This window comes from Trachypithecus francoisi, unplaced genomic scaffold (assembly GCF_009764315.1).
Source record: "Trachypithecus francoisi isolate TF-2019V2 unplaced genomic scaffold, Tfra_2.0 Lachesis_group0, whole genome shotgun sequence".
NCBI lineage: Eukaryota > Metazoa > Chordata > Mammalia > Primates > Cercopithecidae > Trachypithecus > Trachypithecus francoisi.
The window spans coordinates 186,598,219-186,660,671 of record NW_022681453.1 but is presented as its reverse complement, the minus strand read 5'-3'; the positions used below and the strand labels follow the sequence as shown (position 1 = coordinate 186,660,671).

At 42.8% G+C, this 62,453-nt stretch overlaps 1 long non-coding RNA gene across 1 annotated transcript; it reads left to right on the top strand.

The window, feature by feature from the left end:
* The first annotated feature begins 13,407 nt into the window (after positions 1 to 13,407).
* On the top strand, positions 13,408 to 31,710 carry LOC117077889. The gene is made up of 3 exons (XR_004434854.1): positions 13,408 to 13,489; positions 22,651 to 23,133; positions 31,204 to 31,710. It is a non-coding gene; the product is annotated as an uncharacterized LOC117077889 (long non-coding RNA).
* The last annotated feature ends 30,743 nt before the right edge of the window (positions 31,711 to 62,453 follow it).

The window sequence follows — 62,453 nt, the reverse complement described above, 5'->3', positions numbered from 1 at the left end:
ACAGTGGGTTAATGAGACAGAGAACACAAAACGGGCAACAGTGACATTTATTGAGCCCTCTCTGTCCTAGACACTGTTCAATATTATAAGTTTTCAAAATGATTTACCCAGCAGACTTATGAACTAAGTTTTTTATTTCCAGTTTTTAGTATGGGGAAATTGAGGCTTTAGTAAATTTAAAACTTGTTCCCCAAAATACTGTTAGATAGAAGGAATAAGTTCCAGTATTCAAGAGTACAGTAGGATAATCATAGTTAGCAATATTTTTTGTATATTTCAAAATAGCTAGGTAAGAAGAGTTATAATGTTCCTAACACAAAGAAAAGATAAATAATGTAGGTGATGAATATTCCAGTTACTCTAACTTGATCATTACACATTGTATGCATGTATCAAAATATCACAGGTATGCTCAAAATATGTACAAGTATTACCTATCGGTTTTTGAAACCTCATAAAAAATAAAATAATAATAAAAACATAAGTAACATAAAAATAATAAAAAATAATACAATTTGTCTCAAGTCAAAAAGCTAATAAGTGATAGTCAGGATGTGAATCTAGGTATGTATGTTTTATTTCAAAACTCGTGCTTTTTTTTTCATTACACTTCATTCCTGACTCATAGGCAATGTTTTCCTCTCAAACACAAACACACAAACATGCAAATATTGTTTCATATATGTCCATAGTTTCATATTGTACGTATGAAAATATTATTTCTCTTTCCATATATGTAAAATGTACTAAAATGCATATATATTAAAACCACGAAACATGAGACATTTTCCTTCAGACACAAATATACTACAGCACTGTCTAATACAGCTATGAAATTGTTATTTATGGCTGGTGATAATCCTTTTCACGTAATACGTATTCAATAACTATTTGATTTTGAATTGTTCCTTTTTATTGGAAAAGGAGCTCTTCATTAGAGACAGAAACTACTGTCCACCAACATTATTATTTCTGTGACTTCCACACATTTGCATTGTGCCTGTGTTTATGAGGTGCATTTGCATGCATTAATTCAATGCTTACTGAATTAATTAGGTGATTAGTTGGCAGTACCTATGTAAGAAAAGAGTAAGCGGGGCCACTAGTCCCATCTTATAGATGAGAAAACTGAGGCTCATGGAAGCTCATCAATTTTCCCACCCAAGCTTGGATGGTCAACTCTGGTTGTCTCATGCCAGCATATTGGCAGAAGCTGTTCAGTGAGGACCACGCTGATGAGAGATCAGAGGGAGAGAGCCGTGAGAACACAGGTGCACTTATTTCCCTGCTGAAGGATGCTGTGGTCCAATGTGCAGAACTCCAGATTTGCAGACAGACAACCTGACACCCTGTGGGTGTGTGAGTGTGTGGGTGATGCTGAGAGGTGTGGGGATCACAGAGATTGTGACCTTGGTGAGGTCTGTGTGGGTGGTTTTCTTTGCACAAATGTGTCACCCTGTGTGTTTGCCTGAGGACGATGCCAATGCTCATATGAATGCGTGCAAATGAGCACCCATAGGGGTGAATGATACCCTCGATTGTGCTGGTGATATGGCCAGAGTCCTGGGTTTTTTGGATCCTGATGTAGTGCACTGGCTTTGAGTAATTTTGTGATGTCAACCTGAGCTTCTGAGATCAGCCTTTCTTCAGTGTCAATGGACCTAGGGTTCCACTCTCTCCTTGGGAAAAAATAACCCAGCAATATCTCCTACTACTTAGAGGGCCAGGAATGTGACATGTATCTTTGAAGAATGATACAGTATAAAATCAGAGGCTGCTAGGGTTTTAAGGCAGCTAGATCAGATACATATTTTACAGATGAAAACACTGGAGACCAGAGGAAAAAATGGCTTGATTTATTACTTTGTGCCTGTTTTTGATATTTCATGTATTCAACAAACATTTGTTGAGTAGGTATTCTGTGGAAGGACCTGCCTTCAGGGATCTCTCAGTCTAGTGTAAAGAAGCATGCATACACAGGAAGTCACCACGCCCGTCGGTGGGGCAAGTGGGCATCTGAGAGGGCCACACAGCACAGACAGCATCTGAGCCCAATCTGGAAATATATGCAGTCTTGCCCAAGGTGAAGAAGTGTGTACCTGTGAGAAGGAGTGGCATGTTCAGAGACCCAGAGGTGGGAAGCGTGAGATGTGATAAAAGGACTTTTGAGAGCTGGCTGAAATGGAGGATGTGTCTCTGGATGTATGAGTTTATGGGGTGGGGTCAGCAGGCAAAGTCAGAAGGTGAGGAGGTGCTGGATCACAAAAGGCTTTATACACCAGATGAAGGAGTCTCGACTGTTCTGTAGAAACTGGGAAAACCTTGAAGGATGTTAAGCAGAGGGATAACAGGATTATAAATTAGTTTTGAACATATCATTCTGTGCACAGTCTAGAAAATGGACTGGGGTGATCCTGCAAGCAGGGGGACTTGTCTTACCTGGCTGTATGTGCAATATTTGGGGATCTTAAAGTGGTGGTGTGGGTGGAAAAGATAGTCTGGAGTCGAGGAGAGAGGCCCAGGCTGGGAATCAGGTGGCTGTCAGGATTAGAATCCATGCACACTGATCTCAGTGATACGGGATACTTCTTAAAAAATGGTCCATCAAAATTGGCATTCAAATGTGTCCTAGTGCCTGGTCTGAAAGGCTCCAGAGGACAAGAGAATGCTCAGCATTTGTTCTGAAAGACCTCCCTGGGTAGGCAGGGAGTTCCCCACGAGGTGAGGTGGAGGGAGTCATGGAGAAGCACTCAGGCCCCTGTTCACTTGCACCGTGTCAGAGCCAGGAACCCACTAGGGCCAACCCCTTTTTATTTTGGAGCCATCCTTCATCAGATATCGTGTTCACTCACTTCCTCTTCAGCCCCCACCCCGTTCCTACCACCACCACCTCCTTGCCTTAGTCACTGGAGCTGAGTCATTCTTCGAGCCTATTCCTGTCTCCCTCCTGTGTGTCGGGGTGAAAGGGTTTGAGTAGGAGCCACTGGGCATGGGCATTCCCATCTCCTGGCCAGTCTCTGCGACTTCAGGAAAGAAGAGAGAAAAGGAGCTGATGTAGCCTGGATACCTCCTGTGTGCCACGCCAATGCCAGACTCATCAACATCTATGTCTTGTCACAATTGTCTTAGGCAGTGGTGCTATCTTCAGATGAGGAACATGAGGCTCAGTGAGGTTCAGTCATTATCCCAAGGCCACACAGTAGGTAGACCTGAAGGATTTCAAAGTTTACACTATTTCCAATACATTACTTTGCCTCTTTACATCATCTCTGGGAAAGGATGGCATTTGATTCAACTCATAGTTTAGTGCCTACTATGTGCAACACACTGTACCAGAGTGGTTAATAGAGGGCTCCTGCCGTCAAGGAGCTCAACATCTCATGATGGAAGCCTTTGATCCTTTGATTTATTCACTCAGTATTATTTGAGTACCACCTACAGGCAGAGCCCTCTTGGGGGATATGGAGATAAATAACCCAGGATCTCAGCCCTGGCACGCAACAGCACTGAGCACAGGATGCTGTGGTACAACAGGGGAAAGGATATTTAATAGTCTATGAAGAATTCAAGGAAGACATTGCAGAGCTACTTTTAGACTGACATTGAAGAGTGAGTGTTTTGATAGACAAAGAATCTGGGGCAGGAAAACCGGCGCTGTAGAAATTGTAAGCACACTGAAGGGAAGTACAGGAAAAGTCAGGTATAAATAGAGAGTGGGAGTGGCTGGCAGATGACAGGTAGTTGTTGAGTAGCTGAAAGAAGCTTTGAAAGCCCTACTCACAAGAGAGGAATTCCTGTAGTCTTGTACAGTTGCTCATTCTTCTGTTGACCCATTGGCTCTTCACTGCATGCTTCCTCTACACTGGGTGCTGGGCGAAGTGTTGGGGTACAATGGAGGCTGAAAAGCCAGGCATGATGGTTCACGCCTGTAATCTCAGCACTTTGGCAGGCCGAGGCAGGCGGATCACCTGAGGTTGGGAGTTCGAGACCAGCCTGACCAACATGGAGAAACCCCGTCTTTGCTAAAAATGCAAAAAAAAAAAAAAAAAAAAAAAAAAAAAGCCGGGTGTTGTGGCCCATGCCTGTAATCCCAGCAACTCAGGAGGCTGAGGTAGGAGAATCACTTGAACCCGGAGATGGAGGTTGTGGTGAGCCAAGATCACACCATTGCACTGTGTCCTACACAAAAAAAGCGAAACTCTGTCTCCAAAAAAAAAAAAAAAAAAAAAATTACGGATAATCCCCACATCAAGGTGGTCAAAAATTCATCAGCTGGCCACAGTTCAATGGATGCTTGCAAACTGGGATAGTGTTGAGAAGGAAAGACAGATGTGAGAGACCACAGAACAGAAGGAATTGTTTTAGAGGAGTGTTGATGGTAAGGAAGGGGTTACTTGAAGAAGCTGCATTTAAGCTGAATCTGAACAATGAATAGGAGTAATTACATCAAGTGTGAGTGTGAGTGTGTGCGTGTACATGTTTGTGTGTTGAGAGAGTGGCTGGGATAGGGGATAGGGACAGGGAATATTGCCCCAGAAGGGTGCTGTTAACAAAGAGAAGACAGTTGATATAACAAACATTCCAGTAAAATAACAGCGTAGGGTGGCCTGGAAACTGGTGGCACCTTGCCGGGTTCCCTGAATTCAATTATCGAGGCCATGCCTTTGTGTTCATCCCAGGAAACAGCTGCTAAGCCCTGGTCTCAGAGCTTTCACTGACTTCCACTCCTGGATTTTGCTGTGTGACTAGGATGTTTGTTCCTCAGAGTCTTCATCTATAGAGTGGAATAGAACACACTTATGTGCCTTTCAGAATACTGAGTCTAATGAAAAGTGACAAGATACAAGTTGTCTATAGACTTTCATTCAACAATTTGGAGTTGATGTTTAGAGTGAGAGAGGAGCTTTGAAGCTTTAATCACACACACACACACACACACACACACACACACAGCCCAGGACTTAATATTGTCAGCCTCCAGTAGACAGATGTGGGTATTCATTTCCATACTCACATATCTCTAAATAAAGAGTTGGGCTTTGAAGAGCTGCAGGGCACTGACACCATCAGTCTGCTCCTTGGGATGCTCCTGAAAAGAGAAAACTGCCTTCATTTTTTCTCTCTCTTTTTTTTTTGGAAACAGAGTCTTGCTCTGCTGCCCCCAGGCTAGAGTGCAGTGGCATGATCTCAGCTTACTGCAACTTCTGCCTCCCTAGTACCAGCGATTCTCCTGCCTCAGCCTCCTGAGTAGCTGGGATTACAGGCGCCTGCCACCGTGCCTGGCTAATTTTTGTATTTTTAGTAGAAACGGGGTTTCACCATCTTGGCCAGGCTGGTCTCGAACTCCTGACCTTGTGATGGACCCTCCTTGGCCTCCCAAAGTGTTGGGATTCAGGCATGAGGCATCGTGCCCAGCCCATTTTTTTCTTGATTTGTAGCACCCTTTTTCTTCCTGGGACTACAAAGAGGTTTCAGTTTGGAGCCAAAGTGCATCAGACACAAGCATTAGTGTGTGAACTGAGACTAGGGTCCAGATTTCCACAGCACTGAACTGCCACTTTCTGGGAGCCAAAGCCCTGGCAGTTTTCGTATTTGTTGTACAAGAGCCTAAGAATGCTCAGACTCTGTAACCTTCAGAGACAAACGAGAAAACGTTTCCATGTTATTTGATAAGTTCCTATCCCTGAGAGCTTGACAGCCTGACGGAATGTCACTGTGCTGTAGGAACAAGTGTCCTAAAGTTGGAGCATAGCATTTTGATTTCTAGCTTTGGTTCTGCCATAGGCTGTGTGACCTTGGACATGGTCACATCCACAATCTGAGGCCCTGCTTCCCCATATCTAAAGCAAGGTGGGTGGTACATGATTTTTAAATCTTTGTAGCCTTGACATGCTATGCTCCTAGGCCATGAAACTCTCCCAGAAGGACACTGGGTGGCATTTAACCTGGCCTTGGCCTACCATTTGCCTGTGTTTATCGTCTGGAAGAGCCTTCTCTCTTTCTTGCTGGTGTTCTGTCACCTAAAACCCAACTACAAACAAGTTTTCTCCACAACACTTTCAGTACCAGCATTTCATAGATGATTTCTACATAGTTTCAAGATTTTCTGTTGAGAAAGGCCCAGTGGCTCTAAACTGATGTCAAATTATATTTGATGCATAATACAGGCAGTGTAGTGTTCAATCAGTACAGGCTAAGAGAAAGGTGATGAATAGCATGATCAAAAGTAGCTGGGGTGGAGATGGACAGATGGATTGATTTGGTTTAAACAGCCAATCATTATAGAGCTTTGTCTTTCAACTATCAAAGAGTATTTCTACTATCCAATACTCTCCTTCCAAGTTTCTAGCTAAGAACAAATTTGCCTGACAGATAAGAGTTTGCTTGTGAAACTTAATGTTTTTCTTTTTAAGATATTCACCAAGATGTGTGCAAATGTATGTATGCATATAGCTTATATTCAATACTTTTTTTTTTTTAGATGGAGTCTCACTCTGTCGCCCAGGCTGGAGTACAGTGGCACGATCTTGGCTCACTGCAATCTCCATCTCTTGGTTCAAGCAATTCTCCTGCCATAGCCTCCTGAGTCGCTGGGATTACAGGTGTGTGCCACCACACCCGGCTAATGATTTGATTTTTTTAACATCACCTAATTTTGATTACGTCTATGATTCCTGTGATTGGTCCAGACCAGGGAAGGAAAGTGACAAAAACCTTAATGCTTAAGAAAGCCCTTTATAGAGGGCTTTTCTGATCTCTCCTCTACTGAAGACTTTTAGAAAATAAGAAAGTAGACATCATCCTCCCAACTTAAATCAAGGCAACCCCAATTCATGTCACTTCCTTGGATGCTCATGATAACTCCGTGAGGTAGATAGGCCTGGATGAGGAAACAGAGACTCCAAAAGTCACCCAGTTAGCCGGTTGCAGCACTAGACTCCAACTGCTACCTTAAAAGAAATAATATGCAGTTGTGTAAGTCTCATGAGAGCATGTGCAGTGTTAATACAATGTTGTAGATGAGGAAACAAATCTCCAAAGCATTCCCTGGTTTGTGCTTTGGCCTGGCTGTGCCGGGGGGCTTGGGCAGATTCCAGTCACACTGTGCTGCTTCTTTCTGCTCCATTATGAATGTTACCACTGTGGTGAGACAGTTTTACTCACGGCTTACACATCTGTCATTCTCTGTCCCTTTGAAAACCCATCTCATGGTCCAGTAGAGCAGAGTTTCATCCAACAGCACTATTGACGTGGTGGTTTCAAAGCGCAGTGCCCACCCCCTGGCTGGGCTTGGGGCAGTAATGTTTAACAGTCTGGTAGTTAAATTAGAAACAATGATAACACAATAGTCAGGTTTGGTTCTAACACACGAATGAGTCCCAACCCTCTAGCTGTAACTGAAATAGGTAGAAGGGGAGGAATGGATTTAGGATTTGTCTGTAGGATTCCTGATCTGTTCTTCTGCGGCCAGACAGCAAGAAAACCCACAGGACCATGGACCACAACACAACCCCGTGATTGGAAAAACTCATGTTTTACAGACCACCTCTCAAGACTCAACGCTGACAGGCTGGAAATAAACTAGAATAATTAATTCTAAAATAGTCACGAAGATGAATCTTCCTTCCAATTCAATGCAAAGGTCTGGATTGGCTTAATATCTGGAGTGTGTGCTATTTGACTATTTCTACTAAACATTAATTAAATAATCCACTTAGCTCTGGCCCCCAGAAGTGGAATGTCCTAACTGGTATCGCTCCCTTTCCAAGTTAGCCCTAGGATGAGTGCCCCACTGCGATGAGGTAGTGGGCTTTCAGCATTCAGTACCCTCCAATGCTCCAACCAGAGCAACTTGGTTTGCGGTTCACCTCAGGACAATGCAAACTGAGCTATGCATTTACTGTAATTCTAATCAGATGATTCTATAATTGGAAGAACACCAGTGGCATTCTGTCTTTGGAGTCTTTTCCATTAAGCAACTGAACAAGGGCCAGGGGACCTTTACTTGTCCCAAATGCAGATTATGATAGAGACTCTAAGATCTGGATACTATGTTCCATTCTATAATAGGATCAAGTTCTTAATTTTTCCTTGGTAAGATCATAAAATGTGTATAGCAGTCATTTCACCCATACTTTCAATAAATTCCGACCAACTGCTCTCCTAACAATGAAGAACAAATGAAATGAACAGAGTGCTTGCGTGTATTTGCGGTGGGGAGTGTGTGTATGTATGCTTGAAGATAGTGACTGAATATTTTAGGTAAATATTTCCAAGTCTAGATTATAATCATATATGGTAATTGTTGACTAAAGTAATAAGAATGATAACCTGAATTTCTTCATCTCTCTAGATACCTCAATTAGAAACAGAAAGAAATATTATGGACACATGCATTGGGGAACTAATTTGCAGTGGGAACTTTGCAAAGTATTGTGCTGCTTTCAGAAATATAGGAATGAATCAGACCTTGACCTTGACTTTGAAGAGCTCATAATTTAAAGAGGAAGATAAATCATGATCATAAAAATCATAATCTGAGATAGAAAGTACAGGGCCTGTGGCACTGGGATTTAGAGGAAGGAAAGTTTACTTACTCCCGGGAAGTTCTGGCTTGGCTTTTTGGAAGAGGCAGACTTTAAAGAATGGGAAGGATTTGGTCCAAGGACAAACAAGGGGAAGGAATAATTGCAGGAGCAAAGGCCAGATATGAAGTGAGAATGTATAACTGGACGGTGCTGCCTTCACAGGCAGTTGGGGTAAATAAAGGACTCTACCAGTGACCGGAGGGATCTTGTTAAAATATAGATTCTGATGCAGTCGGTCTGGGGTGCAGCCTGAAAATTTGCATTTCTAATAAACTCTCAGGTGATGCTGATGCTACTGGTTCTCAGCCCCCTCTAAGCAATAGGGAATCATTACAGGTCTTAAACAGTACAGAGTTCCTGTTATGACCTTCAACTTTGGAAATCCCTTTAAGGAGACATATTGAGGGTGCGGACACCCACATGATGATGGATACAGCAGCATTTGCATCTCCTTTTCCAGTTGTACTGATCAACATAAAAACCCAGTTGGGGTGAAAATGGACAAGGGGTGAAAAGGTTAACTAAAGACCTGGATTCTAGACACCAGATAATACACAAACCACAATGTAAATGCTGTTTTGGTTTCAGAAATGGTTTCTCCTCCTAAATTGTTAATTGAAGGGCAAAAGAGAGCTGATGAGTACCTTTATATCTGAGAGTGATTTAGGTCCTCTAGCCTGATTGTTAATATAATTTTTTTTTATTTTTTATTTTATTTATTTATTTTTTTTTGAGATGGAGTCTGGCTCTGTCTCCCAGGCTGGAGTGCAGTGGCCGGATCTCAGCTCACTGCAAGCTCTGCCTCCCAGGTTCACGCCATTCTCCTGCCTCAGCCTCCTGAGTAGCTGGGACTACAGGCGCCCGCCACCTCGCCCGGCTAGTTTTTTGTATTTTTAGTAGAGACGGGGTTTCACCGTGTTAGCCAGGATGGTCTCGATCTCCTGACCTCGTGATCCACCCGTCTCGGCCTCCCAAAGTGCTGGGATTACAGGCTTGAGCCACCGCGCCCGGCCAATATAATTTTATAATAAGATGATAATACTTCAGTAGTACCATGGGGAAAGAATAGGAATTAGAATCAAAAGATCTGACCTTACATTCTTTAACCTCTCTGGGCCTCAGATAAACTTCCTCATCTATAACACAGGAGAAAAATCTCTTCCCCAGCTACCTCTCAGTTCTTCATAAAAAGCAAATAAGCTAATGGGTATGAAAGTGCTTTGCAGACTGAGAAGTGCCTTGCAGGTGTGATGGCTACCTTTTATCATTACGGATGGAGACATTAGTGTTTTCTCTGTTCCTGGGACTTGCTGGCAGAATGAGTTAGTGCAAACTCTGAGGAGAACCTGTGTCAACCTCAAGGGCAAGTCCCCAGGTAATATGGCATGAGAGATCCTCCTGTAGAGTTTGTGTCTCCTGTCAAAGCAGGATGCACCTGCTGCCAGTAGATCAGACATACCCTTGCGTCTGGTTGCACAGCTTCCTGTGATCTCTGGGGAAATGTTATCAGCGGCAATATTGCCACGCAGGGCATCCCCTGGGAGTGACTTTGGGGATAAGACTTATGTCTCATGTTCTCCACTAACCATTGAAGGCTATTCTGGCCAAGCCCCCAGAGCAGGTAACAGTGGCAGGTAAGAGTATTTGTTAGGTAAGAGGAAAGTCAAGAGCATGAAGGCTCCAAGGTCTAAAAAAAAACTAAGCAAGCCACCCAGAAGCCTTTTTTTTTAAATTTATTTTTTATTTTTTATTTTTTTTTTTAGCAGGAAAATAGGTGGCATTCAGAGAGTGAATAGGGGGACAAGAAGATAACTCCTTAGAGCCAAACCTACAAAGTCAATACCTGGACCAGAAAGCTCACTTTTCAGAAGAACTCTACTGCATTTTACATTCACTAGAACTGAGTGTCGCTTAAGATAACAGGCATTAGAAATCACCATGGAGGTCAGGTTCAATCCCCTAATTGCCCATGAGGAACCAGGCATTTGGCAAAAAGGGGCTTGCCTTGAGTTAATAGAAGATCCCAGGATAAATCCCAGATCTCTTGATTCTCTTTCTCTTGCTGCTTGAGAAGGGCCATCCTTTTTGCCCCTCCTGGCCTAAGTTTCTTCTTTCAAAAACGGTGGGAAAGGTCACTGTTTCCCTTGTGTGCTTTTCCAGCTCCAATATTCCATGGGTCCCAGAGACCCAGGCTTCAATCTAGGCCTAGAGCATCTCCCCATTCAGGCCGTGTTCATAGGAATCATAGCCTCTCCCTTTATTCTCCCTGGGGAATCTGCAGTAATGCTTAATCCCTGCTCCCAGACTCACTTTCGCAAGAGGAAATCAATAGATTCTTTAAGTAGTTGGACCACAGAATGATGCCTGGGTCTATTTTGTCAACCAGGTGGCTCTGGTGAAGGAAGTTGTGTGAGTCATTGTCGGCCAGAAATGTAAATCTGGACTGAGGCTTCCCTTGCAGTGAAATTTAGGTCTTTAGTAACAGTGACCTTCTGTACAGCACGTTACAGTTACAAAACACTTTACATACTTCATTTGTTTATCACAACTATTCAGAGACTTAGTGTTATTGTTATGCCCATTTTACAGAGGAGGAAAACAGACATGGGCACTATGGCAATTTGCCCAAGGTGACCGGAAGTGTGAGTGGCAGAGCTGGACTGACTTAGTGAAGTCTTTGGACCTTATAATCCATGCCCTGCATACTACATCTCTTTGTATCAGGGTTCCTATTGGCTACTCAGCCTCAGTGGGTAGAATCAAAAGCAAAGAAGGTCAACTTGCTTGGAGTCATTTACATGGACATGCATTTCTGAAGAAGGGATAATTGCAGCATCATTGTGGATATCACAATCATGGAGACAGGCCTGGGAATAGGCAAATCTATGGGACTGACAACCTCTGTCCACTGCTGTCCACCACCCACTGACTCTTTCACCTTCCATTTCTCAGACTGAAACTTACCCTTCCTGATTTAAAAACCAGGGGTTTTTTTTTCCTATTGTGTAAAATATGAAGCATAATCCAAACATGTAAAAAAGGATGACAAGTACTGTAACAAACACCCACCATAATGAAGTTTCACTCTGTTAGCTAAATATTTCCAGTTCTTTCCATTTCTGGAAACATGGTAGAATTGCACTCCTGGCCCCTTGAGCAAGGTAAAGCCAGGTGCTAGTCTGGGCCACTTAGCTGTGAAAGGAGATGGCGTGTATCACTTCCAGTCTGGAGCGTGTAATTGCTCTCTCTTTCCTTCTGGTGCAGCTGCCAGCAAGGAGGTGGTGACTGCTCTGTCAGCCTTGGTCCCTAAGTGGCAACAACAAGCAGAGCCTTCTGCCAACCTGCAATGTGCAAAATAAAAAAAGAAATCTTTGCTCTTTTAAGTCTTTGGGATTCTGGGTTTTTGTTATTGCAGCAAAACCTAACTTATACTGACAGTTACATTTATATTCCCACCACCGTGACTTTTGAGAATGTTAACATATCCTTATACCTGGTTCAGCTTTTTAAAGAAGCGAAATCCAAAAATAACTGTGTCCTTTGTAGCTTACCTCCTTCCAGCACTTTTCCTTCCTTCCCAGAATAACTACCATCTCAAAGATGTATGCATCTGTCCTGTCCATGTTTGGTAGATTTACTCCATAAGTGTGTGTACAATACAATATGTAGTATTACTTCATGTTACTAAAATTTGCATGAATAATATTGATTTATTCTAAAAATTACTTTTTTATTCAACATTATTTTAGATGTATCAATATTGGTACATTAATTTCAGTTCATTCACTTTAACTTCTATATAATATCCCTCCGTATGAATGTATCACAATTTATTAAGCCTTTTCCTACTAAAGAACTTTTAAATTACTTTTTTCTTTTAAAAACAATTCTCTTAAATCCATATTTTTATGTATGTATGCAAGAATTTCTCTTGGTTATATACCAAGAGTGGAATTGCTAAGATATAAGGTACACTAAATCTCAAATTTGATAGGTATTGCCAAATTTCTATCCAAAATGGCTTTACTAATTTACAGTCCTATCATCAGAGTCCACGTTTTGTCATTGCTTTATCATGTCAAACATTTCATGTTGTCCAACTTTTAAAATTTTAGCCAATCTGATGGGTTTGAAATGACATCTCCTAATTTTTTTATTTTGCATTTCTTTGAATATTAGTGAAGTTAAGCATCTTTCCATTTCTTTTAGGATTATTTCCTTTTCAGAGTTTTCCATGTTGATCTAGTCTGATCATTTATTTCTATTTTTTTTTTCTCCTTATGGATGTGTAGAATTTTCTTCCTCCTGTATTCTGGGTACTAATCCAGTTACATAAATTGTAAGTATATTTTCTGCATCTGTGACTTGCTTTTAATTTTGTTCATTGCCCAGTTATCCTTCTCTCGCAAGTCATTGGCTACCTGCTTGTGCACGCACTTGATTTTTCAGATCATAGCAACTACATGGTGAAAATGGCTTGGAGGCGTGTTTTGAAAAACCTAGGTGAATGAATGCTCCTTGACTCTGAATATCTGTAGTAGGATATGGAATGTGTTTTTACAAGAGAATCACTGAAGGACCTGTTTTGCTTACTCAAGGATCTCATTTGCTAACACAATTGTGTGGTGAAAGCAAAAGAACCAGGTGTAAGTGGAAAAAACCTTAGTCATTAAGGGTTGTTTGGGCTGCTCAATGGTGAATATCAGGGTGACTGGTTTCTCCCTGCCATGATGAATCCTGGCATGATTTGCCTGGCTGTTTTGACATTTTGTAGACCTAGCATATGTGGGAGGGCACTTGAAAGACGTCTCATACTCAAGTGGTCTCTCCTCTTCCCATACACACCTTACGGAGTCTTCACAGGGTGTGATGATGGGAAGCCTAGACATGCTCATCAGAAGGTAGGAAAAAATGGTATCTTGCAAGTGCTTGTAGCTTTCCAATAAGGAGTGTCACTTTAAAGCTTTGTTTGTCTTTCTGTGCCTCAGCTAACCCCAGAGGAAAATCTTAGCTCAGGACAGGAAGCTCAGAGCACCCAAAAGGATGACTGCAGCAGTGCAAGACTATTTATGTCTGCCTCTTACATATCCCTCCGTGCTCTCCCCCAGGAGGCTGAGCTGCAGCTCCGAGGAGGCCTGCATATATCATCACTCCCTAGGAAACCAAGGGGTATGGCAGAAACCGAGCTCTGGGATCAATTATGTTGGTAAAACTACAAAGGCAGGGGGTAAGCCAGAAGTGTGGTAGCTTAGGAACAACTTGCTGAAAAAAGACTTGATGTTCCCAAGTAGAACCCTGTGGCCCCAGGGGAGGTGACCTCGGCTGTCTGGTCAACCAGTCAGAGTGCTAGGACTCAGAAGCCAGGACACACCTTCCGTTCCAGTTGACTCACTTGAGTGGCAAATTCTTTTCTCCCTCACAGTCCTCTCATCTTCAAAGGGAATTCATTAAGACCCACCATGCCATCGGCACTTGGCCAGGTGTTAGACTGGCCCATTAGGTGGACACAGGCCATAGCCCCAGGGAGCATGCCAAATGAGGTGGAGGGTGGCAGCTGTGACCTAGTGACATCCCATGAGGTGGTTTTGCAGCACCTTCTATAAACCCTCCAGCTGTTTCTAACTATTTGTGTGGGGCTTTCCACACAAGCTGTGTTCTCTCCCGTCCCCTTGCTTTAGTTCACTCTTTTCCTTTTGCTTGAAATGCTCTTCCACTCTGTCAATGCACTTAAATGCCCACTCCTGGGTGGAGACTTTCCTGGCAACCCCAGGCAGAATTAGCCACTCCCAATTCTGTGTCTTCCCATAGCACTCTGTATCATTAATATAGCACATGCCAATCTGTGCTGGAATCGTCTGCTTATATGTCTGTCTCCCTAATGGGCTCTGAATTCCTTGAAGATGCATTCTGCGACTTACCCATCTTTGTTTCTCCAGCAAGAATTTGGCTGGTGCTCCATAAATGTGCATTGAGTTAAATGCAGAAAGGGACACAGCTCATGATTTTATCTGATTTTACCTTGTGGTGTAACTGGAAGCAGGTCACGTCTCTCTGAGTTTTAGTTTCCTTTTCTGTAAAATGGGTGGGGGGAGGATAATTAGAAAATGGCCTCTAAGAGGTTTTCTGGTTCTGCTGTGTATGATTTTAAAATTCTAGTCTCCTACTGAAAAACCGAGAGTTCATCATAACTCTTTAAAGACCAACATGTTTTCGTTTGCATGTATTAAGGAGACTGATGTTCCCTTCCCACCTCTAGTCTGCCACCTATAAAAAAAGTTGTGTATTACTTAGCAGTTTGCAAATTTTCTGACTGAAGTTTCAAGAGGTTTGTGGGATTGATTGATTAGAGGAAGTGTGTAAATTTTATCTTCCCCAGGGAATAAAATTGTTGGACTAATTGATTCTTTTAAAGGAGTTTCTGATTGTATTTTCTGGTGACTTTTGTCAGCCTGGGTACCTGTGGAAAGGGGTCTTGTGTAGCTGCTTATGGTATCCCTGTGTCTCTCTTCTCACCACAATGCAGGCCTCACTGCACGTGCCACACCTAGTAATCTGTGTCCCACGAGGCCCTTGCTTTTCCTAGGCTACCTCTCTGCCCCTTGAGTTACATGTTTGGAAATTCCTGCATGGATAGGACTGAGTATCCCTCACCTTCTGAGAACCTATTTACAGGGTGCTAATAACACCTAACTGTGATCTTAGAACCAGTCTACATGGTGAGTCAGACAGGGCTTATTTTCGACCCATTTTTCAGATGGAAGTTAAGACACAGGGAGGTGAAATGACTTGCGTGAGGTCTCATAGCTAAGACGGTCTTCTGGACCTGGCTTAATAAAACCCAATGTTCTTAATTTCATCAACTCCTTTAAAAATTGCTTTGATTGCTGCTTTATTGATTGGCTGCTCTCAGGCCTCTTGGCTGATGAAACCAGAGGCAGGTGAATTCTACCAGAAGGAAAGAAGGGGTTCTAACCCACTATTGATTTTGTGGGACAAAGTGGCTGTAGTCATTAGTGAAGGGGGAAGTCAGATTAGTTAAAACTGTCCATTTGGTGGTTTCTATCATTAGCATCTCACTATGCCAGTAAATGAGCTGTTGAAGCCTGAAGTAGGGGCTCCTCCCGAAAGCTCGAGAGGATTCCAAAGCTGCTGGGTTCCGTAGGGGAGCATCCAGGAGCACATGGTCTCCATGTTTCCTTTTTTAACTCTACAAAGGCAGCTAAGAGGGAGCGCAACTTGTTATTGCACGTCTCTGAGTCTCAGTTTTTCTATCGGTGAAATGGGGATAATAAATCCTCCTGGGCATACCTCAGAGGATGGCTGTGAGGGTCACATACTATGATGGAGGTGGCAGTGCTCTAGAATCTGAAAGTGCTGGGTGAAAATCAGGGAATATTATTTACCCTTTTTATTATACTTTTTTTTTTTTTTTTTTTTTTTTTGAGACTGAGATTCACTCTGTTGCCCAGGCTGGAGTGCAATGGCATGATCTCTCAGCTCACTGCACCATCCGCCTCCCGGGTTCGAGGAAATCTCTTGCCTCAACCTCCCAAGTAGCTGGGATTAACAGGCACCCACCACCACACCTAGCTAATTTTTGTATTTTTGGTAGAGAGGGAGTTTCACCATGTTGGCCAGGCTGGTCTTGAACTCCTGACCTCAGGTGATCTGCCCACTTCGGCCTCCCAAACTGCTGGTATTACAGGTGTGAGCTACCACACCCAGCCTTGTTATTCTACTTTCATAACTGTGAATAATCTTAATAAAGGAAAGTAAGCTCAGCTTGATACATGTTTCCTAAAAGTGGCCCAAAGTAACATTAGGTGGGAATATGTGGATCGATGAGGTGTGAATGATGGCAGTTCTTGCCCTAACCTACCCCTCAGAACACTGGAGACGACTCAGGTAGATAATGGATTCAAGGGCATTGTTAAATGATAAAAATGATGATGATGATGACTTTTTTTTCTCTAAGGTTAAGAATATCTCTTAATAACCTGAAAGAAATGTACTCAAACCCTCTCTGATGCTATTTTCATCATGACCCTACCTCATCTTGGGAGTAAAGCGTTCCACTTGGCTGAGAAGTAGGAGAGGGACTGGGTCAGAACTCATCTGCTCAGGTTTTGTTCCTCATACCATTCGGGTGCTCTTTTTGAGTCAATGGCTCTAGCTTTTTGTAATGATCTATAAGCTTCTGGCTCCTTTGGCTCTAACTAGTCCCTGAGGATCAATTCCCTTTCCAAAGAGGGTGGTTTTCTTTTTTGTTGTTGTTGTTGTTTTTAATTTTATTTTATCTGGGGAAAAAATAGCCACTCTCATAGACTGTAAAAAAAAAAAAAAAAAAAAAAAAAAAAAAAGCTTCTTTTTGAGAGCCTTAAAAATATTTGAAATAAATAGGGCTCAACCTTAACTTAATAATGTCAAGTGAAAACATACATACTTTTTATTACCAGAGAGAAGTAGAGGCAGCTTTCAATATACAGGACATGCAATGGGATGTCACATTGCAAATAAAAAGATACAACTAGAACAATAGCAAGAAAGTCAATGTGTTATGTTGTAAGGCTTGTTGTGTTTACTGCAATTAAGCATGAAATATAACTGAGCTTCCCAGCAGGCAGGGCAAAAAAGTAAACATGATGACTTACATAATATTCTTTTTCTGATTGAAGTATGTGTCCTGATTATTTGAGAGACATTTTTTCTAACATTAATTTTGAAAATGAATTTATCACTGAGTACATTATCTGAGTACATTCATTAGAAGAGTAATAAATATGTCTTTAGCAAGAGTTTTACATCTAATGAAAAAAGTTCTTGTATTTCCATCTCATTCCTTGTTTTGAACTGCAAACTCATATTAACTACTAAATTTTTTCACTTTGATATTTCAGAGTCATCCCAAACTGAACATATTCCAAACTGCATTCATTAGCTTCTTTCTGAAATTGGTTCCTCTCTCTGCGTTTATTATCTTGGTTAAAGCATCACACACACAAGCTGTCCCTGTCAGAAAATCTCAGGTTGTTTAGGCGACTCCAACCCAACCGCCAGCCCACACCTAGTGAATCCTGGAGACACTATCTCCTTGATTTATTCCAAATCCTTCCTCTCCTCTTCACCTCCAACACCTCGGCTTCAGTTCTGGTCCCTGTCATCTCTCACCTAGGCTATTTCAATGATTTCTTAACTTGCTTTCTTATTATTTCAACTTGTTCTCTACACTCTACTTCTCTACAAACTCATCCATAAAAAATGCAAATCTTATCTTTCTGAAAAGGCTGCCCATCGCTTTCAAGGTGAAATCTAAACTCATGGCCTGGCAGATGAAAACTTTCACCTGCTTGGTTTTCAGTCTGATGTGCTGCCACACCCCTGACGAATTCTCTGTTTCAGTCACATGGGCTACTTTCTCCCCCAGTTCACATTGCTGCCCCGTGGCCGTGTTTTGCACGGGCTAGTACTTCTGTCTAGAACTCCTGCCACCTTTGCAAACCTGGTCCCCTTCTATTCTGAGAAGCTTTCCTGATCCCCTTCCAACAGCCACCATAGTGTGGTTTTCCCTCCTTTGTATGCCCCAATACCTGTGTAAGTCTCAGTTATACTTACCACATGGTGCTGCAACTGTTTGCTTAGTTTCTGAATCCTCCAAGACTAACTTTTCAAAGACAGGAATGGAACCTCATTCATCCTAGATTTCCAGCTCTATATACGTGCTTGACATGGTTGGAGCCTGATAAGTATTTGTGGACTAAATGGGCAGATGAAAGATAGAATAATGTTGTACACGGAGCAATAAGGTTGTCTTTAGGATATGTTAACTGGTGATACAGAATCAATAGGTGTTGTGTTGATCAACAGACCTTTTCCTTTAGGATATATAAAGGACTGGGTAGATAGACAGTGCTTTAGACAAACCTCTCTGAAATCATCTCTCTGTGCTGGCCTTGGGTGGGTGCTGGATGGCAGAGAGTGAGTGGCTATGCTGTTCACAGAAGCCTGAGTGGCTGGCATTCTGTGTGCCCAACCTAGGCACAACTGTATATTTTAACCATCCTTTGTGTGTTTGGGCAGCTAGGGGCAGTGATACTGCATGAAGGAAAGAAAGAAACCTGACAAGGAAGTGGATTATAAAGGTGTCTCCCTGCACAGCCAGGATTTCCCTCAAAAAGTATTGCTTTCTATCAAGTACCTGGCAGAGAATCAATGGAAAATCCATTCCTTGTTCTGCTCCATCAAGTTTCATACCACATAAATTTTTTTTTTGACCAAGTCCTGCTTGTAACTGAATTAACTAGGGTGCTTGTTTAAAATGCAGACTCCCCAGGCACCTCCCACCAACAGACCCTGGCCTCAAATATGGCCTCAAAGTTGGTTGGGGAAAATTTTTGAGCATAGTCCATTGCCCAGCACTTCAGGGATAATGGTAAAGCCCTAGAATGACTGTGCCTGGGCTGGATCATGTTTTTAACCTCCACAAGTTACTTGTTGAGAAAGTTTGTGGGCAAAAGCAGTTTTGGATGCGCCTAGGCCCGATGCAATAGAGCTACTCCACAGGCCTTAGGGGACATTCACTCTGTGTCACACAGGCCCTGCCTGAACCTGACTGAACTGAGCAGAGACATGGTATGGGCTTGTGCTATAGATAGAGGACTCAAGTTCCTGTGCAGGGCTTGGCTAGCACAGCATAGATTAGTCTAGTCATCAACTTTTAAGCAAGTCGTATTAATAATTCAAAGCCAAACAGGATTTTGCTGTCCTCGAAACTCTTGCACTTGCATTTTTTCATTTGATCTCATAAGAGCCCTGGAAGCGGGAAAAACCAGGGCTCTTCCCATTTTGTAGATGAAGAAACTGAGATTGAGAAATGGCAGGTGACTTGTGCAGGATCACACAGATAGGACTGCAACTGCCCAATCTAAGATTCTGACTCCATTTTCATGCTGTGCCAGATTACACTATGCTTGCTGATCCCTCAAGTCATCAGATTTGAAAAGAACATTACTAAGGATGTTAGAACTGTATTTTAGGGCTCAGTGATGTGCATAAAAATAAGAATTTCCATTTCTGAATTATTAGAGCAGACACTTGTGGCTGAATGTTAAAACTTGAGTCCCATATGTCAAGAAGGCTTGCGAAGTTCATTACAGCGTCCTAAGCCTCTAGAAAAGTTGCTAGTGGTATGTTGACATGTATAAATGGGAGAGACAGTGGTGGGCATCTTTTCCTCACTCCATGGTTATTGATGTCGCATGGATAGCTTGAATGTGCCATGGTGCGAGTATTTATACCACAGAAATCAGCAAAACCTGTAATTCGGGGCTTTTTCACCACTGTAGAACCAGTTACACATTTTCCAGCACACTGCTGCTTATAGCTAATAGTGACTGGCACAAATTGGAGTTTGAAAATTCTCCTCTGTCACCTGCATGGCACAGGCGTTGATTTTGCCTCTAACCACAAGTCACACCCCAGTGCCCATCTTTAAATGGGAGACTCCTTCTATCTGAGCTTGCAAAATCAGATTCATGGTTTCTACTAACAGTCCCTTGCATTTGGGTAGTTTGTGACGTGTTTTCACATCCCTCATCACTTCTGAACTGTGTAGAATCGATGGGGCAGATGTTATCTACCCTTGGTAGGACAGCAGGGCCTGGAGATCTGACAGGTGATGTGACCACTCTCAGTGTCATAGGTCTGTAAGTGGCAGCCAGGGACTTGAACTGGGTCTTCACCTCCTTATTCTGTGCTCCTTTCCCTTGTACTAGCTACCTCCTTCACCTAGGACACTTGCAATATCTGGAGATGAAGCCACTGTCTAGGGCGCAGAGAAGAGTTGCCTCGCAGCTGTGTAACACTGGAGTATAACTTACCCATTGACAGAAAAGAACAGACATGCTAGCTTGAGAGTATCTACACTTAGCTGCTTGTCCAACTTTACCGATCCAATGCAAGGAAAGAAGTCTATGTTCACTTCTCCTCTGTCTTCCATCCTCTCTTTGTTTCTGTTTTTTTGTTTTTTGTTTTAACTTTTATGGGGACTTTGTGTCTTTAGGTCCTGCCCACAACAGAAATTTGAAGTCTCCTGAATGATGTAGCAGTAATGCCCTGTTCCACCTGTTGCATAACTCCCAGCCTCATACTGCCTGGTGATGGAATTATTGATTGTGAAGCATTTCACAACACATTTTCAAAACATGCTGAAGGTCAAGAATGGATGACTCATAGACAGTAACAGTTCATTCTGCCTCAGTCCCTCTACATGATATTGGTGAGGTTGGTAATGAAAAATCTTTGAAGAAACTGAGGCAAAAGTTAACTCTGTCCAATCCTGGCCAGCAGGATTATTAAGTGACTTGAAAAAAATAATTCCTGATACTCTATTTATTTAGTGGTTGATCTTCTAAATCACTTTGTTTTGTTGTTGTTGTTTGTTTGTTTGATTTTTTTTTTTTTTTTGAGATAGTCTTGCTTTGTCCCCCAGGCTGGAGTACAGTGGCACGATCTCAGCTCACCACAACCTCTGCCTCCCAGTTCAAGTGTTTCTCCTGCCTCAGCCTCCCATGTAGCTGGGATTACAGGTGTGTGCCACCACACCCAGAAATGTCTGTATTTTTAGTAGAGATAGAGTTTCACCATGTTGGCCAGGCTGGTCTTGAACTGGCCTCAAGCAATCCACCTGCCTCAGCCTCCCAAAGTGCTGGGATTACAGGCATGAGCCACCGTGCCTGGCTTCACTTTGTTTTTTAATGCCAACTCTCATAAACAGGATAAAGTGGGAGTTAAGGGATTTCAGTGCTGATTTTGCCACTAACTTGTCCAAAAGCACCGGAGAGTACCACTGAAGTACTCAGCTGAGGAAAAAAGCTTAGATGATATCTAGGGAACTTTACTGCTCTAATAGTCTGTGATTGTACATTAGTACTTTAGACAGCAGAGAGATAAACCCTGATTCTGGTTTACAGATAATTGCTCATCTCTCTGCCTGAGGCCAAGGAAAGCTCTCTGTGGAGCAGTGTGGAAGAACACCTTAGAGCACAGTAGCAGAGAGAGTTCCAGACCCCGAGGCAAGGGGATCTGGGTTAACTCTCAACATTGCCACCTGTGATTTGAATCTTCTGACAGTGTGCTGGGCCTGTTAGCACCTCAGTTTTCTCACTTGTAAAATGGAGACAATAACAGTGTGTGAGCTTTTTTTGGTACAAATTTTAATGCATGAAAAGACCTACAACATGTTTCCACATGGGCTAGTTGAAAGTTGTGGAGGAAAAAATATCAAGCTGATAATTTTTAAATTCTGTTTTTTTTTTTTTTTTTGAGGCAGAGTCTCACTCTGTTACCCACGCTGGAGGACAGTCACACGATCTCGGCTCACTGCAACCTCCGCCTGCCAGGTTCAAGTGAATCTCATGCCTCAGCCTTCCCAATAGCTGGGACTACGGGCACATTCTACCACACCTGGCTAATTTTTGTATTTTTAGTAGAGATGGGGTTTCACCATGTTGTCTAGGCTGGTCTCAAACTCCCAACCTTAGGTGATTCACCCCCCACCCCCTCCCTTTCGGCCTCCCAAAGTGCTGGGATTACAGGTGTGAGCCACTGCACCCAGCTGTAAAATTCTTAATATGTAAGTATTTTCTTCAAAAACGAATCTAATTTGCATAGCTAAAGTTTCTGAATGCTTTATCTAGAATAATCATGGGACTAGAAGTTTCTTAGTAGTTCTTCTCTAGGTTTTTGTACTTTAAATACCCTGCATCTTTTCATTCTAATATAACATAATCACAGTAATAAGAAGTGTGATAAAGTTCTAGTAGTTTGTGGTGCCTGTACCTCATTCACTCGCCAACAAAGCCTCCCTCAGCATCCCCTCCCCACATCCATCCCTGTGCATGCACCCTCTCCAAGCTGCTGCCAGCCGTGCTGCTCCCCTGCCTCCTGACTGGAGGGCAAGCCAGTAAAAAAGGAAGCAAATTCGGTTATGTAAAGCACATTCTGGGTGAGGAAAGGCAAGCATGTGCTTCTGCTTGACTGAAATTGCTTTTTTTTTTCCCACCAGTTTGTCCTCTTATCGGGACACGTCAGAAATTAGAGAGACCCTGGCAATCACAGCTTCCACCTCCTCATTTTACAAATGAGCAACTAGGCTCAGAGTACAGAAGTGGTTTTCCCAGGGTCACACAGCCAGCTTGTGACAGAGTCAGGATTCAAGCACCATCTCCTGACTTCTCCATTGCACCAGACGTCGATAGAACACAGAGAACCTAAAAGAAGAAAGAAAAAAAAAGATAGAGCTTTTGGAAATATATTGGGCTTCTGGTTTTCAAGGACAATTTTATGATAAGTAGCAATGATGCCTCAAAAGCTCTGGTAGCTAGCTTGAATGAACTTATGTAATAAACATTTATCACAGAACATGTGTCATCAAACACCTGCCAGTTCTGAGCGTTGGCACCAAAGCTGCTTTCATTGTCAAAGAAAAGAGGGGGAAAGGAACTTGGCTGAACAAAGCTGGCAGACGTTTATACTAGAAAATTTAGAGGTAATTTCTAGAGGAACAGAAACACATTTTCAAAGTCTTATAAAATTTATTTAAATGTGATCGGGTGAATTTAGCAGTTAAAGAAGTGAAGAACACTGAGGTCCAATTGGTGCCTAAGGCTTCTTCCAGGCCCCTATCTTTTCTGTCTGCCTTGGGCACAGATTTCTAGATGCCTGGAGATGGACAGGCCCGGAAGTTGCCCAGAGCGATGTCTGAGGTTACTGATCTCTATCTAGGCTTCCATAGAAACGCATCCCAAAACATTCTTGGTTCTTATTGGAATTTCATCTCATTTGCAGAACATGCCTAGAGTCAAAGAGACATGGACCATGTGTCCCTCAGACTGAGTCCATCCACACAAAGCGAATTCTCTAGCCTGTATTGGAAGTCAATCTACATCAACATGACAGGGCATGTAGCCAAATACATGGCCGCATCCCTTTGGCTACCCACATAGTTTTGAACCACACGATCTGTTCTTTATCTACTCATTTAACGGTTATTACTGGGAGAGCACTGGACTATAAATTCTGTTGCACTTGCAGGTGTAATGAGCTCTTTAAACCTCAGCTTCCTTACTCATCAGATACTATTCATTATCTGCCTTGCGGACAACACCTAGTTGTGGGGAACATGACATGAATGGCAGGTGGAGGTGCTCTGGAAACGCTAAAGCCTGCCGTGAGTGTAAAGGAGTGTTGCTACTCTTCTGTGCCCAACAAGGTGCTAAGCACCAAGGGAGTTCAAAAGAAATGTAAGACATGGTCGCTACCCTCCAGGAACTTACAACTCATTGTTGGGAGATCAAGACACATTCCCTAAAAACAGATATATAACACCTCAAATCTGTGAAGTACTTACTATTTAAATGGTGCCCAGAGCTTCTGAACCCCCTAGGAGTACAGAGGAGGGGGAGATCATTAATAGTGTGGAGAAGTTGGAGGAGGTGAGATGATGCCAGGTGATAAAGTAGATATAGAAGATGAAGGTCTTTTTTTTGAGACAGGGTCTCACCCTGTTGCCCAGGCTGGAGTGCAGTGGCATGATCGGCCCACTGCAACCTCCACCTCCTAGGTTCAAGCAATTCTCGTGCCTCGACTTCCTGACATAGCTGGGATTACAGGCATGCGCCATCACACCCAGCTAATTTTTGTATTTTTAGTAGAGACAGAGTTTCACCATGTTGGCCAGGCTGGTCTCGAACTCCTGACCTCAAGCAATCCACCAGTCTCGGCCTCTCAAAGTTCCAGGATTACAGGTGTGAGGCACTGTGCCCTGGCCTGAAGAAGGTCTTTATGGGTGCAGCATGAGTGCATCAATTGCTGGAGAGTTTGGTCACTGCTGCTTAAAGAAGAGCTTCCCAATGTTGGATATGTCTTTAACTTCATAAGTTTTTTTAATTTTGCGCTTTTGTGAATTTCCTCAATTGGCTTTCTTATTGACCCCCAGGGTCACACAGAACACTTCAGACTCCTCTTACATATTCTTGATTTCATCATTTAGCTGAAGATATAGGCCCTGTCTTTCCGAGTTTTCCTTACCACCCTCTTTTTTTTTTTTTTTTTTTTTTTTTTTTTTTTGAGACGGAGTCTCGCTCTGTCGCCCAGGCTGGAGTGCAGTGGCCGGATCTCAGCTCACTGCAAGCTCCGCCTCCCGGGTTTACGCCATTCTCTCGCCTCAGCCTCCCGAGTAGCTGGGACTACAGGCGCTCGCCACCTCGCCCGGCTAATTTTTTGTATATTTTAGTAGAGACGGGGTTTCACCGTGTTAGCCAGGATGGTCTCGATCTCCTGACCTCGTGATCCGCCCGTCTCGGCCTCCCAAAGTGCTGGGATTACAGGCTTGAGCCACCGCGCCCGGCCACCACCCTCTTTTTAAATTACCTTTTTCATGGGATAAGAGCCATGAAACTTCATCAATTCTAGTTTTATCTGTCACTTGACCCACAGATAAGAGAGTTGAATCCTGGACCTTAAAGGAAAAGAAAAAAGAAAAAAAAGTTTGTGGGAACCTTATTTACCTCAACTGGGGAAATCTTTTACTCTTGCACAAAAGTCAGGTCCCATGAAACTTGTGAAATAGGTGTTTTTATCTCTTTTCTTTTCCAACTGATCAGATAGATATCTTTCCAGGAATTTGGTGTCAGAAATCAAATCCAATGAGTGGGAAGTTTGTCAAGGTTCAGGATAGTCTTGCCAAATAGCACAGCAGAGGAGGTAAAAGTTAGGTCAGTTCAAGGGGGACAGCAAAAATGAAGTTTATAATACATACACTGTATATTTGTCATGGGAAAGGGTTTCAGTCAATAGCAATTGATATTAACAAAACATAAACCAAAAGAAATAATAATAATCAGGAAAACTTTGAAACAACTTCTTTTTTGTAGGTAACATTAAAGAAAAGGGATCTGTTTTATTTTATAAAATAAATGCTCTAATATTTGCAAAAAAAAATTTACCTAAAAATGCTGCTACTGAACAAACAGAACTACCACAAAATTAGAGAACAAAAGCATAAAAATTGTTAAAAAATAAAAATATATATTTTTGAAATGTCTTAGATGATACATAAAAAATGCAGAAGATTTCTATAAATACACCATTGCCCTGGGATGACCTCTTATCATTGTCTAAGCAAGTTATAGTGCCACAGTGCGTTTCAGACCACGCTATAGAAAATCTTTAGCACTCACCTTAAAAGTTTAAAGTAGAAAGAACAACCTTTAACAGGATCATAGAAAATGTTCCATCAGATCAAAACAAACAAGCAAACAACTGAAGCAGGTCATTTTTCTCTTTTTGGCACTGTGCAGGACCATATGCTTCCAGAGATGGGAATTTAAAAATAGCCTGTCACACAGCTCACATTGTAACGCTGGGACATGATGGGGGTGGGAAAGATTGCCTCACACTTAATAATAGTGACACTTTACATTTACACCAACCTCTTTGCAGAGTAACCAAGAGTATTTCTCAGTTCTTTCTTTCCTTTAAAAAAAAATATGATCTTCTGGATACGCTGTAAGTGGAAGAGGAGGCAGTACAATTCCTCCCACCTTACAGAGAAGACGATTGAGGCCTCCAAAGGTAAAGTGACTCACTCAGGATTAGACAGTCATCCAGGGATTAGTGCTGTGCTGTTCAAAATACACCAGGCTGCCAACTGCAGCAATATCCCGGGCCTGTGAGAACCATGGGTTCATAGGATGTTGCACAAAAAAGAGAGAAATTTGCTTCCCATTGCCTCTGTTTTGAAATGCACTGCCTTTCATCTTAAGCATTTCATAAGTTTCTAATTTTAAGGCAAATTGCTTATAAGCCATGGTGACCTATATTAGCTGACATTTGAAATCAATCTCACACCAGTAAATGCCTTAGATTTGCATTTGGTACCCCCTTTCAGAGTCATAATGACAATGTAATTTCTCACATCTCCATAATTCCCTACCCTTGAAAATGGTTGTACATTTACCATCGCATCAGATCTGTATAAGCAGCTGTAATTTAAGCCCAGGCCAGAGCTATGATGAGAGGGAACAGAGGCTCAGGATATGAAAAAAACTTTCTCATTTGGTAAAAGCCACAGAAACTGATGAAACCCAGGTCTTCTCTCTGCATGTGTAGGGTATTTTCCTGCCAGCCACACAGCCTCTTAGGTCTAAATAATGTGTTGAGACTCCGTTGCAAGTGTGTGTACGCTCAGGAGTGCCTCTTCTACCCAGATTGGTGCCCGGCACTCAGTTCCTAATTGGCTGTAAAACCCTGAAGGGGGATTCTAGATGTGGCAGGCACCAGGTGAAGTCAGTAGTGAGCTTCTTTTGTGGAGGGAAGGAAAATTCTCGGCATACTGATGGGTCCAGGCTGACACTTTGGATATGTGTGGAGCCCAGTGATGTTGTGTTACTGGGTAGACTTAACCCTTATTCCAAACTTAACTCACTCTACTCTGTGCCATAAACGCTGTCCTTCCAATACCCATCATTCCCCTGCTGCCTTCCCCTTTATTGTCCCTGGCAAAACTGCAATCCTGGTGAAATGTGTACCTTCTAATTCCTCCATTGCTTGCACCCAAATAGTAGACTGTTGTTCAGAACATTGTAAACCATGCTGATCAGTTCACTTTAAATTCTTGATCACAAACCTGAAATAGACCGTGCCAGAGGATCCTATGATGCTTCTAGAAAATTCACTTTTCATTCTCTGGGTCAACTCTTTCAAACCTTTAGCTCCCTACTTGAATATCCACCATGCTCTACATATCCCATACCCTGGGATTATGACCTCCCTTTTTGCTATCAGAGGAGAGTTACTGCATTTTTCCTTAACCCACCTGCATCTGTGCCCACATACACTGCCTCCCTCTTATTATAGTGGAGGAAGTGGCATAGCTTCTAAGGCCAACCCTTCCATTTGTCCTCTGGATCCCATCTCCTTTCCTACGTTCTCCCTTGCAGCATCAATTTCTGATGTTCCATTACATCTATCCCATCAGCATACAAATATGCCTTTATAACAACTACTAAAAATAAAATTAAAAAAAAACAACCCAGCTCTCCCTTGGCCCGACATGTCCCTTTAGCGACCACCTCCTTTCTTTGATGCCTTCACACACAAAAAAACCTTTAAAAGTAAGATCTACATTTCCTGTCTCCACTTCTTTAGCTCCCATTCTCTCCTCAACTCTACTCTGATTTTCTTCAGACTCTATATCACTCCACTTAAACAGCCTTTATCAGAGTCACCAATGACCTACATGTTTCCAAGGTCAATGTGTATTCAACTCACTGAAGTATTGAGCTGAATGGAACATGGTCAATCCTTCATACTTCTTTAAACACTTTCTTCTCTAGGCTTTTATCTAGAGCCCACACTCACCTGGTTTGTCCTTACCTTTCTGTCTCCTTATCTGGCTGTTTCTCCTTGACATCAGGTTTTGGTGTGCTCTGGGGTTCTTATCTCTATTCTGTCTGTACTCTTCTCAGATGAACTCATTGAGATCCATGGCTTTAAAATACCATTTATATGCAGTTAACTTCAAATCTCTATCTCGAATACCTCTCCTTGAGCTTCAGACTCCATAACTCTACTTGTATATGTAATAAGCACTTCACACAAACTGTGACCCAAAACAAACTATTAATCTAGTCTTTCTCTACCCCGAATTCCTCCTCCCCAAGTATTCCCTGTCACAGTAAGTGCTACCTGGCCTCCTAGCTATTTGTTCAACGCAAATAATTGAGTCATTCTAATATTCTTTATTTCCCTGAAACCCTATATGTAATTTCTCAGCAAGTCCCATTGACTTTACAAACCTGAAACGGTCAAATTAGACGATTTCTCACCATCTGCACTGCTGACTATCTTATTCCAAGCTATTATCATGTTCTTCCTGCCCACAGTTTTTCCCTCTACAGTCAGCTCTTCGTGCAGTAGCCAGACTGATCTTTCTAAAGCCATAAATTATAAGTTTATCTCTTTGCTAAACCCTCTCACCATAAGCTATAAAACCCTACATGATCTGTCCCGACTGCCTGTTCAGCATCATCTCCCTCCACTCTCAGCCTCGCCCATGAAGTTCACTGGCCTTTTTCTCCCTCAAACTTGCTCAATACTTTCAGAGATGAAGAACATTCACTTACTTTTCCTTCTGTTTGGATGTTCTTCTTCTGGATCTACAATGGCTACATCATCTTGTCATTCAGGCCTCAGTTCTAATGTCACTTCTGTAGAGCAAATTCACTCAACTGATGTTGTTAAGGTATCTCTCCTTAGAACCAGGTAAGTATCCTAAACTCACCTGAGAAGTGTTTGTTGAATTTTACATTGAAATTGTTTCTTGTGGTTTCTGAGGACATTATTTGCTCTGTCACTTGGTGGCCTTTTCTATAAAGCCCCATAGGAGGAATTCTTTTAGGTCTAAGTGATAGAAAAGCTTTGCTTCCCTTGAGGAATTGATAATGACACAACTGATTTTGCTTTGTTTTATTTGGCTTTGCCAACACGAAGTTCAGAGCCAAAATTTTGGCTGCTTTATTGCAAATGTGTAAGAATATATGACTTGGTTGTCTGTCTAGACAGCACTGTCTACTAGATCTTCCTGCAATCATGGGCAATATTCTGTATCTGAAATGTCCAATAAGTAACCACTGGCCACATGTGGTGACTGAGCACTTAAAATGCAGCTTGTGAACCTGAGGAGCTACATTTTAACTATATTTAATTTTAATTAATTTAAATATAAATAGACACATGTGACTTGTGGCTGCCACTTTGGAAAGCACAATTCTGTATATCCTATGGTTTATGTATAAGATATTATAGTTTATTTTTATGTACTCTTCATTGTTCGTTACTGTATTTCCTATAAATTACCTCAAACCTTTGTGGCTGGAGGTAGGATAAAAAAGAAAGGAACAAAGCACAATTAAATGAATAATTGACTTCGCAGGCGTGTCAGCATGTTTATAGGGTTGAAGGAAGTGGCCAGTATACAGCAACAGTGAATCTTAAATCCTGTTTCTCCTTGTGAGATCTATGGAATGGGCACTAGCATCAAGTCGGAGATTCAAGTTCTAGTTTTTGTTTTGCTGTTGGGCATGTGTGGCTCTGAGTCAACCAGAAGTTTAGTATGTTCATATGTAAAATGGGACTTCTGTACTGGTGACCTGAAACCTTTGGCATCTGAGATGCAGATGTACAACCACTGTACCCATTTCTGTGCCTTCCAAAGCCAAGGAGGCCAGCCCTTGGCTACCGACCTGAAATAGGAGGCAAGCCTTTGATAAATCATCTCATTCAAGCCCATGCTTCAAGTCAGAGTCGCTGGTAAGCTAATTTAAAACACATAGGAAGAGTCCTACCTTCCAAATGTTTTATGAGGGAAAATAATTCATCCTACATACTCAGGAATTCGGATGTTTTTAACACAGAATGGAGTATCATACCCCTTAGTATATAAAGGCACAAGACTGAAATCAGAAGACTTAGGTTCCAGTCCCAGTTCAGCTACTAATTAGCTGTGTGACTTTGATCAAGTCAAAGTTTCTTCTTTGTTTAAATGAGAAGATTGGACCAAATGATCTTTAATTTCCTGACTAGCATTAGCCATAATCATAGATAATATTTATTAGGGAATGTGCTGAAATGCGTTACCTTATTTTGTCCTATGGCCACTGAAAATATTATTATTCCTATTTTAAAGATAGAAAAAACTGAGCTTTAGTGTTTCTCAAAGACATAGAGTTGGTAAATGATAGAGTCTCTATCTGAACCCCATGGTCTGGATTCAGGACCCACTTTCTTACCTGTTTTGCCTTCTCTAGAATTTTGTGGTTTTTATAGGCCAGAACACTCTTGTTATTCTGGTTAGATGAAGAGTTGTCTTAATCCTTTAAATTGAACTTTCCCAAATCTGGGTCTCAAATGGATCCAAATATTGTCTCTTCAGTCTTTGGAGTGGCCAGGAAGAGCTCAGCACAGCCACAATTAATGAGTTGATTGCTACCGGGCAAGAGTGGCCTTGTTCTTTTGCCCAGTTTGCTGTACAAATAATGCCATGTTCTAGGTATGCTGCAAAAAAACATTGGGAAACATGTGAATTTAGATGTATATCATGACAAGGGTTTAGCTTGGACTTTTCACAAGTCGTATCATACACATTTCACAAGATCCTATCACAAAGAGATGGTTTATCCTGCAAATCTCAGTCATCACTTCTTGAACATGGAGTACTTCAATCGTCCCTGGGTCTCCAACATGTTGATTTCAGAAGCTGACCCTAAGCTCATCTTCAATATGAAAATGATTTTGCTAATTGTTAGAAAAGCACATTGTTAGAACAGCTAATTGTTAAAACAGTTGGTTAGAATCCATGGGAGCTTCAGTAATTTTGAGTCCAATCACAAGAGGGAAGAGGATTTTCTCAAGGTCAGTGTCAGAGTTTGGCTAAATCCCCAGTATCTTTCATGCCCAAGAAAGGGCCCTTTTTCCCTTATCTGACTAGTAGTCAGGTCTACTTCCTTGGGAGATGGAACAAATGAAACACAACTGAAATTTCATCTTGCCTCTGCAGATGTCAGGAACAATGGAGCACCAGTGGTGGAAGAACCTACCTCCCCTGGCTCCATCAAAGGCCACAGGCCCATGAGAATCACCCAGCCTGCTCTGAGCGGCACACTCGGAGACCACAGCCGCGCACAGGAAAGCGAGAGGAAGTGGAAACGTGCGAGCAGAGGGCTCAAAGCAACGGGCTCACCACCGGAAAAAAAAAAAAATAAAAATAAACATGCTCAGAAATAGTGTAACTGATATGCAAAGAAGATCAAAACAAGGGTTTTAAAATATCTTGGCTGCTTTAGAGAAGGTGGGGGTGGTAATTAAATCGAGGTTGCAAATGCGTGTTAGGGGAGTGGGGCGGTTAGGTGGATGGTTCACTGAAGCCTGCCAGGCCATGGGAGCCTGGGAGCCCAAGGGTATTTCAGATGAAAATGTGGCACTTATATGTGGAATGTAAAAAATAGTTGAACTCATAGAAGCAGATAATAAAATGGTTATTCTCAGAGGCTGCCAGGTGGTGGGACTGGGGAGATGTTGGTCAAAGGATACAACATTTTAATAAATTCAAGAGATTCATTGCCCATCATGGTGACTATAGTTAACATCAATAGATTTTATATATATATATATTTATTTAATTATTTTGTTTGGCTTTTAGTTTAAGTTCCGGGGCACATGTGCAGGATTGTTACATAAGTAAATGTGTGCCATGGTGGTTTGCTGCACCTATCAACCCATTACCTAGGTATTAAGCCCAGCATGTATTAACTCCTTGAAAACTGCTAAGAGAGTAGATTTTAAGTGTTCTTGTCACACAAAAAAATAAGGTGCTACATATGTTAATTAGCTTGATTTAGCCATTCCATAATTTAGATATATATCAAAACATCATCTTGTATACCATAAATACATATAATTTTGGTGAATTAAATAACAAATAAAGAAAAAAAATGAGAGGAATAAATTACCATGGGTAACTCAGAGGCAGATATGAACTTGACAGCAAGAACCCCAGAGTCCCTCAACCCCAAACTCTGCCCTCCCCAACCCTTTTACTGTTCCCTGAGATTCTGCTCCATTTGGAGTCCTGTACATTTGTCCCAGGGCAGGGCTCAGACAGGCCAGCAGTGGAGGCACCAGGAAGTCCACCCAACTTGGCTGAACTTCAGGCTCAAGTTCCAGTTTGGAACAAATGTTCCAGGGTTAATGGCTGGGGCTGAGCAAACTCAGGAAAGACAATCTCCCCAATCTTGCAAAGTGAAATTCTCTTTTCTTTCAGTGTGTTGTGAAGAACTACAGAAATGTGCTGTCATACAAAAAAACAAAAAACAAAAAACAAAAAAACACACACACACACAAAACAAAGATTTTATTTTGAAACTTGTTCCTGAAATGGGAAACCAAAAGGTTAGTGATGGCTGTGCTGGCCGTTTTTAGCCTCCCTCCACCAGTTTAACCATCCCTAATAATAGTCCAAGGATCACAGGACATTTCCAGCACCAGAAGGCCATCAGTCAACAGCAGAGGTGCAAAAGGGAGCATTTGCTCTTCCACAGATCCCAATGGTCTCATGCATTTTAACAGATGAAATGCTCTGAAGGTGGGGTTGGGGGCGGCTTGGCCTTTGGAAATTAGTCACCAGTCACATAGGTCTAGCATTTACACTTACAAAGCACTTTCACAGCTATTATCCAGTGAGATGGGCTGGGCAGAGAAGATCACTCACATTTTCCAGAAATCTAAGACTCCAATGTGAAATGGCTCAAGGTCATCACTATTGAACCCATAGCACTGGGTATGTTATTTACGGGGCCTTGAAGAACCACAGATGGGAATCAGGTACCTTTGCTCTAAACTTGAGCCATCCCTCTCGATGTCTTCCTTTTCCTTCCCACTTTTCCTCCTCCTTCTATGATAGAGTACAATTAATATTTTGATGATAAGATAGAAATTTTGTACCTTTGATCCAATATTTTTTTCTTCTGTTTCTCTTATTTGTCTAATTATGAGAAGGCAAGGCCTACCCTAAACTATTTTTGAACCTAATATTTAATAAATTACCACCAACAGATGCATGTGAGCTGAGGTGGGAGACCCTTTTCTGAGCTGAGGTGGGAGATGACAGGTAAAGGCTAGCCTTAATTTCTGCCTGATGCACATTTGCTCTCTAGGCCTAGAGAGTATTATGGTTTGCACAAGCTATGGAATTTAAGAAGAGAGAGCTCACTGTGTGCTGGGAGAATCCAGAGATATTCTAGCAATGGGAGCCATTATTGAAGAAGCACCTTGAAGATGGATCTGTGGGGTGGCATGGGGAAGCAACATGATAAGGTCCAGACCAAGTGTGGTGGCTCACGCCTGTAATCCCAGCACTTCAAGAGGCTGAGGCAGGTGGATCATGAGGTCAGGAGTTCGAAAACAGCCCGGTCAATATAGTGAAAGCCCATCTCTACTAAAAATACAAAAATTAGCTGGGCGTGGTGGTGTGCACCTTAGTCCCAGCTACTTGGGAGGCTGAGGCAGAAGAATCGCTTGAACCCAGGAGGCGGAGGTTGCAGTGAGCCGAGATCACACCACTGCACTCCAACCTGAGTGACAGAGCAAGACTCCATCTCAAAAAAAAAAAAAAAAAAAGTAAGGTCCAGAGGTTTAAAAAGTGTGTAAGACATTGCTGGAAATTCACAAAGCTTCACCAGGCTAACATGGCAGAAATAATGTTAGGGAGATACTTTGGAGTCATACTGTGGAGGGCCTCAAAAGACAAGCAGAGTGATTGAAATTTCATCCTATGGGCATTTAGGCATTGCTGAGAGTTTGTGAATGGGAGAGCAGCTGAAGAAGAATGGTATTCTAGAAAGCTCTTTTTAGCTGGGTATGCAAGATGGAAAATAACGGGAGTAGCTGGCGGAAGAAAGATGATAAGGAGCACTGAACTTGCAGTCAAGAGGCTGACTATACTGTCTAACCTTGATTAGGTTAGTCCCAGATATAAGCATAAACATATACGATTACCTCCTCTCTAATATGCAAACCTGTGTGGCCTACCCTTCAGGGAGGTCCTGAACATCCCCTGAATTGAGGGACGTTAGAGTGCTTTGTAAACTCTGAAACTACAGAACAAACATGGGAGATAGTGATGCAGCCTGGCAGATTCATTGAAAACATGGGCAGGTTGGTACCTTGGGGACGGGTGGTTGCAGGGAAGGTTGAGTGAATGCCAACTCTCCATTTAGGAAGCATCTTCCCTCTGGAGGAGTATCCCTTTTCCTTCCTGGAACCTTCTGTGTCACCTGGCACAGACTGGGGGCTAGTGGAAGATGGAGGCATGTCAAGCTGGTAGTCAAGAGTCAAAGACAAGAAATCCCTGAGGTCTCTAGTAACTTCCTCAAGGGGAATAAAAAAAATGACAAAGCTAGCCCTTTAAACCCAAGCTTGAAATCAAAATAAACAGTTGGGTTACTGTTTTGCCGAGTTGCTGAGTAATTGTAAAGGGCAAGGAAGAGTCAGTTTTCACAAGAAGATTGCTCAATGGAAAGGTTTTGCCAGTGGAGGTGTCTGGGAAGGTGCAAGCAGAAGCCAGCTTAGTTATTGTAGGGAGCTGCTCATTGGAAGACAAGCCTTGGCCTCATGGAGAAAAAGGGTTAACATGAAACAGTGGGAAGCAAACTGCTGAACTGGGACTAGGTTAGGAGGGTTAAGAGAGAAGCATCTGGGCTTTCAGCCACCCCTGGGCTTCTAGTAGAAGCATTTCACAATCTCCTTTCTTCACGGGTTATGTCCTTAAATTGAACAGCCAATGGGGGCATCTTGGGGTAGTGGAAAGTGTGTTGCAGGCCTGGCTTCAGCACTGCCTGGTGGTGTGACCCTTCCTCTCTGGGCCAGGGTTATACTAGATGGGATGATCCCTGGGGCTCCTTTCAGATCTAGACCCCTAGGAGGTGTGGGGCAGGCATAGCCTGTTTTATCAGATTTAAATTCAGAAAGGACAGCTACTGTAAATGACCAGGCTTTAGTGCTGGCAGTGACAGCTACATAAGGAATTTCAAATGAGGTCATCTTAAAGCAAAAGCAACTGTGTGCCTGCTGACCAAGGCTTGTGGATCAGATGAATCAGAAAGCTGGGACTCTTCTGAGTTCATGCTTACCAAACTGTGGGGTTCTGTGTAACTAGATGATACTTTCCCTAATCAACATCATGTATGGGGCAGCAAGTTCCCTTTGAGATTTAGAGAACATAAGCCACAGATGATTTCCCTCCCACTTCCATTTTCCCTTCTCAAGTCTTAGAAAATAAGATCTCTTCCCTTCCCCTTTCCCCCATTTCCCAAGCAGGTTCTCAGTGATAAATGTACCACTTTCTCTCTTGCACTCACTTGCCCTTGTCCTTTCTGGTGAAAAGAACATTACCAGTCCAGGCGTTGGGAAGTAGGATGTTGGGGCATGAGGACAAAGTTCACAAAGCTCAACCAGCTGGTTCCTCTGGTGGCCCAGGCTGGGTTGTGTTGTGTTGTGTGTCCACACAGGCAGAGAGGTACCACAGTGAGGTACTCTTTTATTTCTGAAGAGAAACCCTATTCTTCCAGAACAGTTCACGATCACCATTGACTTTTTCAGGCCCTGCCTGCAGGATCCAGAGAAACAGCCACATGAAATAAAGCTTTACCAAGTGCCAGGATTCATTTTTAGATGAGGCAAAGGACCCAGAGGCAGATAAAGAAGGAGACAGGATAAGTGGAGAAGTCACTGTGATACCCTGTCATATGGGGATGGCTCTACAAGTAGAGGGCGACTTCAAAAGAAGGAGAAATAGCACTCAGATTGGAGATCAGAGAAGGCTTCATGGAAAAGATGACATGAGATAGAACAATTATCAATGACAATTATCAATGTCATTGTTATTTTGATGATTATGATTAAAGCTACCTTCTGTTGCTCTCTCACTATGTTTGAGGTACTGTGCTATGCCCTTGTATATTATCTCAATTCCTCTTCATGGAAATCCTCCTGTATTAGACAGCATCATTTTGTAGATGAGGAAATTGAGGCTCAGACATGATAAATTACTTTTCCAAGTCCACCCAGAGAGTAAATGATTAGTGCCTGTGATTTCCATGGAGGTATGGATGTGAGATATTCTTAGTGGAGGGTAAGAATGACTGATTACAGTGGGTACATCATAATTTTGATTGGGTAGAGAATCTGTGGGAGTTAAGGCCAGTGGGACTTGAAGACCAGTGAGAAGTTCAACTTTGTCTGCAGGCTACAAGCAGGCTGGCAGCTTTTGAGCAGGACAGTGACATAATGAGAAGATAGCTCTTGAGATGAACCTTCCAGCCAATTGGGTTGTAAAAGCAGTGCTTAATCTAAGCAAAGAAAACTGAGATGGGGAAGTAACTGTAAAGATTTGGGCTACAGAGGTAGAGTGATTCAGCAAGATAAGGATGAGAGGAAACACTTGGCCCAAAGTCTCGACCACGTGGTGGGCCAAAAGCTTCAGTTTCCTTAGCAATTTAGCCTCGAGTGCAAGTGGACTCCAGGGAGGACTGACGGTGAGGGGATGGACTCAGAACTGGAGTCCAATCTTCTGAGAGGTGATGAGGGCTTGAGCTAATGGTGCCAGGCAGGAAGGAGAGTTAGAGGATCCACCTTAGTCTGAGCAGTTGTCCATCCATGTCCTTGCTTCCAGCACCAAAGGCACAGCAAGTAGAAAAGAAAGTAAACAAAGACAGTCTGCATGCTGGTGAGGTTCCACAGGTTTCTGGGGAGCTTGTCTGTCACTCATGTCTGATGTCAGGCACTGGTAAGGTGGCTGCCAGTCTTTCCTCACCTTCAGGTGCAGGGCAATGCACCCTCTGAATTAGATCACTTTACCAGTCCGATTTGTACGTTTTCTCCATCATTCTTGTCTCCCCACTCCCAAAACCCCAAATAAGTGGAATCAAATGAATCATAGAGGTGTTTTCTTTTTGTTTTTAAAATGGAATCAAGGTCTGAAGGAGAATACCTGGGCGGAACCAAAGATGGGATGCTCTGAGTCATTAGTCACCTTCAGGGCATCAAACAAGAGGTGAATCAGAGAGACAGGGTACCAGGGCAAGAAGTAATGAGCTCCTGGCACACTTGTGAATTTCAGAGGCCCCACGTAGACCGCTAGTGGGCAGATTCTCTACTTCCAAGCATCTGAGGTTCCTCCTGCAACGAATGTGGCTAAGGTCAAGGAAACAATAAAAGCTGCAATGGTTTTTGACTCAGCCAGGAGAGTTTAGCCACATGTAGTTGTACTCTTCCTTGGTGCTTCCAAAGAGCTGCTTTGACATCTCAGAGAGTAGTACAGAGTAGCATTTCTAGGTTTGCCATCACCAGGACAGTGAAAGAAAGGGGCCCTAAGGACTATTTAATCCAATATGTGAATGCCTAGAGTAGGCATGTAACTGAGACTCAGTCTCCTGCCTTCTTAGTGTATTGATTTTACAAACACATAGTGCTCGCTATGTGCCAGGCATGTTCTATGCACTTTATAAGTTACTAATTCACTTAATTCTCATAATAATCTTATAAGGCAAGTGCCTTTGCCCTATTTACAGTTGGGAAAATTGAGGCACATAGACATAAAGTAACTTGGCCTAGGCCTCACAGTACTTGGTAGAACCAAGATGTGAATCCAAGCAGTTTGGTTACAGAATCCAAACCCTCAACCCTTGTACTCTGTTACTCTTTATTCGAATTTCTACTCTTAAGACTGGCATCCCTATAAAAAAGGGAGACTAGATCCATTCATTCTAAAGGTGAACCACTTTAGAATCTGTAACACATTGTCATTCAATGGAATCAGTAAGTGTTAGGACTTAGGCTGTGCAATTATCAACAGGCTGTTAAATATGCTTTGGTGGACACAAATACCGGTATCTGTTAATTCCTAGCACTGGCTTGCACCACCCTGATGGTGATTTGGGTGAGTCTTCTGACCAATCACAGGGCCCAAGGCCTTTAATATAGATTCTACATTAGTTTTCAACCTTCCAGGCAACTGGGTTGTAAAAATAGTGCTTAATCTAAGCAAAGAAAACTGAGATGGGGAAGTAACTATAAAGATTTGGGCTGCAGAGGTAGAGTGATTCAGCAAGAAAAGGATGAGAGGAAACACTTGGCCTGAAGTGTTGACCACGTGGTGGGCCAAAAGCTTCAGTTTCCTTAGCAAGGAGGGTGAGACAGATAATTAGTCAGTAGAAATGGGGTTACTTGAGTGGAAGAAATATAACCTTTCTAGTAGTCCAAATGAGAAAGGTCCTGTATGGTAATACAATCTCAAATTTCCTTGTTAGTTTAAACATTCAATGGGATAAGGCTGAATTCACATTGTAGATTCCCTGGTAGGAAGGTAGCAGGTATAGTGGAAAGAACACTGGCCTAGTATTGGGGCATCTGAGTTCGAACTTTGGATCTGCTTCTAAAGACTAGGCAAGTGGCATTGGATGAGTCATATCTCTTTTTGGGCTTAGTTTAGCTATAATGACAGTGACCCTTCATTGAGTAATTGCCAGTCCAGTCTTTGCCCTCAGACTTGACATGTATTGCCTTATCTAATGCTCATAGCAGTTCTGTAGGCACTATGATTACTGCCGTGACCCAGGGGAAGAAAATATAGCTCAGACAGCATGAAAGACAAGTTCAGTAACTACCCAAGGTAACACAGTAAGCAATGGAGCTGGGAATTCTTTTTCTAGGAAGTCTACCTACCTCCCATGCTCATAAATACAACACCGAACTGCCCTTGTCTTCATAGAGAGAAGGTGGTACTCTGGATATACTATGTACAATGGGTTTTCTCAGTCCTTCTCTTCTCTTCTATTTCTCTTCTATTTAGGATATTTGTGCTAAAGATGACCTTTCCAGGAAGTGCAAGTGGCTTTGCTCAGCACTGGGCTCTGGATTGAGCCAATGCTTTGCTCATGTGATTGTTGCAGTGAAATTTGGCAGCTTCCGTCAACCTCCTCTGGATGGTCAGTTCTGTGAGGGTAGGGCTGCCTTATCATCCCTGTGACCCTCTTGGGAAGATCAAACGAGGCAATGCAGGACAAAGCACTTGGTAAATGCTTAAGGATTAGGTGTTACTGTTGTTGTTTTTATCATACGTGGCATTCGGACAAAATTCTCATGGTATTCCTAGTTATAAGCACTACAGGTCCTCAGTGAATATTTGTTGGGTGAATGTATGGGTGAATGATGGAAGCCAGTGGAGCAGAGGAGCCACTGAAGTGATACAGAGAAGCAGAAGAGAATGAACTCAGTGGAGTGTGACCAGGGCCCTGATCTAGACAGTTTGAAAGCTGGAGATCTTCACCAAGAGTCAAGATTTTGGCTTTTGATTTAAAAGCCGCAATGTGGTATATGATCTCCTTGTAACAAATAAGGCACATTCTAGTTTCTTCATTGAGGAGTCCACATATGGAAGTAGGTGCCAAAGGCTGAACCATAGAGTCTGGCTGTTAAAGATGACTTTTGAGAGCCCAATACCACCAACTCTCAAGGAAGCTCCAGGAAGCCCATGAGCATTTCCAGGCTGGGGTTTCCTCCTCTATCCAACTGCGGTTTGGACCAAACCCCCAACCTGTTATGTCCCCATCTGAAATTTCCTTTGTACATGCAGATCTTACAAGTCCTGTCTTTCCTGCCACCTGCTGACAATCAAAACTCACCTGTCTCACGCCCATATCCCAGAATCTCGTTCTCAGCCAAGTGGTATTTATCACCAGCTATTCTAATGCCCTCACCTGCTGTGTGCTCTCGGGTTCTCATGTCCTTTGCCCTGGTAAAATAGTCATATTTTATCATGTCCTTGAAGACAGCTAATGATGATAATTTTCGTGTCTGGTCTAGGTTTGTAGGGGAAGGATTGTTATTGTTAATGACAATGATAGCAACCACCTTTACAATTGGCAAAACACTACTTCATCCTTTATGTCATTTGATCCTCACATGGATAGCTCTTGTCACTTTCATGGGCAGGTGGGAGGGGCAGCATGGGTCTGTGAAGGAGGGAGACTGGTGGCCCAGCTCTGCCCCCATCTGTGAACCTCTCTCTCACATTCTTCTTTTTATACGAGAGCAGTTAGTCCCATGATTCTAGGGCTTCTCTGGGTTTGAACTTTTTCAAATCTAGGTATTATTCTTATGAAGAGCAAATGAGACTTAGGTGGTCCTGACTGTTTGGAATCCACGCTATTCTTATGTGGCCTCCTTCTGTGGAATTCTTATGTGGCATTTCCAGTGTGTGAAGTGCCAGCCTGTCCTGAGATGGGCAGCCAAGGGATTGTTATTATACTCATTTCACAGACAAGGACTCAGAGATTCAGAGAGATTAAATGAATTGTCCAGAGTCACAACCTGGAATTGGGCAGAATGGTGGAACTGGGATCTAAACCCAGGCCACAGGAACCCTGCTTGTGGGGTTATTGAGTCTCTTGGGAGCTGTGATCTGGTTTTTCTTCGACTCCCCTGGGGCCCAGGGCCAGATTGGCTCCCAGATAGCTAACTGCAGGTGGGTTTTGAAATAATTCCACTTTGAGAGAACAAGGAATCCCCACCACGCGAATCCCAGCCCCTCTGACTCTGTGCCATCTCCCCTCTCCTGAGTCCTAGGCTATCACAGTGAGTACAGCTGCACGCTGGGTGTTTCCTGTTTGACCCTAGAAATCTATGTTTCATCCTTGTCTTGCAGCCACTCCAGGAGGCTGGCCTTTATAGATATCTTTAGGTTCCCTATTCCTTTGACTTCTGGTTGGAATCAGCCCAGCACTGATCAGGTGGTTGGAAGGTGGGAGAGGGGAGAGGTGAGGCTACTTTTTCCCCTAGCACCCTCACTGACAGCTGCAGGTTGGCGATGCCAAAGGCCACAGCCTTCTCCTGCAGCTTACCAGGACTTTCCAGACTCTGGTAACTGCCTCTTTCTTTGCTCTTTCAGGCCAAGAGCTGGTAACAGCTCCCAGTTTTTGCGAGTCTTAGGGCACACTGCTATCTCTTGGTTTTCCTTAACCCTGCCGGTGTCTTTGCAAATTATCATGAATCTCTTTTTGCCTACCTTCTTTAAGCAAGTCCTCTGCTTCCTGCCAGGACCTATGACTGATACAAGCTGCCTCATTCTTTCTTGTTTTGAATTTCCCATTTCTTAAAGGCATTTATGCAGATATTGAATCTTGTAATATTTAGCAAAACAAAATAAAACCAAGCTAGGAGAGAAGCAAAATGGTAGGATTGTACGGGGTATGGTAAGTTCACTGAGCTTGGATGGAGGGACTGAAGGCTCAAGTTTGTCACTTACTAGCAGTGTTATCTTGCCAACTCACCTGGTCCTGCTATTAAATAGAAATGAGAACAATTTTTGCCTTATCTTCCCCATGACCCTCTCAGGAAGATCAAATGAGGCAATGTGGGAGAAAGCACTCGGTAAACGCTGAAGCATTTTCTGAGCATTAAGTGTTAATGTTGTTGTTTTTATCATACATGGCATTCGGACAAAATCCTCAAAAGGCCATGCACTGCAATTCCAAGACACTCAGATTTCCCTGTCACCTCCATGCCTCCTGGATCAGGAGACCTGGCATTTGTGGAATCCAAGATTAATGTCCAGGGAGAGTTGGCCAAGCATGGGCCCACATGGCATAGCTAAAAATACTTTTGACCTCAGTGGGAGCATCTCAGTCCCCAAAAGGGGGTGGACCTGAGGGATAGAGGGTGTGTGAGGGAAATGACCTCCATCAGCTGGGGTTAGGAGAGGGCAGGGAAAGGGTGGTTGTCACCCTTCTTTTTAAGTGCCAAGGGGAACACTAGCTTGATTTCTTTCTCTCTCTCTCTCTCTCTCTCTCTCTCTCTCATTCTGTGTGTGTTGCAGTGGCAGATGGGGATGGAGACAAGGATTGATCTGAACCTTTTGTACTTTTCTGTTAGAGTAAAGCCCATACCTTAAAGCTCTTTCTCATGGCCAAGCCTCTTAGGAATTTTCCCAGACTGCCATTGGAGATGATAGACACCTAGAGCCAGAAGGAGGCAATTCTAGGATCTTGATTTACAGTTGATTATAGAAGCTGATTTCAGTCTAGGCAGAATCTAATCCAGGAAACTTGGCTTAATATCCCCAGGGATGGGGAGTGGGGAGGCTCGTTGTCTGTATAACCTAAAGATTAGTGGTTTCCAAACTGTAATTCTTAGAGCTCTAGACACTTGCTTCTTAAAGTTTGGTCCATGGATCAGTGGCATTGACATAAACTGGAAAGTTATCACGAGGTCAGGAGATCGATACCATCCTGGCTAATACGGTGAAACCCCGTCTTTACTTAAAAATACAAAAAACTAGCCGGGCGACGAGGCGGGCGCCTGTAGTCCCAGCTACTCGGGAGGCTGAGGCAGGAGAATGGCGTAAACCCGGGAGGCGGAGCTTGCAGTGAGCTGAGATCCGGCCACTGCACTCCATCCTGGGTGGCAGAGCAAGACTCCGTCTCAAAAAAAAAAAAAAAAAAAAAAAAAAAAAATGCAGAATTTCAGATCCCACCATGGTCCTCTAAATCGGAACCTGCATTTTAACCATACCCACTATGGATTTGTGTACACATCAAAGTTTGAGAAACACTGTTTTAGAATCCCTTTGGGGTACCTGAGAGAGTCACCAGTGTGTGAACTCAAGTTGTATATGTGGGGTCCCATAAGAGATGGTGTTTGTAAAGGGAGTGCCATTTGCATTTATTTTTTAAAGATTAAAAAGTTGAAACCAATGTGGTCCTTTCCTTCCTTTGTTAAAAAATAAAATTCTGTGGATGTTAGGACCCTGCTCCCGGTGTCTCCTTCTGGGCCACGCCCCTGACTGCCCTGCCTTGCACATTACCTCCTTGGATGCCTGAGTGCTTTGTTGCCAACACAAGCTTGGCAGAAGGATAAGGCGCCTCCAGAATTTAAGGGCTGCCTTAGGAGACTAACGGGACATTCGCTTGTTTCCCAGGCCATGCCATTCCCAGCTCCAAAGGTCTACCCTTGATAGTGCTACCTGGTGAGGCAATGATGACACAAAATGGGAACTTGTCACGACCTGGAAGTTTAGAACTTAGCTTGGTTTTCTAAAAGGGGAGGGCAGAAGGGTGCAGAGCTTCCTACTCTGTAGGTGGAACTATGCAGGGAGATTAGTGTTTGTTTTGTGAGGAACATCCTGGCAGGATCGGAAGAAGCACCGGGAGCTGAGAAGAGATAAGCCTGCTTCCAGCTGGGATCTGGGCACAGCCCTGCAATAGCAGGCTTTCAGGATTTCCAGAGGGAGTGCTTGGCGGCCTGCAGCAACGTCTTCTCAGCATCTCAGTTTGCTGCCATTATAAATAACTGTGATTTGCATTCCCTTCGCATCGTATTCGGGAGGTGCTCAAAGCATTGTGCTACCGCTTTCCCCTGGCCCACCCTCACACAGGTCCCTTAGAGGGAACATTCATGTCTTCCATTTTACAGAAGGGGAAACTGAGGCTCTAAGAAGTCATGCAAGGGTACCACCCGTGTGTGGGCACATCTAGGGCTGGCAAACTCTGGGAAGAAACAAGCACCTTAGCACAGCCTCAGAGCCCTCGAGACATCAGCCCCAGACTCTTTCTGGCCTGAACTCCAGCTTCTCTTCCTCCTTCATCCTACCCTCTGCCCAAGACCACTCAGCCCTTCCTGCCTCCCTAAACACACTAGACCTTCTAGTTATGCAGACACATTCCCTTCTCTCCTCTCCTATCTCTATATCTCACATACACATTTTCACCTCTCTTGTGACACAGTTGTCCTCTCCTGATTGGAGTTGTCTGACAATGTGCTCCCTGGACAACTACCAAACTTCAAAACCCTGCAGGCAGGGGTATGGTTCAGCCCTTCACATCACAGCACAATGCTGTCCTCCAAAAATGCTTGTACAATGATGAATTCATCAGTAGACAGAGACATACAAGCTAGTGGATGAAACAGGGAGTCTGTATTTATAGAATCTCATGGGTAAAACAGTCATGTCATTCAACAGATCTGATACTATGGAAGAGCTCATTCTAAAAGCGTTTGAAGTGGAGGCTGTTGTTTCCTATTAAAATAAAAACCTTGCTGTACTTCGGGGAGGTCTTGAGAGACACAACCTGGCACTGGCCTGTGACTGAAGACACTTGAGTTCTGTGAGTCTCAGGGTGTGTGTATGTGTGTGTGTGTGTTTAACTGAGAGTAGTGAGATGATTTACTACCTAGGGTTGTCACGAAGATGAAACAAGGTAAGGTACTTATACATGTTTGTTGCAGGATTGCCACTCTCTACGCCTTTGATATTTAACAGCTACTAGCTAGTCAGAGGAATCATCCCTTTTTCTCCTATCGCAGAGAGCAAATAATTCATGGGGACAGAGGAGAAAAGGGCAATAGGAAACTTGAAACTGAGTCTTTCTTTTCAGGACAGGAATGTTCTGGATCTTAGGAAATGGTTATCCAGGATTCTAAACCTAATGATTTAAAGAAATGGTGTCTGATATCCAGCCCCATGCTAAGCTCTTCCTTCGTTTCAGTTGTGTGACTACTCACCAGTAACTCAGGAATCAAGCATGCCTGGACTCTAGACCTGTGGTCTCCATCCTAGAGACCTTCACATTGGACAGCCAGAGGTGTGGGGTGGAGAAAGGACTGACCTGGCATCCACGGGACCAGGGTTTATCCTTTGAATCATCTCGTGACCATGGAACATTCATTTCCCCTCTTTGGGCCTCAGCTTCCTTGTCAAATGAGAACCTGGACTAGCTGCTCCACAAGGCCAACAATCACCACAGCTCTGTTATGCAAAATTGAGATGCACACAGCCTCTGCTCCCTGACATCTGCATTCTTCTTCCTTCTTTTCATGTCTACCCATCCTAATGAGTAGGGTCAGTTGAGTGAGAAAAAGCCTGTACTATAGTGCTTTACATGTTTCAAGTGCTTTCATGCTCACCTTATTCTACCTTTACGAACAGGTCAACAGGACACACAGTTGGATGTCATAATCCCCATTTTATAGAAGATAAGACTGAGGCTTAGAGACAGGGAGGAGTGCTCAGCAGAGGCAGAGCAGCACCTTTGGATTCCCTGTTCTGATTTTTTTCTGCCAGTGACTCGCAGGACTGGCACCAGTTACAGTGCTGGATTGGTTCCCTGGACCAAAACAAAGCCTCTTCTGCTTCCTCAGGATCTTTCTCCCACTGCCCAGGTCCCAGTCACTTTAGTCCTTCTTCCTTGGCCTCCCAGTCAAAGTAGGATGTGGTGGAGCTGAGTCCGGGGCAGAGCCGCTTGGTGAAGTCTGATGGGGGTTGGTTTTACCCTTCTGCCACTTTCTCCTTCATCCTGTGCTAAAGTATTTTTTCGGGTTTCGCCTTCTGACCAAGCCTCCACACGAGGGTCTGGGAAACTTAGATCTATTGTTCTGTGGGTATGCAGAGGCAGAATACTGAGAACAGAGACAGTGCAGGGGGGCAGCCGAGGCCAAGTGTGACAGTGAGACTTCTGAGCTGCATGCTTGACTTGCTCTGATGGGTTGAAAACAAGTAATTGGGCAGAAAGTCATGCACCTGGAAGACAAAAAAGATAAGCTTCCGAAGTGGGGGCAGGGAGAGGTAGCACAACGCTTGCAATGAAAACAGGTGTATGAGTTATTGAGGAGAATTAGTCAAGGTGAGTTGGAAGAATTTAGGCATCTCTGTTGAAACATTTTTCATACCCATCCTACTTTTTCTAACTACTGCCACCCTCTCACTTCTCATTCAGGAGGTTGCAAAAGCCTCCCAACTGGTCTCCCTGTGCCAGTCCCTTCCGGCTGCTTTCCACCTTGCAACATGGATCTCAACCTACCTGTTCAGCCATATTCCTCAGTGCTCCCGTCTGAGCATGCAGTGCTGCAACCCGGGCAAACCACTCACTCTTCCTCGTACTGTACTTTTCCACCTCCAGTCTTTGCTAGTGTGTTTTTCCCTCTGCTTAATTCTCCTACCCCTGCAAGTACAAATCCAAACTCACTGGTTCAGGCCCACTTCAAATGCCACTTCCCCTGTGAAGTCTTTCCTAATCCTGTCCTCTTCTTTCCTTCCCAGAGGAATGGTCCCTCCACCTCAGGAGTGTATATAACACTCGAGTATTTGACCTGCCCTTTAAGGGTTCCTATTGCCATCTACCAGGTATTTTAACTATTTCTGTGCATGTCCTGTCTCCCCGACCAGATGGGGATCACCTTGCAGTTAGGAAAGGGATCACTTTCGAATTTGTATCCCCCAGAGTCTTGGCTGCTGTTTAGTTATTTGAAGAATTAATAAAGACATGAATGAAGAGTACTTGTTGGGACAGGAAAGAGAAAAGCTCTAGCATCTTAGCTTAAAACCCAAATTAAACTGGTAATGCAACTGGAGACACGTGTTGAGTGAAATGCAAATAAATACGTTCAAAGAAAGCTGGATCAGAAAGAAAAGAGCCTGGCAAGGGAGTGCAACCCAGGGGACCAAGAAAATAGGTATGAGGGAGAGGGAGACAGTAGTGTTTGTTTTATGCTTAGTAACAGCAGAAGTCAACAGAAGCTGGAAGGAGCATTTTAGGGTGGGACTGAATGAATCACAGAGCTTCTATTTAACCCTTGTATAGCTCCATACATCTTCCCCCATGTAGAAGCCATAGGAAAGAAAAGTGTCTGCAGCATTAGTGGGCATCAAGAGTTATGATTACCTTTAGTCAGGCCAGTGAGGAATTTTAACATGGGCAGGGTATGATCCATGCCACCAAATATTCACAGCCTACTTGGAAAAGATGATGTGGTTCCAAGCAACCATGACAAAGTATATAGTCAAATGAGCCTTCAGAATGTATAGAACACTTGCTATGGCACAGTGGAAGAGCCCATAAGTAATTCCAAATAGGAGAAGGTGGAAGCAAGCACAGATGAGGGAGACCTTATGGAAAACATGACGTAGAAGTACAGGCTTCAAGAATGGGCCCAACTGTCACCAGTCTCCAGGAGTGGTCGGTAAGAAGGAGTCATGGTACGAGTCAAACTAGAAAGGTTGCCGAGGAAGGCAAACCTGATAGGCAGGGACAGAAGGGACCATAATGCCCAGTTGGGCAGCAATGCCAGCTCACCTTTTGGAACACCTGTGGGTATTGACTGACCAGTGTTTATGCACTAGAATGAGAAAGCTCACACTGTTTTGTGTGTGTGGTGAGTAGGAAAGGTAAGCAAAACTAGAAATTTTTAAAAGCCTGCTGAACAATGGAAAGCAATTCTCCCTCATCCGAACTGAGTTCTACCTGTGCAGGTGGAATGCACACGGTGAGTCCCTAAGGCAGGCCTGAGTCGGAAAGGGAGGCTCATCTTGGTCATTCATTGTCCCTTGGCTTAGGGAAAGCGAAGGCTAAAAGTAATGTGAGGAATGAGGGACTTTTCACTTTCAGCAGCTCTTGTATATTTATTGCCTCATCTGCGTAGGTAAATCAGAGTGGTCAGCAGTGCAGGGTGAGGCAGCTGTTAGCTGTGCAGCTGCATGAGGAGACTCCAGCAGTGGCAGGGTGGGGAGTCCCCAAAGCCGCTTTTGGGCCCCAGTGCCTGCACTGTCTAGAGCTAGGTGGAAGAGAAGAGTGAAGGACAGAGGAAAGGGAAAGAGGCTGTGGCAGAGAGGAAAGGGCTCTTAGGTGTCATTTAGGACAATCCCTCTATTTTATACTTGGGAAAGCTGAAGTCAAGAGGTCCTTGTCCACAGTTACAGGGTCCTCAAGAATTAGAGTACATCCCACCCCTTCGCACAACTGTGATGGAGGAGAGGGATGGGAAAAGTAGGCAATTAAAAGTGAAGAGTCCGTGGGTCCTCCACGAGACATGCTGGCACGCCCTCCTAACCCGCTGTTCCCTGACGGGCAGCTTCTGTCTCTTACTTACTTACGTTTCGAACCAGTGTTCTCCAGGGCCACAGGACCTTTGGGGGAAATGTGTTTTCCATCAGAAAGACATTCCTGATTTCCATGAAATTTGCCTGCTTTCTTCGTGGCTACTGTTGTTTGTTTTTGTTTTCCAGTTGAATGGAATCCTTTGGAATCTCTTTAATATTGCTTTTGTGGGAAAATAACTCATGGTCACTTATGATTTCTGAAGGCTTTGGATGGCTAAAAAAAAGATGAGCATTAAGAAATGTATGCTTGCTCCACAAATTTTACTTTATGTTTTTGAAAGGATTAAACTGGATGTTATTTTCAGTTTTTAAGGTGGTTAAGCTGAGAGGCGGCTACGCTGTGTTGGGAAGAGCATTGACCTTGACATCAGAAAACCTGTGCTCAAATGCTAGCTCTGCTATTACTGTTTGTTTTCTTTGGTCAAGTCCATTGATCTCTCTGAGCCTTAATTTCCTGATCTTTAAAATGGGAGTATTAACATCTACTTCATTAATTTGCTTATTTAAATTTATTTAACAGCTATTTATTGAGCTTCTCTTAAGTGTCAGGTGATGTTCTTGAGACTGAGATAAAATTATAAACAAGACAGCCGAAATCCCTGCTTTCCCAGAGCTTATAACAGAGATTAAAGGGGATAAGATGCATTGAAGAGTTTAGCACAGTACCTGGCACGGGGTAGCTGCTTAATACATTCTAACGGGGGAACTCTAGGAACAGAGTCCCGAGACCGTTGTTTCAGTCTTAGCCATGACATTGACCAGCTGGGAGACCCTTGGAATCTCTAGACACCTAAGTACTTTCCAGTGCTTCCCCTGGGCTAGTGTGGCCTTCTTCCACACAAATATTGGGGATCATTATTCTGTGGAAGGGTGCCTATCGCGTGCATGGGTCAGTTTTAAGATCTGGAACGAAATTTCGGTCTGTTCGTTTGTTGCTTCCTTTCTCCTTATCAACCCTTCTCTGGCTACTAGTAAGCAGCTTAGCTCAAAACAAATGAAAATCTGATGAAATCTGCTCTATCCCGAGATGAACTTGCTTTCACAGGAAACGGAGGTGGAACAGTTAGTGACCAGTAACCATGGTCAGTAAAATTGCCACCCAACTGCGTTGGTCCATCTTAAGGGATTGGTACAACCCTTTTCCAGTGACGGTATATTTAAAGGGGGTTTCAAAATGAAGTGGGTTTGGATCTCAGAACCACCACTGGTTAACTGAGTCCAAGTCAGTGACAGAGGGAGAATAAACACTATTTTGCTCAACCCTTTTATCTTATAATTAAGACAACTGTGGTCCAGAAATATGAGGTCCCTGCCCTGGAAGATCCATCTGCTAATTAGTGGCAGATCAGTGACATGAACTTTCATATAAATAGTCACAGGACCCAGTTAGAAGGTAGGTCTCCTGATTCCCATTCCAATGCTTGTTCCTTTGGTCCTTTCCAAGTTGGAAGTGCCACATAATACTCTTCTTTTAAAATTTGAATATCCCCCTAAAAGATTTCTGAGTAAATTTGATTTCTGTTCATGACATTGACTTCAATAACCACAATTAACAGCTGAATTTAAATACCTGCAGGGATGTAAAAATGAAGCATTCGGATTTATTGAGTGAAATCTCAAATACAGAAATAAAGTCAAAATGAATATAATAAATGGAGGTAGGTTTTGTTTAAACCTAAGAAAGAACTTGTTTTTAGACAGGGACTTTCTATGATGTCCAGGAGGGAGGGCAGTGGTTATTCCCAGGCACTACAGCCTACAATGCCTTGGGTTCCAAGGATCTTCCTGCCTCAGCCCCTCAGGTAGCTGGGACTACAGGTGTGTGCCACAGCGCCCAACTTAGAAAGAACTTTTTGACATGCAGAGCTGTCAAGGCTGGTATGTTCTGCCTTGGAAAAGAGTGAGCTCTTGGCCACTGGAGGTGACCAAGTAGATGCCAGATATTCATGAGGTAGTAGTTTAGTTTGGGTGATGTTTAAGGTCCCCTATATCTTTAATACACCCATGTGGATTTTATGAGGTCCTGGTATTTAAATAATCCCTTTTTGAACCCATTTATGTATCTGTACTACCAGCTAGTCCCTACCTGTCTTGCTCATTAAATTTACTATCTACTATGTAAAGTAGTACTTTTTTTGCTCTAAAATTAACTCTTGCAAACTTTGGGGTAAGGGGAGGTTGGGATAGTTCTGTTTTTCTGAGATTTGCTGATTAAGTGCATAGTTCCATTCTATCAAGTATTGTTATATCCCTTCTCAGTCTGCTCATTTTTTGATTGAGAAAAATCTAATTTTGTTAAATCTATATTTATATCAACAAGCCTCCGTCATATTGGTGATTTGAATAGTTCTTCTCTGTCCTTCTCCCACCTCCCCAGCTCTACTAAATTTTTCTTGAAGGTCCATGAATAGAACTGCCACATTTTTTCTGAGCCCACGCACTGCTTTCATGTGAATATGGGATAATGCCTTTTCTATCTGGCTTCCATACGCTTTCTGATGAGACCCAACGTTCCTCTGGGCATCTCAGCCTATACAGCCACTGGAGCTCAATTTTGTCAGAGCTGATCACAATTTCTGGCGTTATTAGCTTGTAACACTGTACAAGTCACTAATAATGAGGAAAGCAATACTATAAAATACTTAAGAGACTCAAAGGAAGAAAGAAAAAGATGATCCACACAAGAGTCCTGTGTGACACCTGGTACAGAAGTTGTACTTAATACATATTTGTGAAAGTGAAATGAAATAGACTTAAATGTGCTTCCTGAGCTATGATACGTTAGAGTCCATCATTTCACAAATAGAGATTGGGGTATATTTTACCTAAAGGACTACTTTATATTTGCCAAAACTGAAGCTCAATTGTTACATTTTTTTCCTCGTTCTTCTGAGATCTTTATGTCCTGTGAGGACGCCAGTTTGAATCCTTTCTCTACGATTTAGTAGCTCTAAGATCGTGGCTTATTAATGTCTCTAAGTCAATTTCCTCAGCTGTAACATTGAGATAATAGAAATACTTGACCTGGAAACAAGGGATTTGAACCTGAATCGACTCGGAATTCAAACCCTAGCTCTATCAACGTCTAGCTTTGTGACCGTGGACAGGTTGCTTAACCTTTCTCAATTTCCTATTATGCAAAAAGGAAAAATAACACCCTCCTCACAGAGTCCTTGTCATAATTCAGTGAGATACTTATGTATAGCATTGAATATAGATAGCTCCAGCTTACATAGAGTGGGTTCTCAACAATAATTAGTTGTGCTCCTCCCCATGTCACAGAATTGTCCAGATGTTCTGTAACTTCCAAAGAGGTGTGCAGACTGGGTGTGGTGACTCACACCTGTAATCCTAGCCCTTTGGGAGGCCGAGGCTAGAGGATCACTTGAGCCCAGGGTTCAAGACCAGCCTGGGCAACATAGTGAGACTGCCCCCACCATTTCTACAAAAAAAAAAAAAAAAAAGATACAAAGAGGTGTGTGGATATTAGCAGTTATTGTATGTTGTAGTATTTCTTTACCCAGAAGCAACATTGTGTAGTTGAAAGAGAGTGGATTTGGAGTAGTCCAACTGTGACTAAAGTGCTATAATAAACTTTGAAAAGACATTGCTTCCCGAGGCTTGGGTCTCTTGTCTCAAATTTAGATGACAGACTTCTTTCTACTTACCTTGCAGGGGTGCCTTAAACGTCAATAAAATACTGATAGTGAAACCTTTAATGTAATCTGAAAATGAGGCACTGTGATGACTAGAAGTGTTCAGTGCCATTTGCAAAATTGAATGTTTCACGACTTTGTACTTTTCCATGTATTTCATTAAAATATGAAGTAAGATCCAAGTGAGTATCTTATTGACTGGATTCCTGATTTCTGGTGATCTTTATGTTAATATCTTCTATTCAAAGGAGTTGCAATCAAATATTACTATATTGTTTCCATGATCCTTGTCAAAGATGACATGTGCTATACCAAATAGTTCTGCAATCAAGCTGTTCCTTGATGTAAAAATCTAATCACAGTAATCTTGAATCTCTGAAAATTTAAATATTTGAGTTTCAATAGTTCCCTACTTATCCCTAGTCCTAGACTCTTAAAGAACATTGGTTTGTTAAAATCCTTCTGTTATTTTTTCCATAACAAGTTGTTTGTTACATTTCCATGACCCCACTCTCTGTTAGGAATTCCAAACATGGCAATGAGATTTACTAGCTTGTAATTCCCAGGTAGCTCTTCATATGGGTGGAAATCCTACTGACATTGTGACGCTCCCTCTGGTTCAGTGACCATTTATAATGACAGGCAGTGCATTCTGGACAATGGCTCCCCAGTTTCATCCATGACTTATTCCAGAATTCTGGAGTAAATGTCATCAGTTCAGGTGATTTGTTTACTTAGTTTGTTCATTCCATTTAGTGTGTGTGCGGAGGCGGGGTGGCAGTACACAGCATGGAGCCCTGACCTGATAGGCCAGCAATTTGAACACTTGCCCCAAATCTGCATCTAACTTGTTGGATGAACTTGAGCAAGTCATTTCCCTCTGTAGCTCATCATCTCCATCTGAGACTTGAAGGGGTTGGATAAAATGATCTCTGTGGTTCCTTCCAGTTTTGTCATTTTGTGATTCTAAAATGTGCTGTCATTCATAGTTCTTCCTGGCAAGATCTCTGGTGCGCAAAGCTAGGGCCAGTTGTAACATCTGACAACACATCTTTCTTTTCTCTTTTCTTTACTTTTCTTTCTTTCTTTCTTTCCTTCTTTCTCTCTCTCTTTCTTTCTTTCTTTCTTCTTTCTTTCTTTCTTTCTTTCTTTCTTTCTTTCTTTCTTTCTTTCTTTCTTTCTTTCTTTCTTTCTTGTTTTTGATGGAGTTTTGCTCTTGTTGCCCAGGCTGAGTGCAGTGGCACAATCTCTGCCCACCACAACCTCCGCCTCCCAGGTTCAAGTGATTCTCTTGCTTCAGCCTTCCTAGTAGCTGGGGTTACAGGCATAGACCACCACGCCTGGCCAAGTTTGTATATTTAGTAGAGACGAGATTTCTCCATGTTGATCAGGCTGGTCTCAAACTCCCGACCTCAGGTGATTGTCCAACCTCGGTCTCCCTAAGTGCTGGGATTACAGGCATGAGCCACCACACCCGGCAAATCTTTCTTTTCTTGCCAGCACTCAGAAGCTTCACTTCAAATAAACTGTCGGGAAAGTATACCTGATCAAGTACAGTGGACTATGGAATTCAGCCACTAGCGTGGCAACCTAGACAGACAAGAGCTCAAAAGCGGTGTTGTGAAATCATTTGTATTGATTTTCTGTTAGTTGAATAAATTGAAAACATACCCATAGATGAAGGTTAGAATAAAAACAAAAAGGGAGAAGAGACGTCTTTGCTTGTTTCGTAGTGCTGGCATGGGAGCTATATCTTTATTAAGGCCTCATGCAGAGGAAAGGGACTCTAACTAAACAGACTGCTAACTTCTATGTTGGTGGCATTCTTTTGCTGATGACCTTGGGCTTGTCTGTTTTCCTCTTTGGGCCTTTATTTCTTCCACCTGTTAATAAGCATCTTGGGATAAGATGCCTCTCAAAGTGTAATGTCCACGTGAATCATCTAGAGATCTTGTTAAAATGCAGACTCTGATTCAGCAGGTCTGAAGTAGGGCCTTGGAATCTGCACTTCTAACAAGGTCTTTGCTTCTCCTTCGGTCATTGAGAAGCAGAGGCTAGACAGTTTTTAAGTCCTTTTCAGCTGTGAACACTCCATGTTTCAAATAATCTCCCAACACTAGAGTGAGAAACAGAATAGGAAGGCCTCTCTAGATGGAACATCATCTATATTAAAATGTCTTTTTGTTGTAGACAGGTAAGAATGGAATTTCTAAACCTGGGCTTAAGCAAGAGGAAAGGAAAGCATTGAAGGGGACATTTGCTGTGAGGTCTGAGGTGGTTCCAAAAAGTATGAATGCTTGGAAGGAAGGAAGAGAAACCAGGCAGAAAGTTAACTTGAGGCAGGAATAAAAGTCAGGAAACAACAATCCACAAAAACCACAGGTGATGGTGTTGGAAGTGGTCATAGAAAAGTAATAAAGAGTTTTAATGCTGATTCTCCAATGATTGGCTTTGTGTTTTGTAGACATTGTCCCACAGTCCCTTAAGGCATTCCTACAAAGCTGCAGGGGTGCAGCAATGCTCTCTCTACCATAAGGCAGAACTAAGTGGAGAGAAAGGAGGAACAATAATATGGAGAGGGAGGGGAGCCTCTTGGACCCTACGGAACCTTAGCTCTGACACCCCAGTAAGGGACTGGAGCCTGGTTTGCATTGCTGAGGCTCTCCCTGGGTCACCCACCGGAGCCGCCGTGGGCAGTGGTATGGGGGAAGGAAAGTGTCTCAGCACAACTTTGGTTTCACTTCCTGCCTCAAACACAGTCATTATATAAATATCAACCTCAGCAGCTGCTGCCCTCATCCCTCTTCTCACTATTACTCCCGAAGCTCAGCTCACAGCCAGGGCGCCTGCAGCCTCTCACTTTCCCCTGATCCCACGGCACTTGCACCAGGCCTGCCAGGTGGGTGCCTGGGACAGAAATGAATCACAACCGCTCTCTGGCCCTCCAGCCAGCCATATCCAGCAGCCCTCGCCTCGCTGAGCAGGGAGGTCGTCCTGACTGGTAGCCCAAGTTAATCAAATTAAACCTTGTTCACAGACGTGACAGGCAGTCAGCCCATCCGTGGAGGCCGCAGATTGCACCGTCAGCACTCGTTGCTGATAGAGGTGGGGCAGGAAAGAACGCAGCATGTTTATATGTATATATCATAAAATGTTATATGAAATTAGCTAAAATCACCAAAACTTTCAAAGGTGTTTTAAGTCAGGAAGCAGTGTGGTGGCTATAAAGAGTGGTCTGAAATGCAACATCAAGAATGAGTTAGTCTCTCTAGTATGAACGAGTAAAATCTTTTTCTAATCTTCGATCATAAGAACTCCTCTTTGAACTTTGGTTCGTTTTTCTTTATTTTGTGTCTAAAGATGTTATTTACAAATGAACAAAGAAGCAAAAATCCAAAAGGCCGGACTGTCACATGATCTCCCTGATCCTCAAGTTTTTCATCTTTAAAACAATGACATGAACCTGCTTCTCTTCCAGGGTTGTACAAGGAACATGAGATATGTGAGGTTTCCTTCTCTGCCTATTGATCACAATGGTTGACATGTTAATCTGTGTGTGTGTGTGCGTGTGTGGGTTATAAAAGAGGTTAGCAAAATGTAAGCTGTTATTCCAATCTATTATAATTACTCATACCTTAACCATGTTGTAGCCATGGTCCTCTCAGAAGCAGAAGAGCCCAGGCAAGGACTGGTAATATGGCTTCTCTGGGTCCTTAAACAATCAATGGAAAGCAATGTTTGGCAATCTCATCATCTGTGTGTTACTCAACTGATCAAACGTTGTCAAAATATTATGCTCATTCTCCCAGTTGATCAACTTGCGACCTCATTAGATATTTGTGATTTATTATTAAATGACAAAAACAAATTTTTGTCATGTGCTGATTTTCAGTATAAATCCATTAAAAAGTTATTTATAAGCTTTGGAAAAGAGATTTTAAAAAGATGATGGATATTCACCAAAATGTTAACAACTGACAATCTCCGGGTGGGGGAATTTGCATGGCTTAAATGTCTTTCTTTGTGCTTTTAAAAAATCACCCAAATTGGACGGGATTCACATCAGAAAAACTGACCCCTCAAAGAACACAGAGGTTGAGCGTTGTTAGCTTTTCCTTTTCCCTAAACACACGTGTTGGTGTCAAATGAAGGGAAATGAAAGGTGAGAGAGCCAAAGCAGGCCACCAGGGGTCCAATCAAGGACTTTTTACTGAATGAGGGTCTAGATTATTCATTTTTTATAATCTGTTTTTCAGGAGAGAGTGATTGATTTCTGTTGTCAGTCCAACCATTCATCCCATAATCATTTATTCACTTGGTAATCAAAGTTATTGGGTGGGTTATGTAGGACAGAGAAAGGGCATGAATTAGCTGTCCAATGATCCCAGTTCAAGTTCTGCTACCATTTTTCTGAGGCCATGAGCCCTTTGTCCATTTGAGCAACATGAGGCTCACTCCTATGTAATGTGGGGCTCATGGTGAACATGAAAGCTCTGAGAACGCCACAGAGCTGGGTAGAGAAGGAGTTTCTATGACATGCAAGTCACTGAGCTAGACATCTGAGAGAAAGATAAACCATTGATACAGCCTGTGCTCTCAAGAAGCTTACACTTGACTGATCTGCTGGCTTAATGCTGAATCTGGCAGCATGGGGCACAGAAAGAAACTCTTAGCTGGAATCTAGGAATCCTGGGTTTGGGGTCAGTCTGAGTTATGGACAGGTTGTGTGACCATGAAACACTCAACTTCCCCCTCTGACTCTCAGATTTCTATCTGTCTCATAAAAGAATTATTAAGCCTGATGATCTCCAAGGCATTTTCTAGCTTAGACATTCTATGAAATGAGTGCAAATCAGGCAAAATTTGAAACATGTTAAGATATCCATCATGAGCCCATATGTGTCATATGCTGGTTCCTATTTGAAGAGCAAGGGCATGGGAACATTTTCGGCAGTAGTGGCATTCCAAGAGGCAGTTCCTGGCTCTGTCAGTGCTGTTCTTCGGCTGGGAGCCCTGTTTCTCTGTTTAGCTTCTGTCACATCATGATATAGACAGAGTCTTATAGAAGAAGACTGGGAATGCACTTGTGAATTGTGAATAAACATGACGGGTATTGAATATTTGCATGCATTTTTGTCATGTTTATTGGCTGTTACTCGAACCTTACTATGAGTCTGAATGGGGGAGGCAGAGAGTATGAGCAGTAGGAGCCCAGCATAGAAATCTTAAGTTCAAGGTTTGGCATTGGCTCAGCAGGTGACATTCATTAATTCATTCACTTATTCACTTAATCAGGAACCATCTATGGAGCACCTACTACGTGTGTTAGGCCCTGGATTAGACACTTGAGATGTTAAGATGAGTAGGATGTAGTTTACTGGACAGTGTGCTTTTTGAAAGCAAGTGTCTGATCCTTATTTTTTCATTGCTTGAACATGGCCCTGCCCTGAGGAGCATACAAACTAGAAAAGTCTTTGGGCAAGTAGTTTATTTTCCTAGAACTCAGTGTTCATTCCTCCTTAAGATGGTTTTGAGGAATTGGACTTAATGATCTCCAAAATGCCTTCTAACTTGGATGTTCTGTTCCGCAGTTACCTAACATCTCGCAGTGAGAAAGGTTTGCGTCCGGTGATGGAGGAAAGGTCACAGAACAATCTGCAGCAGGTGAAATGAAACCGCAAAGCCTCCAGAGAGCGTATGAACCAGTAAGTCCCTCCTCACCTGAAGAGGCAATGAGACTAAGCCTGGTCTGGAAATGCAAATAACGTGCTTGGGCACAGCAGGAACAACAGCACTGGCTTTGGGTTTGGGTGCAACCATAGAGGACCCTTAAGGCAGGAATGAGGCTTACCTGGTGACATGCTGGAAGTGCTGTACCATCCCACTGGTTCAGAATGGAGGAAAAACATTGAAGCTGGTCATACTCTGCATAGAAAACCAGTCTCTGGGCTCCCATCCCTCCGCCCTCCCCCTGCTTTACCTGTGTCACCAAAACTCTCCGGGGACAGCAACACCTACCTCCCATACCACCATGATGATTAAATGTGAAAACACATATGAAAGGTCTTCGTAAACTCTAAAGTGCTTTATACATGGAAAATAGAATTAATATCTGTGGAGGAGGGAGAAATAGAGGGGCACCTTGAAGAATGAATAGGTACTACGTAAGGGGAGAGCTCTGTGCCTGCCTGTCAAGGAAGTAAGCACTTTATAAAAATCAACTCGTAACATCAGGCAGGGACTATTATTATTCCCATTCTACAGATGAGGAAACTGAGTTCCAAGAAGTTTAACTTGATCAAGGTCACCTCGTTAGTAAATAGTAAAATTTGGACTCACACTGAGGAAGTCTGGCTACAAAAATTGTGCTCTTAACCAATATGCTCTTTTGCCTCCCTCCATAAAAAAAAAAAAAAAAAAAGTTTGTAATTCCATTTAATTCCAACCAATACATGGCCTGAGTGCCAGACTGGGCACTGGTTGTGTATTGATGAAGACACAGTCCATGCTCTCCAGAAGCATAAGCAAATAAGAAAATACTCCAAAGAATAAAGAAATAAAATACTATAAATATGATTGGTACTGGAATAATGTAAACAAGAATGTGGAAATGGAAAAGAGGAGGAGTGTTCCAGTGGCTGTGCATTTAACAGAGTAGAGAATCAAGGGGGTGGATAAAGAGCAGTTCAAGGTGAGGCTGAAAAGGTGTCTGGAGCCTGATGGTGGAGGGCCCAGAGTGCCAGGCTAAAGTGACAGAGTGTTAGCCTGGAGTGGGTGGGCAACTGTGAAGGATTTTGGAGCAGGTAAATAGTGTATCAAAAATAGAATTTGAAGAGACTTGAACTAATGAAATAGGAGAAGGACGTTTACCTGGGATCAGCACAATTACTCTAGTCTGTGAATTGGTAAAGATAAATTAAATAAAAGTTAATTTTTCAACTTAGACTCATCTGGGAAAAAAGGGAAAGAAATTTCTAGGATTTGGTGCATCACTCATTCTCAGAATGATGAAGAATGGAGACATGACCATAGAAGATGAAGTTGACGGGAACCTCAGGAGTGACCCTCCTCTGTCCCACACTTGACTCCTTTGCTTCAAGGGGTCAAGGGGTGGTGGCCTGGCTTCTGGGAAACTCCTCCAGCCACGGGGAATTCCTTGCCCAGTAAAGCAGCCTGCTTTTCTTGGATAGCTTTTATCGCTACAATGAGGTTTTTTCTTTTCTTTCTTATTTAACTACAAATGCTCAGTCCTTGCATTATTCAAATCTAGGAATTTCACTGCCTCAGTGTCACCATATTGGCAACCCCCAAAGTTCTCAAACCTTTCCTTGCTGTCAGTGAGAAAACTCTGTGGGCATCACCAGGGGTTGGACGAGGGAGGTTCAGGACTGGGAGATGAGACAAGCACCCTCAGGAAGGGCAGACTGAGCTAGATTAGGAAATGGGGCCCAGCCAGGCAGATGGCACAAGGTGTTAGAGGTGGAAGATATGAAGGAGTTACTGCATCTGTGGCCTCCTCAGTGGAGCCCAAGCACAAGGCTTCAGTAGTAAATATGTTAGTAAAGAAATAGGTGAAGTCATGAAAATCACTTGTAATTCTTATTAAGCATCCTGTGTTCTTTTCAATGAATGAGGAAACCTTACAGATCATTTTTCAACCAGTACCCACTTGGTGCCAAGCAACAAGATTCACAAATGGAGTAAATACAGTTCTTGCTGTGAGGGGCTTGCATGGTAGGGGGCAGATAAAGGGGTAAGCTATATATATACATATATACATACACACACATACGCATATATAATTGCTATATATTATACATATATAGAGAGAGGTATGGTCTGCAATGTACACAGAGGAGGCCACCAGTCTGTCTACGCTCCATGAGGTAAGGACTATATCTCTTTTTATTCACAACACTATATTCTCAGTGCTTAGACTGAGGCCTGACAGACTCTCAATGAATATTTATTGAAAGAATAAATGCGTGAGTAAATGAGTAAGTAACATCATTTAAAACCGGAGCCAGATTCTTCTGACCTTCAGCCTGATACTTTACTCACTATAGCCTGGAGGTTCCCATTTTGTAATGTCCCCTGTATGAGGCTTGTCTTAACAGGTAGATATGAATGAATTGAAGACACCCACAATGCCATTTATTGTTTTCTATGGCAACATTGCCCATCTCAGCGCTGGTTCCTGGGGCACATGACAAGAATATCTGGTTGAATCCACAGGAGGCAGACCTCATGGGAAGATGACCTGGTCATGAAGTCTGCTCATCTCCTGTACTGTCCAGTGAACTTGGGTAAAGTCACTTTACCTCTTTGGACTTTAATTTCTTGTTTATTAAAAAAGTGAATATCACATCTGTTTCACATAGTTATTAAATAATTTCATTCTGGGAAAGAACTTGGTCTTGTTGAATAAAGATCCAAATTGAATCGTCAGGCCTCTTTCCTGGAGCAGCTCAATCTTTTCAGAGCATTCAGACTCAAGGGTTAGCCTTAGGGAGCAACTGACCTCAGAGGGGTATTTGAACCTATGAACTTTTGGCTTAAAAGTAAGAGTTCAACTCTCCCCACATTCTCTCAGGTGTTTCGATGTTGGCCAAGGGTGGCTGCTGCACCCTGTGTACAAACGGAAACCCCAAATTGTGTTTGCATCTATCTGGCCAAGGTACCTTCCCCAGCTCCACCTCCAGATGTTCCATGGGGGTTTGAAGTGGGAAGGAGGAGTTAATGCAACCTAGTGTCTCTCTGATAGGGGCGACTGTGTGCACCCACATGTATGAGAGATCTGGGGCTGGGAGTGTCCCAGCCTGCTTCTGTGCATGTGGGCTGACAGTGACATGTTGCTTTAGCCAGAAGGAAAGTGCTTCTGTAATCACAAGAGAGAGGTTTCCCTGTCTTCTCTCAAAGAGAGTTTGGAGGCCATTACTTTTTCACCAAACTGCCAAGCTTTCCCCATAACAGTAGTATTTCAATGATGTTTACAAACTTGCCCGGCTGCTCTTTAATACACAGGGCTATGCATTGACGGTACATGTGCAAGGTCTGACCTTTTCATAGGAAAAAACATTCATAACCAAAGCCTATATATAGCAGCTTCAGACTGGAGCAGATGAAGATGTAGGTCATCTGACTTTTTGTGTGTGAAGCATAATGCAAGAGGGATGTGGCAGACAATTCAAAACTCATGAAATACTGCCACTGGCCTGAGCCTTGCTAATATTTATCAGAGCCTTTAAACAATGACATCGTTTTCAACTGCGAATTATAATGCCACCTACTAATCCTGAGCATAAGATTTTTTCCACAGGGGAAATTTACTTAGTTTAAAACTGTATTTCACTATGTAGTTAACTCTTAACTATTTCTTTTAAAGGGGAAGAGAACAGTTACCATCAAAATGTATTCAGTGAACAAGCATAATATTGAAAATATTAAGATAGATATTTGAAAAACATGATTTGTGTCACTTCTCAGGCTCATCGTTACCTACATAAACATAAACCAGATTCCTCAGCATTCAAGGTGAACGTGACCTGGAGGTTGCCTGCTTCTCCGTTAGTCTCCTCAGGATCCCTTTTCATACTCTGTTCCACCAAACCTTGTACCATTTGTTCCTCCCTGTGCCTTTATCTTTGCCTTTGCTTCCCTTACTCTCTGTTCTTGGGAAATCTTTTGCTGGACATCCCTGTATATCCAGTCTATTCTGTAATATATGAATCAAATGCAATCACCTCCATAAATCCTCCCTTTTCTTCATTTTCCAGACTTTTTGTTTTTAATGAGCTGACCATAGCTTGTTCTGTATTATAAACTTACTGGTGTCCATGTCTTATATTCCATTCTGATAGACTGTGATCCTTCTAAGGGCAGGTCAAGGTCATGTCTGAGGCACTTTGTACCCCCATAGTGCCTACTACTGCAGACAATGTACAATACAAAGCACCTGTAAAGTGCATCCCTGCAAAATGTTTATTAAGTAAATGAATTTGGCTTTGAATTATACTAGTACAGACATAGAATATTTATCATGTATTGTTACTATGCTAAGCACCATCTCGTTTAATGACCAATAAATCCATGAAATTATTATTATTGTCATCACTTTTAATAGCAGAAAGAACTAAAGCTCAAAGAAGTTCAAAACCTCACCAATGTCACATAGCTAGCAGAACAACAGACCAGGATTCAAACCCAGGTCTATCTGGCCTAGTGGTGTGCTGCGAGCTGGCTTGTTCCAGTTTATAAGCGCTAATTGTTAAATTATCAGGAATTTTGGGAACTGCTGGAAAAGCACAATCATTATTAAAAAGTAAATCATAAAACATAAATCATATAAAAATAATGGTAATAAATACTAAAAACTCACCACTTCCTATTTATTTTAGGACATTTCATCATTAAATATGCTCTTGAGGTTATTTGTATTTCTTGCATTTGTATGTTAGAAATATTGTATAATGGTGTGCTGCTGTGTATCTCTTCCAAATACCACATTCAGTGATGTTGCATTGGTGGCCTGAATTCAGCCATGATGGGAATATTTACACCAAGGATATTGGCAAACACAACAAATGAGGGCTTCCTCCCAGAAAGGCAGTTGTTAAACATTAACAAGCATGCCACAGTCCAGCCCCCAAACTGGACTATACTTCGGAA